The sequence below is a fragment of the Bubalus kerabau genome, chromosome 17 (assembly GCF_029407905.1).
Source record: "Bubalus kerabau isolate K-KA32 ecotype Philippines breed swamp buffalo chromosome 17, PCC_UOA_SB_1v2, whole genome shotgun sequence".
NCBI lineage: Eukaryota > Metazoa > Chordata > Mammalia > Artiodactyla > Bovidae > Bubalus > Bubalus kerabau.
Window position 1 is genome coordinate 22,684,883 of NC_073640.1, and position 70,804 is coordinate 22,755,686.

The following is a 70,804-nucleotide window of genomic DNA, read 5'->3' on the forward strand; positions in this document are numbered from 1 at the left end:
GTCAACTGCAAATCAGTCAGGATTTTCTGTATGACACTTTTTTCTAATTTAAAAAACAAAAGAAAACAAAAAACTGTCCCCCACCCCCTTACACATCAATTGAATAAACCCGGCCCAGGAGAATTGAGAGGCAAAGACTTAAAACTCAAAGTGACTCTTGAGCCAATCGGTTTCCCTAAATGATCTGGAGAAACCTGCCCCCTTCCTTACTCTATGCACCCCTCCCCCCTCCACAGCCACTGGCCTGAGGGGCCTTGGGTAGCTTGGGTCTTGTCACTGGTCTCCCTTTTTCCACCCTAGTTTTCTGTCAATCACCAAACTGCTCTTCCAAGCCTATTTTCCAGAAAGAGGGGAGACCCTGTGTGTGTATGCGGGGATGGGGATAGGAGTCGAGGTAGGGGTGCGGGTGGGGAGCAACGCAGATGGAGGGAGAAAAAACAAACAAACACACAGGAATACAGGGAAGGAAAGACGGGGAGATAAGGGGCCACAAGAAGGTGGAAGAATGACAGCGACACAGACAGAGACCCAGAGAAAAAGAAAAAGCATCCTTATTCCGAAAGGTGTGTGTGTGTGGGGGGGGCGACTCAAGTTGCTAACGTTTGTAAATTTTGAGTGATGAGTACAAGAAAGTTGGTTATTCGCTGCACTCTTTTGTTTTGTTTTTCTACAAGTCACATTTTTTTTTTTTAAAGGGAACTGAGGCAAATGTCACCAATATGAATATTTTTAGTTCAAAACTGTGAATTTGGCTGTTATCATTCCGGGCAGCAACAAGCCCAGGAAATTCGGTGTTCGGTGATTCCAAAACTATCTCGACGCACCTCCAATTAGAGAAGGGGGCAAAGAAAGGCGAAAAAGTGAGGCGAGGTTTGGCGGGAGGGGTGGAGCGGCGCGTTCACTTCGGCCTTAAAATAAACTTTGTAGCTTTATAAATATGAATCCATTTCTCTTCCGCCGGGCTGAGCCGAAAGGCTGAGTGTTTTTCTCACTCAGTGAGGAAGCAGGATGAGGGCGATTTCTTGTTTTGGAAACGAATGTAAGGGGGAATAGGCAGGTAATGATCAATAGATTAGAGAGAGAGTCGATCGATGGATGGATAGGCAGAGACCAAAGGGAAGAGGGAGGGGAGGAGACAGAGACACCGACTGAGACCCCGAGGCTCCGACTTTCTCCTAAGGGCTACGGTCGCCTCGGAAAGTCTGTACAAACGAAACGCTGCTTTTGCTCCCCTTAACTCATCAGAAAAAGCTAGAAGGGAGGAGGTCGGTGGTGAGAGGGAAAAGAAAAAAACCGCCTCTGCCCACCCCGCCAGCCTGGCGGAAATGGACGCGCAGCTGGGGAGGCGCAGGGCCGTGACCCCCGCGCCGGCCGCGGTGGGAGCCCAGCGGTGGGGACCGCGCCGCGGCCGCGGGACTGACGGGGTCGCGGGGAGCGGTCCCGCAGCTGAGCGTGTGCTCGGAAACCCGCGTTGGGGCTCTGCCGACAGGACCCCTTTGGAGAGGTGGGCGTGGGGCTCGAGGGCGCGGGAGGGAGGGGGAGCGCCGAGGGGCGTGTACGAGCAGGTCCCTCTCGGAGGCCGGCGGCCCTCGGATGCCCCCGCAGGTCTCAGGCTTGGTCCCCAGAGAAGCACCCGGATCCAAAGACCACGCAGGCCTGGGTACCCAGTCGTCGTCATGCCCAGCCCTGGGAAGAGGTTGAATGCCTCCTTTCGCAGCGAAAACGTCCCCCTCCGGCCCGCGTATAACAAGAACAGCCAGAATCCCACCTATTCGCCTGGTGCCCACTTTTGAGCAGAGGGGTCTCTCTCGGGGAGACGTGACTGGGACCCTAGAGGCGCAATCGAGGATGCTCGCTAGCGCGCTGAAACGTCTAGGTGATTCTCCGCAGCGCGCCGCAGCGCACAGCCCAGTGCCTGCCCTCTCAAGGTTTGGGGGCGCTGGTCCCCATATGGCGCCCACCTTTTGGCATGCCCCTCCTGGGCCCCAGACCATTTAGCCTGCGGAGGCTCGCTCCAAGTGGCCATGGAGTGGCCTGCGCCCCGATGGAAACTTCTTCTGGAAGGTGGCCCGGACGCTTCTCCCTTACCTGGGCGCAGAGCCACTGTCTGCCGGCGGTTTACCGCCGCCCTGGAAGAAAAAATTCGCCGACCCCTCTAGCCACCAACTTCCACCCAGTCCATTTGCTGACCCCAAAATAGTGCTCTGGAGGAAAACATGTTCTAGGGGAGACCCTATAACAAAAGGAGAGAGGAAGAAATCAGACTAAATTCTGGTGATGCAATATTCAAGTCGACTCTACATATCCTTTGTCATGGACTTTTTCTTTCAAATATGCGTGTGTATTTAAATGCCTAAAAGACTAATTAAATAAAGACCAAGTTGACCTCGCTGGGTTGAGGCCCAGTTTCAGATTATATAACCCCAGCTGCCCCGGGAATTCTCCAGCAATGCTGCTCACAGCCGCCTGGAAAATGACTGAATTAAGGGAAGTGAAACCACCGGAACAGGAGAAATAAAGCCAAAGTCTCCAAGGGCACGAATGTCCTGCTTAAGGAAACTTACCTGGGCCGACGGAACCTCCTATACCAACTTTTTATTTCACACCATTTTTTTCTTTTTTCTTGGGGTTAGAGAGGTTGTAAGAAGAGTAGCCAAACAAGTAATTGATATTGGGAGAATATCTAGATCCTCCAAATTTAAAAAAAAAAAAAAAAAAAGGGAAGAGAAAAAGAAAACACATGCTCATGCAAACCTGTTTCTGTTATGCCTTTTACAATTCCTTATTTAGAGAGAGAGAGAGATACATACACAATTTACTGGTGCCTGGGGAAATGCTAAAATACATTTTGGGGCCTGGCTAAATAGAAATGCACTCTAAAAACACAGACACAGTATTTTGTTTTATCTGTTGCAAAAAAAAATGTATTTGATTACTTGAGTAAAATTACAGTATCTCTGTTGTTAGTAAGTATTAAATGTTAAAGAAATTGGACCCCCCCCTTCCTTTCAACTTTCCAAGAAAGTGCATGTAACAGTCCATTTTTTTTTCCTTCCATACCTAATACAAAATAAACAAACACTATACCTGCTCTCTTGATCAAGAAGAAGCATTTGCTCTTGTAAGGAACATATGTACATTTTAATGAAAGTGATATTTCTTTTTGTATATACAAGAGCATCTACATTTTCTCCACTGAAGGTTGTTCAAGATGCTATTCTTAGCAGCATTGTGAAATTCCAGCACACATTTTCTATTGTGAATATACCTACAAGGCAAAATGTTACGTCTTAGTTTCAACTACCAAAACAACACTTGTATATTTCTCTAAAGAATTCTGCGTGCTTATCACTGTACAGAAACTTATTAACATTGAGGACGACTCAAGTAAAAAGCACAATACAAATAGCAGTTCAAAACGGAAAGGGTTAAATCTACAAAAAAAAAAAAAAAAGGCAGGTTGAATTTTAGAATTAAAAAACAAAAAAAACAAAAAAACCAAACCTTTCAAAGAACCACACAGTTCAGTCTGTACTTTCAGTCCTTTCCTTAAATTTGTTTCAAAAGATTAGACAATGTGTTTGCTGATAAAATTTTCCAGCAGGATCAAAGTATACATTTATATACAGATTTTATTAGAGATCTAATGCATCACTGAGGCATTGCATCAACACCAGATTCATATTAAACTGGATATAGAAAATAAGTTAATGCCAGATTAGGACCGCCTAGCAGGGCAACTTGCAATTGCCATAAATGTTACAGCAAGTTTACAGGACTCTAGTCAATTAGTATTTAGTCCAAAAATACAGAAGACCAAAGTTAACGCTTGCATTCTGTTTGCAAAGCCAGGTTATATCACTAATAAATAAGCTTTCTTAGAACTCTAGAAGTTGAACAAGGTACAAAAGAATGTCTTCAGAACGTTGTAGTTCAGAGATCTGTGGTGGGGGGGTAGCTGTGGGGGAACCAGAAGGTTGTGGGGGGGGCAAGGCAAGGAGGAGGAGGCAACCGTGGGTCTCATTCTGAATGGGGGATGCTCTCTCTCCAGCCAGAGGGCCTTTAACTTGTGACAATCTCTTTGCTGTCTTCCACAAAGCGGGTGAAACGGAAGTTGGTTCCGTTCTCGCTGCTTGCCATCTTCTCCAGGCCAGCCAGGGGCGCGCTGGGCTCTGAGTTCTGGAGCTTCTCCAGGTTTCCTGTCAGCCCACTAATAGGTGAGCTGCTTCCACTGCCCAGGCTTCCAGGAATTGGAGGGATGCCCCCATTCTGAATGACGGAGATCTCATTGGCCTTCATCGCCAGCCCGTTGGAAAGCGCGGCTGCATATTGATTCCAGAAACTAGAAGGATCCCCGCTTCCTGACCTGGCCGCCAAATCCTTCTGGAACATTTCTGGGAACTTGACGGGATTGCCTCCTAGAAATGTCATAGGGCCATCCACAGAGAGCCGGCGACCCCGGCGGGCGGGGGTGCTATTCCACATGTGAGTGCCCATGTGTACCTGGGATGCGGGAGAGAAGGGAGGAGGGAGAAGGAAAAAAAGGGGAGAGAGAGGGAGAAGCTTAATAGTTGAATCTGTCTCAGCTCACATCCCAACACTCAACAGGGCCAGTGGCCGCAGTGTCTATTCTTATTACATGCCGGACAGTGGGAAGGGTAACAAGAACCGTCCACTCCAGTCTGCTAGTAATAAGGTGTCCATTCTCTGCAACCCTGGTCCGCCTCTCCTCTGCCCGGGCAAGGATGCCTTACTTACTCCTTTTTTATTACCTGTATTTAGCTTATAATGGCCTTGAGCAAGCCAGTCAGTTGCAGATAGCTCCTTCCAGGGTGAGAATTGTTATGTCCACTCTCATTGCCATGGCAAGTATTGTATCTGACACCCTTTACCCTATATATGTCCTTTTCAGATGGAAAGAGAGTGCCCCTCACTGATTGCCCAATGGAGGGCCTGTGCGTGGAGCGAAAAAGCCAGAAAGTAATTATTCATCTCGCATTACTGGCAGCAATCTCTAGAGAAATACTCTGTCAACAGAAAAATGTACACAGTAAGAGCGCTCAACTGTTGCTCTAGAACTTAAGCATATTTGCTTTCTTTCCAACACGTATCAGTAGGAAATGTTGTATGATCAATTATCATAATACCCATTAGCCGAGTGGTGACGTTACTGTTTTTAGAAAGACAAACCACGCTGGACTGCAGAGTTTGAAAAAAAATAGATGCCCACACAGAGGAGAACTGTAATTATTAAGTGGTATGGGCAGCACACAGGCCACATGGAGGCCTTTAATCAATACCCCATGGCAACGCAGGGCTGTCTGACCTGGTAGGTAGAGCAATTCATTAGGCGCACTTAGCGAGACAACAGGGCCAGGCCGCTGTTTCGCTTAGGTACCAAATTATTCAAGGCGCTCTGACGTTCAGCAGGCTGCAGCCTGCCCTGGTCCCTGCCGTGATCCTGACCTGCATAGGCACCCACACTTCTCCAGACAAGCCACGCAGCAGCAGGTTCTCTTGCGAGAACTCGCCCCCTGACTGTCTGGACCAAAGACTCTGGGAGCGTGCCTTACGAACCCTCAATGGCCTCAAAAGAAAGAAGGCTGCTGGGGTGGGTGTGGGTGAGGTGCGGATGGAGTGAAGTACCTTAAGATTGCCTTTTGTTGTGAAAGCTCTTCCACAAATAGTGCAAGCAAAGGGTTTCTCTCCAGTGTGAGTTCTCTCGTGAATCTGCAGGGCACTCGATGAGGAGAAGGTCTTACCACACGTGTTGCAGTAGTGCTGTTTGGGAGTTCTCCTGGGCAGAGCTGGGAGGAGAACTGGGGATGTGGCGGAGGATGACAGAGGCCCAGAGGGAACGTGACTGGTGGGGGTGTCCTTACTGTCCTGAGGAGTCACATGCATGAAGCCGTTGACCTCTGTCTTGATGAGAGATGCCAACGAGTTGGCGGGAATCACCGCCGAGTTCTGATTGGGGCCAAGGCTGGAACTGGGCTCAAAGAGCTGTGATGGTAGATCCCGCATCTGATGTGTCAACATGTGTTGCTTCAAATTACCCTTGGTGGAAAAGCCACGATTGCAGACTGTGCAAATAAATGGTCTCTCTTTGGTATGACTTCTGTAGTGAATGTCCAAGGCACTCTGACAAGCAAAGGTTTTGCCACAAATGTCGCAAGCAGTGTTTTTAAATTTACCCCGGTCTCTGAAAGGGAAGAGGATTCCCAAAGAATCTTCTTTGATGATTTTCTCTGTGTGACTAGATGTCAAATCCAGAGCCCCACCATTCACTGGGGCGGGAGACAAACCATTGGCAAACTCGCTTGCCCCTGCTCTCTGCAGCTTCTCCTCGGTGTTGGGTGACTTGTGGAATTCCTGGGTGCTGTTGGATGGGGACAGAGCCTGCATGGAGGAGGTAGACTCTGAGATGGCCGGGCTGCCTGCACTTTGGCTCTCCATGTCGCCACCCACCGAGGATGAATCGTTGGTCAGGACGTCCCCCTCGACTGACCCGTTTTCCACCGACTTCAGGCTGGCCTGCAGCTGCTCTGCCAGGCCGGCATTGATCATCTTCATCTGATTTTCCAAAGCGGCGATGCTCGACATCTCTAGAGGCAAAGGCGAGGAAGACAGGCTGTCTTGGGATGCGTCTGCGGACTTGGGCGTGTCTGGGATGCTGCCCTCAGGACAGTCTTCCATGTTTTCATCGGAGAAGGTGTCTAGGTCATCAAAATTTTTCTCATCAAAGGAGCCTGTGTCGGACTCCATGGACTCGGGGTAGCTGTCAGGGACCGGGGTGTTGGGGATCTGGCCCCCCATGTGCATTCGGATGTGCTGCTGTAGGACCACGGCATTGGTGAACTTCTTCTGGCAGATGGGGCAGGAATGCTGGACTCTGAGCGGCGGCATAGCTCGATGGACGCTGTAGTGGGTCTTCAGGTTCCCTTTCGTGGTGAAAGCCCGGCCGCAGATCTTACACTTGAAGGGCCTCTCCCCGGTGTGGGTGCGGTAGTGCATCTTCAGGGCGCTCTGACAGCTGAGGACCCGGTGGCAGATGATGCACTCATTGGGATCAGTGGCCTTCTTGTCAATGTTTTCGACCAGTTGCTGAAGCTTGGATGTCTCTGAGGCCTGGGCTGAGTCCAAGAGTCCCCCAAAGGGAAACTTCGCCTTGAACTGCTCGGACATGAGTGGCAACAGAGGGTTGGTGAAAGTCGAGGCACTGCCAGGACTGCCGTCAGATGCCAGGGAGCTCAGCACGCAGGCGTTCGGGGCTGAGGCCGAGCTGGGGACCACACCGCTCTCTTCGCTTTTGCCGCCGGGAGGGGGCGCAGTGGGGCCTTCCGCTTCCTCCGGGAGCCCACCCGGGTTTCTCGCGGCTGGCTCGGGGGCCCCAGAGTCGCTTGAGACGGAGCCCGGGGGGCTGGCGGCAGAATGGCTGATGGGGATGGGGGCTGGCTCTTCGGTCTTGATGAAGGGGGTGAGGTTCGGGAGGGTGGGGGGCAACGGCAGGCCGACAGAAGTGGTCAGGGTGGGCAGGACGGGTTTGGTGTCTAGCCAACTGGTGACCGGCTTTTCAGGAGGGATGGACATGCCGTAGGGGATGCCGGTACTGGTGGGTATGTTGTCCAAATGCTCAGGCACGGGGTAGGGGTTCATCTGGATATGAGGGTACTTCTCTTTGTGGCGCTGAAAGTGGACTTTGAGGTTCCCCTTGGTGGAGAACCTGTTGCCGCAGATGTTGCACTTGAATGGCCTCTCTCCAGTGTGGGAACGAAGGTGGATCTGCAAGGCACTGTCGCTTCCGAAGACTTTTGCACAGAACCTGCACTTGTGTTTGAAGAACGCCTCATCAGAAGCGCTCTTGGCTTCGAAGGCGGTGACATTTGGTGGCTTGCTTTTTCTTTGCTGGGCCAAGGTGGACAAGGGGTTTAAATCCTCTGCTGTCGTTCCAATGTTGGGCAAAGGGCTGGGGAAAACCGAGTTAGTGGGGGCCGGCTGAGGTAGAAGTGGATTAGATGCAGGACTCAACAGACTGCTTATTGCAAAAGCTGGTGAGGATGAGGCAGAGGCCGCGGGGTTGCTGGTGTGGGAGGTGCCCGCGCTCGAAGCCACTTTTTCCGAGGATGGGGTGGGAACTGGTGCCGCCAATATGTGAACGTTGGGGGAAGAGCCGCTGTGTGGGGGGGCGATGGTGTTGCCGGAACTGCTCTGAGGTAGCTGGATGGGGGGGAGCTGTTTCACACCGCTGATGCTGGCAGATTGGCTCGCGAGGCTCTGTGCTAACCCAGCTGCCGCCGCCAGCTGCTGAGATAAATGGGAGCTGAGGGTGGACAAGGGGTTGGCAGATGTTCGTAAAGTACCTGGAGAAGGACTGGAAGAGGTTGGCAGGTCTGTATTCTGAGAAGCCAACAGCAATATTTGGTGACGAATCTGTTCGATCAGTTGCAGCTGGTGGATCTGTTGCTGCTGCAGAGCTAAGAGCTGCTCCATCAGGGCCGGGACGGCCAGCTTGCCCCCAGAGGCCCCATTGCACCTCGCTTCCTGGGAGAACTGGGCCACTGCCACCTTGGTGCTCTGGAGGTTCTCGATGATGACGTTGCTGTTGATGACAGAGAAGTTGCCCAGTGTCGTCAGGTCCCCGAGTTGAGGTAGAGAGGTTGTGATCGCTGAGGTACCTGCGCCGGAGCTGCTGCTGCTGCAGCGAGGGGGGACGCCGCTGTCGCCGCCACTACTCGGAGGCCCACTGGCGCCTTCGGGAGCTGCCGGGGCCTCCACCTCCATGGACTCTTCCCTGTCCGGTGCCTGGGCTTCGGCCAGGTTGCTGCACTCTCCTTGCTCTGTTTTGTTAGCCGTGTCATTCATTTGTTCCTGGGGATGATCGGGAGGGGGGCTGGGGCTTGAAAAGGTTTCAGGTGGGGAGGCTGGACTTTCATTTACGATTAGAACTAATTGGTTTTTAGTACAATTCTTCTTGTGGAGCAGAAGATCTGACAATTCGAAGAACTCGGCGCAGCACCGGCCACAGACGTGGGCATCCTTGCTCTTAGTGGTGCGGTTGGGTTGACCCTTCTCTGTGTCTCCTGCAAACATGAAAAGGAGCAGGATTAGCAACGAAGCCAGGACACCCAGAGTCATCCAAGACTTCAAAAAAGGAGAGAATGGGGGTGGTCAACTCTTTTCTCCCTGCGAAACTCAAAAAACTATGGCCCCAGAAAACCAATCAATATTCCTTAAGAACGTTCTTGATTAAATGTTTAGGCTGTTGGAGGACTCCCTATCAATCTGGTATCTCCAAGAGCCGCGGCCTTCAGGTAATCCATCAAAATATAAAATACTATGAACTGCAGACATTGGTGCATAATGAAATTCCATAGCAAAATATTGATTTCCAATATTTTATACACCTTATTGTCTACTCATCCATCCAGAGAGGGTCCAGCCACCATCCTGAGGACTTATTAGGCTCTTGAGTTTCTGTCAACCTTATTCATTTTCAACTGATTCAAAGATATCTGTGACAGTTTGTTCTGTCACTAAACTAATTTGTAGTCATTCAGGTTCCAATCAGTGGTTGACAAGGGGAAAAAAAAATGCCTATCACCAAGGTGAAGACTGACAACTTGAAAATCACCTCCAGCCCCTACCTGGAACCTGAGCTACGTCTGATCCGTGACAAACACACTTTAGCCACATCAGTAACAAATCCTCTGGACACTCAAGATTCAGCTGAATACAAGAGAAAGCAATGAGACACACACACACACACACACACACACACACACACACACAAGAAACACAATGATCAAAATCCATTACAAGGTCTGCCTGGCACCTATATATCAGGCTGCGGCGTGTTTATTTTTAAAATTAAAGAATGCAACTGGCTACCATCCCACTAATCAAGGAATATATGCCACTATGCTCCAAATGGCAACATTATGCCTGTAAATAGTTCATCAAAAGTGCTCTTCCTATCTATAAAAACTGGCACAAGATTTACATTTCTGATTAAATATCAACTTAAAGAAAGATGTGCAGTTAAGGGGAAGTGAAGAAATAATTCTTGTTTTCTAGTTTGGAAATGCTTTGCAATTCTCCTTGTCTGAAATGCCTTTAAAAACAGTTTGCTCTTAACTGTTATCAATTGTTTAACAGATTGTCCCGAACCTTTCATTATAAAATCCCTTTATTTCATGTTTGTTTCCACTGGTTGCTCAGATTTCTTCTCACTAAGATCCATTTGTAAATTAAACATAAAAATCTCCAACTCCAAGCTAACATCCTATTCAAAGACAGGATGGCGTCCCATTGTTTGCCCAGCATGGGGAACACCAACTTCTGTTGTACAAATGGTGTGTGGTCATCTCCGTAGGCTGTGAAAAAAAAAAAAAACTGTTTAATTCAAGGATTACCTCCCTGCATGCTTTTCTGCAGAACTGAATCAGATAATAGTTAGTTTCCATGACTTCCAAATTGAATCTCCCAGAAAACTTGCAGGGAAAGGAAAAAAAAAAACTAATAGCAAATATGAATAAATGCAAAATCAAAATTCTTTTTTTCAGTAAACTTAGAGTTGAGTCAAAAGAGTCAGCCATTTGCCTCTTTGCAGTAAACATAAAAAACAAAAAACAAAAAAGCTTGAGTAGTTTTACATTCCAGAAAATATAATTAATACACAAATACTAACTTCTGAAAATTCCTTAACTCTGTTTGCCTTGAGTGATGCCACAGATGATTAGAAACCCTGTTAAAGTATGCCAAATGTATGCACACTTTATTCACTGGGAGGGTTATTTGAGTAGCTAAGTTATACTTAACAAGCTAGCTTCCTTAATACCCATCTTTTAATCTCTGTAAGGGTATAGTGCGAAATGCATTAACAATACCAAACAAATCTTGGTTGGAGCAGAAAATACCAATAATGATTCAGTTTTAATTTAATGTTTAATCATCCTAATTGGCACAGGATTCCTCTGCACATTCAAGGTGCTGTTTTAAGCTCTGTCTCTCGCCTTACTTAAAAATAATGTAAACAAAATATTAAACGAAATTCGCTAAAGTTATGTTGCTTAACTGGGGACGAAAATAATGTGACAAAAATTCTGTTTAAAGCTTCTTATTTTGACAACCAATTTTAAATGATGCATCCATTTCAGATGCTTATTTTAAACTAGGAAATGCAATTCCTAATATATTCAACCGAAATGTTATTTCTTTCTCTTTGCACATTTCCATATGTAATGGTTATGTTTCCATCTACTTTTACAGCCAATTATGAAGGAACAAAAGCTATTCTGTTTGTTCACACATTTTCAACAAAATGCATTAAAACTATTATGTCAGCATGTTCTATTAAGCTCTGCATTCAGTGGAAAATACTTTTCAACCAGCTCACATTTATCAAAACATAAAGCCACTTTAAAACACAGTTTTGCTTGGTCAGCTGGGCTTAGACAAATAATGACAGATTCAGAACTAAATAACTAGCAAGGGAAATCAGAAAACTGACTTCATCAATTGTACACATTACAATGTAGTTGCTTCAAATATTTAGCACATCTGTGCTCACGATTAAAGGGCATTTTTAATTCTTTATAACTTGCAAACATCTGATATTCTCATAATATAGAGAAAATTTAAAAAAGGTTACTTTACTGGATTTAGCTGATTATTACTTTCCTGTGCTCCAATTCTGCATTTGTGCTGCTTCAAGACTCACTTGAGAATTTTCAAGTTTTTTGACCTGAACATTTTTATATTTAGGGTTGTGCTAACTGGAAGGAAAATATAGACACTTAAAAATAAGTGCCTGCTTGCTTCTAAGAAAGAGATTGTGTTAAAAAAGCTGCCCATATTTTAGCTTAGATTTTCGCAACATTTTAATAAGCTGACATTTGATCTCACTGTAGAGTCAACTAATTTAATTTCCTGATGTTTATGAACACCAAAAAAAAAAAAATTCTGATACCTATTTTGATTATTTCAAAAGCAGGTGTTGCTACATTTTAATAGTTCTTAACTTTAAATCCATCTGCCTTCTGAACAGAATTCCAATGAAACAGCTTTATATGAAAAAAAAGAAAAGGACAAAACATGAGGTCTAGTTTGAATCTTTAACTACCAAAGGGAATATTTTAAGTTGTAATAAGATGCACACACACACACATCACAAACTAACATATTCCAATTCATTTTTTTGACCGTCTGGCTATCTTGTATCTCTCTCAATAATCTGTTACACAAGATTGCAACTGGTGACCCCATTATAGTAAATACAGTTGCCTTGTTCCCTGTACTATAGTGAAAACAATATTCTAGTTCCTCTTATGGATTATGCATACAAATTAATTTTGTCATCGTGGTCATACAGGAAAATTTAAGAAGAGGTGGTTTTCTAAGTATGTACACACAAAAAGATTTTTGGAATTTTCTGGGTTTCTTTTACCCCCTCTGGGCCAGAGGAAGAGGTGATCTTCTGGTTTTATCCAATTTATATGAAAATCCCAGATGTTTTAGTTCTCATTGTACTATTTAGGTTCTTGATGCCCAATTCAAATATGTCAGCTTTTCATCATCTGAACTAAACACTGCAGAATAGGAGGCAGAAAATTGAAGTGTTCCAGTATATCTGTCTGCTGAGAAAACAAAAATAAAACTATGCCCCATGCTGAAAGGTTTAGCCAGCCAGGAAAACAAAACAAAACAACAGCCCTACTGCACCACGTTGAGTTTTCTTTTTTTGGAGCTTCTCAGAAAGACCCTTCGCTTGACTTCCCAGTACCTTCAGATCACATTAATGTTTTTAAGAAAACCCTGCAAGATTATAATTTTGGAGCCTATAGTTTTAATTGGCTGTTCCTTTTGGTAGACCAGTTTCGAAAGGCTATCACAAACATTTCTGATTGATTGATTTTTCTCTTTTTCTTGCACAGACCTGGGAAAAACCTGCATCTGAATATTCAGCTTGAGATTCCACCGCAATTTAAACACCGCCACATATGCTCTGCATGTTTTCTGTAATGTCTTAAGTTTCTTCTGTGAGATCTGTAGCCAGATGACACATTTTACTGGCCCCCTTCAAGTCCCCTCAGTGTTCTGACTGGGATTAGCGTGTTCTCGAGTGGAAGAATACAAGGGGAAATCTCTGACAAAATAACAACACGGACAAGACAGTCCTTTGAAAATCGTGATACCAGCCCACCTAATGTACACAATAAAGGAAAGGGGGAAAATATCTTCCCCTTGGATGAATCAAACTGAACACTAGATGGGGTTCCAGTTGCAAGGGTTTGTTCAAAAACTTCTTTGTGGCTCTCCTCTTCCAGTGACGCGTAAAAGAGACTGCTTAAGGCGAGATCTAAACTTTGACTACATAAACATTGGCAAAGGCACAAGAAACCAAATCCCTGTTGTTTGAGGGTAAAACTGAGCTATGGGAACTACCTGTCAATCTTCCCCTTTGGGGGTCTGGCATCTCAGGGTGACAGGGGAATAAGGTTAGGAAAAGAAGCCAAGCTGATAAGGTGAAACTAAAATAAACTCCGAACTTCCTGCTAAGTGACTAGCAAGACTCAATTTGGGGGTCACTGGGAAGATACTGAAGGACATATTATGATCTGGACCTTGTCACCTCTGCATGGGAGGAGGCTAGCAAAGGTTAAAACAGCTCGACACATCTACGTTTTCCAAAGCCTGGCACAGCGACTTTTTTCTTTTGGAGGGGGAGGGGTGCTGGTTCTTGGGATAATTTACCACCTCCTCCCTTCAAATGCTCCATGACTGCCCTTTTGGTAATCTAAGAATATTTGGGAAGACTGGGTGAGCGGTATCAGGAGGTACCTTAGAAAAACCGAATTAAGTCTGCAGAAGGAATTAGTTCTGGCTACTCCACTGAGCTTGGCTTTCCTCAATTTCAAAAAACTGAACTGCTGGTCTACCTAATTCCCACCCCGCACTTTTCCATGAAAGCTCTACCTCAAAAATTCAGATTTTTGCTTTCTAAAGGACTGTGGGTCAAGACAACTTGCTACCTGCCAAAGCAGAAAGAAATGAAATAAAGGCCTCAAAGAATAACCTATAAATTGACACTTGTGCTTATAAACCATAGGTGAACCTGGATGTAAAATAAACCACAAAACATTCGGTATCACAAATTCACTTTCATGCACACTCTCTCAGGTCCTTCCACCTTCCGCTTGTTTGTGTGTGTTTGTAACATTTTAGGAAGTATGTAAGGCCTCCAGCAAATCCCCCAAAACAGCTTGCATTTTCTCATCCAAAATCTTCCATGATGCCACAAACTTAAAATAGGCCTGATTAAACAGGAGGTCTTTGCAACTGCCTTATCATGCAGGTGTCGGTTTTTCAAAAAAAAGCAATTAATTATAGTTCTCTCTAACCTTTTGGGCCCAGAAATCAATGTGTTGCCATTAAGCTGCTCACAATGAGTAAATTACTTTGGTAAATAATAGAATTTCATTATTAATATGAATAAGAGGAAATTTTTGTGATACTTTATATGAGAGGCAGTGTGCTTTATCTGCAGTTTTATCTGCAGTGTTTTTATCTTTCTTCCAATATGATCTTTTCCTTCAAAAAGCTGGCCACAGAAGTACTTTCTTAATAAATGAATGGAGTATGAGTGGGCCAAACATGTCGTTCCAGGAATCTTAAAAAACTCTACCCAAGGAAGAAAAAGCCAACACACACACATACACACACACCTGAAATCCAAATCGCTAGTAAAGAATCCACATACAAAATCATCCCATTCTAATGTTCTCTTTCCTCAAAATTATTTACCTTGCTAAATAATTTTCCCAATGGCAGTCATCTTTCTACAAGTAATTCGAGACTTGTTGAATATCATTTAAGAGACAAGTAATAAGTGCCATACTCTTGGTTTCATAAGAAACAGTAAAAATCTCCCAGTTTATTTTAGGAGAGTATATAGCAGCACCAAAAATAGAATTAAAATATGAACATCATAAGACTGACCAAATAATCTTGTTTTCTTGAACTTGTTCTGATGAAGTTATTCTGGAGATTGCTGAACCTACCTCGGATTTTCTTTGTACGCACGCACACGCTCAAACACACACAAGCGTGACAAGCTGCACAGTAAGCCTGACTGCTCCCAGCCTTGAGAGTTACTCCTTCAGGGCAACTGTAACGGGGGGCCTACAAACTTTTCTAGGTCTCACTCTGGACCGAAGTCATGAAATCGGAGGTGCCAGCATCTGCTGAGGGCACCACCAACTAGGTTTAATTTGATAGGTTCAACATTTCCTTTGCCATGTTTTAAGCCCATCTCAAGAAAGAAAAAAAAAAGTAACCACAGTGTTTAAGGAAGGTTAATCTTCTAAAAATTTAACAACTTTCATGTAGATTAAACAAACAAACAAACTCGCAAACTGAAAAACAGAGCTCCAATGACTCCTTGAAGTGTGTGTTCTGTGCGGACAGGAGAATGGGTGGCTGGATACAGTGCATGAAAAGTGGTGACTTTTTAAAAGTAACTTGGAGACATGATTGCTCGGTTCTCTATCTCACAACTACTCCCAAATAAAAGGAATTGGAGTGTGTAAGGCCCTCCTGTAAAATCAGACATGGAGGAGGATTAGTTGTGTACTAATATTATTACAACATACTAAATCCTGTAACCCTATTACAAAATCTACCCTCTAGGCAGTTTCTCCCAAACTTATTGTTCAACCATGTAAAAACAGTCATAACCTAAAACCATTACAACTGGAGAAATGGAGGGGGGTGGGGAGAGGTGAGAAAGGAGGCCGAGAGGGGAGTGTTTCCTATGGTGCCCCTAACTGTTTACTGCTTCTTAGGACAATGAACCAGCTTTTGGGGATAAAAAAGAAAGAAAAAGGAAAGGAAGGAAGGAATAAAGTAAAAGAAAGAGAAAAAATAAAGAAAGGAAACTTGATGCAACTTAACTAACTTACCTCAAAGCCCAAATAAACCAAAAAAACAGTCCTAATAAATAATAATGGTCAGAGGTAGTGAACTCCTTTTATGCTATCGCTTTATGAGAAGCCTTAACTATTAAAAATTCCGGATTCAGAAGGCAAAAGAAAATCCTGTCCAGATTCAGACAGGAAAAAGGTAAAGATCTAGCAAGCATCAATTCTCTGCGAATCCCGTCTTTATTTTTTCCCCCTTTTTTGAAAATATATAAAATCAGTACACATTAATTAAAAAAAAAAGACTTAAAAATAAATCTTTCCTCTCCTCCGGTTAGGTTTGGTCCTTTAAAAACTGTTGACTTTAACAGTATTACAGTGAGGAAGATCTCACCAGAAACTTTAGCAAAGATGGTGTGGGGGCCAGATGCAGAAGAAACCAGCTGGGAAAACCCGGAAAAATACTGTGGCAGCAGCCTTGGATAATTTCACCTCACTGTACCTTGAGTACCCAGTTTCGCCTGGGGTGGAAAGCGGGGATCACGGGTTCTCAGGGGACTGAAAAATCAGAGGCTCTGGATAAGGCTTTAAGCTTGAGAAAGTACTGGGGTGGAGGGGGCCAAATATTGTACACAAATATCTTTATCTGTTGTCTGTTCTCCCCCCTTTCTTACAGGGTTCACCCCCTTCAACAGGAGTCCTCTTTCCCGACAGCCGGGGTGAAGTGGGTGGGAGTCCCTCGGCTTCTCCGCCTGGGTTCTGCGTGGGTCCCTGCGCCCCAGCTCTGCAGAGAAGCAGGCCTCTAAGGAAGGACCCGAGGACCGTGAGGGCCGGGCGCCCGCAGAGTTTGGAGGACGGAGGTGCCGATCAAAGGGCAGGCTTCCGAGCCCTATCGGGGTCCAGCTCCCTCCTCTACACCCCAAAATGACGCCGGGGACTGGAGCACCCCGAGAGACATCCCGAGTCGCGGATACCGCTCGGGGGTTACCCCTCGAACCTCCGCAGCCGAGAGGCGAGCACTGTGCCTGGGAACCGAGCCCGGGCGCCGCTTCATCGCCTCCGGCCTTGGGCCTGGGAGTTCGGAGGCCCCTAAATTGTAATATTTTTTAGCGATAAAAAGGGACTCAAGGTGTCTGCCCTCCTTACCCCCAATTCCCTACCCGGATCTCTGCCACTCTCGGCCTTAGCTCCGTCACACAAACTTTGTTCTGGACTTGTTCGCTCCCTTTGGGACCCGGCAGCTGTCGCCTCCATCGGAGGAAGCGAGTGCCTCTGTTTTAGGGGGACTCCCTCGTGGCTAGATAGCCCACCCCACCTCCAGCTCTGGAGAACGACCCTTAGGACTCCTGGAAGTGCGAGGTACCACGATCCTTAGCGGGAGCCGACCGAGCCTAAAGATTTCTTGGGGGCGCCGAGTGTGCATGTGTTGGGAGAAGAGATGCGGGGATCAAGTGGGATAGCCGGACCCCGACACTTGCCCCCATCCGCCTGCACTCTGTCTGGGGAGCACCCGACAGCAAAGAGCACTCTCCAACACGGCCTCTACCCCCGCGTGTCAAGCACGGTCGCCCCAATACAGGTTCCCATCTTCTTGGAACTCCGAACTCCCAAAGGCACCCCATTCCGCGGCGCGGGCCCAGGAGGAGTGGGAGCGCTGGGGAAGAGGATAAGTGCGGCGCAGGGAGCTCCCCTCCACGTTCCAAGTTCAGCCCGGAGGACAAAGTAAACTTCCTTTCCGCAGGCAGCAGGACCAGGGCGGCAGAGGCCAGGCCGGGCCTCGGGCGCGGGCCGGGGAGCGCGTGGATCACCGCGCAGGCAGGCGCCGACGGCCTCTGTCCGCACCCGCGCCCCGCAGGGCACCCGGGCCCCGGCCGCAGTTCGGAGGGTCCCGGGATCCGCTCCCGGAGACAGCCGGGACGCAGGAGCAAGGCCGGCGAGCCCTCTCTCCTCCCCGCAGGAGGACCCAACAACTCCGGAAAGATCCTGCCTGGAGAAGTGTTTGCTTTCCTCGGGGCAGGGGGGTTGGGGGTGGGGAAGCCCAGCAAAGGCAAATTGAAATTAAAAAAAAAAAAAAAAAAAATCGCGGAGTCGCAATGGTGATTCGGGTCGCGGCGGCTGGGCGGTGGGCGCGGGGGCCAGCCGCGTGTGCGTGGGTGCGAGTGTGCGTGAGTGTGAGTGCCCGTACGTGTGTGCGCGTGTGTGTCCGCGGCGCGGGCCGAAGCACTCACCATCTCGCCGGGGGAGCGAGGCCACTTCGGGGTCGGATTGGAAATGTTGAGGCTTCGCTTGCTTCCTCCGCGACATGCTGGCTCAAACATCAGCTGGGGCAGAATAAAAAATTACTAAAAAAAAATCTTCTCAAAATTACGGAAATCGAGCGGCGGCGGCGGCGGCGGCTCCCCCCGCCCGCCGGCCCGCCCGCCCCCTCCCCGGCTCCCCGGCCCCGGGCGCAGCGCGCATGTGTCCTGCTATAATTATGATTATCAATAATGCATTGCGATTAATCATAGAGGGGCTCTTTGAAAGGCGATTGGCACCGGGCCAGCGCTATTCAAACCCGCTCGCCTTAATCAATTAGTTCGTGATTTGCTGCAGACCCCTGTCTCTCCGCGCGCTGGCCCAATAAGCCGGCCGCGGGGCTGGCTCTGCGAGCCGCGCCGCCCGACACTGGGTTAACCCTCTTCGCGACCGCCCGGGACTCCGCGGCCGGGCCGCCGGGGGCCTGCCTCCTCGCCTCTGAGCACCCGGCGCCCCGGCCTGCGCCCCCCTCCCTCCTCGGCCCCCCCCATCCCGGGCTGGGCCGACCCAAATTAGCATGCCCTCCCCGGAATTAAGCCTCCCCGGGTTGGGGGTGGGGCCGGGCGGCAGGGACTGGGGACCCGGGCTGCGGGCGCGCGGCGAACTTCCCAACTCCGGCGCTGGGCGCGCCGGCCCGCGGGGGGAGGGAGTCCCGTGGCGGGATATGGGGGGAGGAAGTCCCGTTTTCGTGAGTGTTTCTTCGTTTCTCTAAGAGCTACCAGAAAGCAGCCCACCCCCACCCCCATAAAAAAAAATAAGCGAGTAGGGAAGAGCCAGCCCCACGCCGGTCCGCCTCCCGCCCGCGGCCCGGCCTCCCTCCCGCTCGCCGCCTGGCTCGGCGCTCCTTCGCCCCGAGTTCTCCATCCCCTGGATCCCGGGCTCGCGGGGGCGCGGAGAAGAGGACCAAGGAAAGGTTTGGGAACGTGATGGGTTTGGGGCTTTGGGGGGGAGGGGCAGCTCTCCCGCCACCCCGTTCCTTCTCAGAGGGCCCCGATCCTCCAGCTTCTCGCTTGCTCCCCCGCTCCCTTTCTCTACCTCGGACATTCCCAGGACAATTAAGGCTGAAGTTTTCGGGAGAAGCGGCCCCGAGCCCGTGGGATAAGGGGGCGGCCCGGCTCCGCCCAGGACCCCTCCCGGACCTCCCCCTCGGCTGCCCCGGTTGGCTGCAGGGCGCGTCACTCCGCGGGGAGGCGGCGGCGGCGGTGGCGCCGCCGAGCCCAGGGCGGGCGGCGAGCGGGGACCGGCTTGGGATCCGAGTTCAGCTCCAGCCGGGGGGAGGGGAGGGGCCGCCGCTTACCCAGCACGCTGCAACCCTCCCCTGGCCTCGCTAGGCGCGGGCCTGCCCCGCCGGGCTCCGGGTACGGCCAGTCCCTGGGACCCCGCGGCTCTTCGTCCTGGGGGAGCGGGCCGTGCCCCAGGCTCTTGGCGAGGAGGTGGCCGCGCTGAGCCTGGAGAGAGGGGGCTCGTTGTCCGCAGCTGTCTGGCCCCGCAGAAGCTCGCCTCCACTTCTCAGGCACTTGCTGAGCGCGGCGCCCAAACTTTTCGCTGCATCTCCCCAGGCTTTGAGGCAGCCTTCCCACCCGCGCCCCTGAGCCCGGAGTGGGGATCCCGGAGCCCGCACTTTGTCCGCTGGGCTTGGGCCCCCGCGAACCTGAGGCTCAGTCCTCGGCTCAGCCTAGCTCTTCCCCCTTGCGCCTCAGGGTCTCCTCGCTCCTGGTTCCCGAAGTCTTGCGCCCGAGGGACACTCTAAACTTCGGTTGAGTAATGGGGACGAGCGGGGGTGGTGGTGCAGATACACAATCCCTGCCCTATCTCGCGATCGGGAAAGGAGAGGGCTCATAAGGACGCCCCAATTCGGGAGCGCCCTGGAGCCTGGAGAGCAATAGAGTCAGTTCGCGCGAAGTGGGCACCAGTCTTCCGAGTAGAGTTTCGGGTGCTCCGGACCGCACTGCGCTCCCGCAAGAGTCTCTCTAGCCACTTTGGTCCTCCCCCGCTCTTTAAAATCTAAATCTTTTGTGTGCGGGTGAATGTTTCTGTTTTCCTCCTGACGACTTTATTTCTCTTGGTATAACTTCTCCTTTTTCCTTTTTCGCCCTTTCTTCACCTTTTCTCCGGCTTATTTTTCCTCTCTTGTGGCCTCGCTCGATCTCACACACACACACACACACACACACACACACACACACACACACACTCCTCTGCACCTCGCTCTTTCTCCCCAGGTCCTGTTGGTTACAGTAGATTTTGATAAAAAGACAAACGAAGCTATCAGTGGGGCTGATGTTGAAGAATGAAGATAATAATGTTTCCATAGGTGGTGCTTCAAATGCCATTATTTTTCACTGAATATTTAAAGAGATCCCTCGGCAAAGATGGATCTGCGTGCTCCTGGGGTGCCAGCCTCTCGCTTCCCCCAGACCCCCGGGAAAGTGTGCGGGAGCACGTGTAAAACCCACCCCCAGCTCTGCAAACTGTGATCCTCGCAGGCATCCCAACCCACACTCTTCCAGGTACACCAACGCCGCCGTATGCACTTGCACACGGGTTTCTCCGTTTCTGCCCGTGTTTGGATTCGCCCGCATCCGTCTCTAACAATCTTGGCTTCTTGAAAGTCCGGGCCTCCGGGGTACCGCGTGCTGCCAGGAACCGAACGGAGCTTGCGATCCCGCAAACCCTTCTTCCCGGATCCCGCCGTAAACTCCGCGGCAAGCTCCCGGGATTGGCGTCACACGTGTTCGTTACTTGCCCTATGTGTGATTTAGATTAAGGGGCGGGGGAGCTTTCCCTCCCCCCTCAACAAAACACCAAAACAACCAACCAAACGAAATGCACACGTAAAGAAGCAGCTTCGCGATGTTTAATTAAAAATGGGCGAGCAGAGACGAATTAATTGGGGGTATCCAAACTTTAATAACTTTTTTCGTTCTTCTGCGTCCTCGAAGACGTAGAGGCAGGCGTCTCGCTCGGTGCGCAGCGTCCCCCGCTCTTTTCTTGTTTGTTTTCTTTCCCTCCGTGGCCCGGAGAGAGGAGAGGGGAGGTGGAGGAGGGGGGATGGGAAGAGGGGGATGGTCGGAATGGCGGGGAGAGGAGAATTGGTCTTTATTGTTGACGGCAATACATCAATTACGGGCCATTGTCTTGGGCCCAAGTTCCGTGGTTCGCAGACGCGGGCGCCGTGCTGTCAGAGCACTCGGGTGCTGCTTCGTGTGCCGCGAGGCAGAGAAATAATTAAATTAATAAAAACGGAGACAGAGTGGGGTTAGACAGATGGGGGTTGATTTGTACTTTTGAGCGGGTCGGAAGAAGGCAGGGACTACAGTGAGGTGCCACAGTGCACCCCTCCCCACGCCCTGCTCACTCGAGAGACCTGCGCGCTCTACTGGGGGTAGCAGGTCCCTGCCTTGGGTGGGGCAGCTGCTGGGGGACTCCAGTTGAGGGGGCTGGCACTTAGGCCCCTGGCTTTTAGGGGCTGCTCCATGTTAAAGACTGGGGGTGGCCCAAAGTCTGGCAGCGGCTGCGCCAGGGTCGTGACCTCGTGGGTCTACAGGAATCGCACCCGAGCGAGGCGCTTGGCGAGTTGTTCAAACTCACATTTGGGGGGCTGGATGCCTGTGTTTCTACAAACAAATCTCTCTACCCGCCCCCCCCCCCCCCCCAGTCTTCCAACACCTACAGAGTCCTTGGAGGGTTTGACAGGGGCCGAAGGGCCCCAAGGCTTGCGGGCCACAGCTGAATTCCCAGCGAAGGGAATTCTCCTTTTCATTCCCTGATCTTGGGAAGGGGAGAGGATGTTGAGCCTCCTTTCCCCAAGGCCCGATTCTTCCACCCTCAAAACTATCTTATTTCGGCCCAATCTGACCCCCGCTTTCTGATGGAGCCTAGAATGAGGCCTGGCCTGGGCCCAGGACGCCCCTTCTAGGACCTTCTCTTTCCACCGGCGAGGGTTGGACACTCTACCCTCGAACTGAAGGTCGCCCCCGACTCGTCCTGCCCCAAGCCCCTGCTTCCTCGGTCCTCCGGCCTCAGGCCCCGCTGGGCCCCTAGCCGAGGCTAGAGGGGCGGGAGAGGAGGTTTCGTTTTCTCCTGCCAAGCAGAAAGCGGCGAAAAGGCGACCTCGGAGTCCTGGGGGCGGGGGTGGAGGCACACCCGATGGTATCAACATTATTGATGGGGAAATATTAGGGGCAGGAGCCCGGAGATCAGGTTCCCGGTCCCTCCCCTACCCGGAGGTGGGAGGGACGGACGGAGTGGGTGGTGGCGGCGGTGGTGTTGGGGTGTGCTGGGACGCGGGTGGCTCAATGCACCCGCATTAACCACTCTTGGGGTTTATTTATAATTTTCTTGTCTGTAAGTTGGGGTGGCGGGGAGAGAAGGATGAAGGATTGATTTGGCTAGTACCCTAGCCCTTAAGGTCTTTCCCAGGGTTGAGGCTGGAGTTGGGGAGTGGGGGATGGAGGAGGGACAGGAAAAGTGATCAAAAGCGAGGACCAAGTTTGGAAAACCCACCGTAGGCTCGGTTATTTTCCAAGCCCCAGTACTTCGCTTCCCCGAGAGTTTCAGAAACTCTTTCCTTAACTGCTGTCGCTCAAATCCTCATTTCTCCTCGGCCACTGGAGAGGCTTCAGACCCGAGGCTTCGGGCATCCTGCTCAGGTGGGTACCCTCGGCCCCGGCGGAATCTGTGCCGAGAGCGCTTTGCGCACTGGCTCTCAGGTAGTCAAGTCTCGGCAGCGGTGAAAAGGCGCACTTTCTAGGGGAACCCGCAGTCCGCAGCCAAGGGCTATCTGCAGCCCTGGCGCCGGGTGCAGCGTGGGGACCAGGCGCCAGCTCCGGCGGGAAATTCAGCATGGCGAGCGGAGGGCGGGCTTGGTAACCCATCGCGTGCATCCCACCCAAGGGTCCCACACTACCGGCAAACTTCCTCTTTCTTCTCTTGCAGGGCCATCTGCATGCCCGGCGTTTAAAAACTGACTTCTTCGCTGGCGACTGCAAGTGCCTGTGATTTTTACTTTCCGTCTACATTGAACGTCTTATACTGAAACTCATTGCGCCCTGCGTGCCACAGTGCCTCGCTAAGGGGTCTCTGGGTACAAAATGCCTCTCAAAGGAAATGTATCGAGGTAGAGAAAGTGAAAAAAACTAATCGAATTTATAAAAAGAAAACCTTTGCTTCCTTTTGGTTAAAATCCTTTTGCGGTCTTCTGAGCGTGGAAAAAAAAAAAATCATCACCATGCAATAGAGTGTAGCTAATTCCTGGAAACCCATTAGGAGGGTGTCCAGAAAGCCCAGCAGGGCTCACAGATTCATTCCAATCTTTGAGCTCAAGAAGTAGGACTTTTGGATCCAGTGAATAGAAATCAGTTCTTATATGTTATCTGTTGGGAATAGGTGTGGGACCTCTGAAGCCCTGGACTTTGTGTGCGTGTGGGGGTGTGACTGGGGGTCTGCCAGGAAGCTCATTTTCATTCATAAAGGAGATTCGCTTAAATGACCTCCCTATGGGACGCCTGGATGAGCTAATTTGGCAAATCTCTTGCAACAAACTTTATATGTTTTGCCTCTTTCTCCAGCAAAAGGTCCCTTTTTATAGAACAGATCAACAGTTCCCAAAGAGAGGTGCATCTTGGTTTTGTAAAAAGCTGCATACTGTGAGACCTTGATGGGGCAATCGCTTCTTGTTGGTCAGCGTTTGGAGAGGGAAGCACCATTTGGTTTCTGTTTGATCAATCAAATGGCCACATGGAACCATCCCGGGGGCCTGGCCCTTGTCTGCCTGGCAGCCTGTGAGCAAGGCTGGACTGTCACTCACATTATGGGTAATTTACAAATCTCCCACGTCTCAGCAAGCTATGACTTTCTTAGGGAATATTTCTCTCGACTGAGAAAGGGCTTTCTCTGAGAGACATATTTCTTTTTGGGGAATGCAGTGAGTCAGAGTTGTCACTGCAAACTTCACTTCATCATCCCGTGCAGTTCAAACCTGCATCCTTCGTAGCTCCATATGTGTGATGAGTGGGAAAAAAAGGGGGGAAGGGGATAACCCATTGCTTTCTTCTCCTCCTTTCATCTTTTCTAGCTCAAGGAAGTTCTCTATACTGTTGCACTGATATTTCTTTCTCCTAATGTTCACCTTCATTTCTCCAGCCACAGTTACAATTGTTTCCGTCTTAATACCCAGTTTAACATGGAGTTTTAAATTTAAGAGACTACAGTTTTCCAGTTCCAAGCCTGTTGCCCTATTTCCTTGTGCCTTCTCAAAACAGAGGCGATTACTTCTTAAGTTATACAGTTATCACCACCAACACATTTATGTCAGAAATCAGTTCCGCTTTTTTGGTGCCTCTTCCCATTTATAATGCTCATTGTGTCCCAGCCTCTAGTCTTTCATCCTGGGTTCCCCTCAACCCCAGACTCTTTGACATACTCCATAGCAAAACCCCATCCCTGGAAGCCTTGCTCAGAATCTCCATCAGGTTGTAATGCATGGAACTTCTACTTAGAACTTGGCCCAAGACTGGCTGTGGCCTTTCCCCAGGGCCCGAAAAACGGGAAGATGCCAGCAAATCTCTCCTTCTCTAACCCAAACAGAAAGATTTCAGAAGAATTCGGGTTGGAAAGATTTTCCAGGTTTGTTTTTACTTTCTCTTTCCCTCCTGGGCTCCCTAGTACCTCCAGTTTGGAAGGATAGTGCTAAGAGAACCAGCCTCTTAGCTCAGGTTCCCCCCCGAGCCTCCCTTGACGATCTCTCCTCTTCTGATCTCAGATATTTGCCGGGAACTAGCTTTATTCACATCGTGCTTGGGAGTTGGAGTTGGACTCTTGGGGTGCCTGTGCTGGTTCTGTCATTTGACAGTATCTTGGGAACACCATCGTGGGTGTGCACCCATGTGGTAGGTAGCTTTGGTCAAATTGATTTCACTAGCTGCTGTTTCCTGCTCTGTCAAGTGTAGCTAATGGAGAGGAAGCGCAGAGCTTAAGAGCATCCAGCAAGGACTCGGCTTTGCTTCCTCCTAGCAGTGTGACCTCCATATGCCTCCAACAGTTTCTCATCTGTTAAATAGGGATAATAATAGTCCTTATTTCATAGAGCTCTTGAGGGTTAAAAGAGTTAATATGTGTGAAGAGTTTAGAATGGTGGCTGGTATGTAATTAGCTCAACATAAGTGTTAACTATTATTGTTATTACCTCACAGGCTTGTTGTGGGAATCAAATGATACAATATGGCTAAAATATCATTCTCTATTCATCCACATGCATGTGTGTGCTCAGTCTCCACCAACTCGTGACCCCTAGACTGTAGCTTGCCAGGTGCCTCTGCCCATGGGATTTCCTAGGCAAGAATACTGGAGTGGGTTGCCATATTCTTCTCCAGGGGATGTTCTCAACCCGGGGATTGAATCCACATCTCTTGCATCTCCTGCATTGCCAGGCAGATTCTTTACCACTAGCACCGCTTGGGAAGCCCTGTTCATCCACCCATCCATTCATTATTTATTTATTCATTCATTCACTCTACATAGTAACACGCAAGGCATGGAGAATAACTCTGAAACAAACACTACCAATCCTTTCAGTTAATCCAACATTATTTCCTGGGATCCTGTTATCAGTGCCTGGTTAAGTGTTGGGCCTGAGGGGAATAGTATAGGAGCAAAAGTAAGAGTGGGAAGTCCCAACTCATAGAGAAAATTAAAATTAGAACAGGCTGTGTGTGCACCCAGTCCCGTTGCGGTGCATGTGGGTCCTTTGGGCCAGGGATAGATCATCTTCATGCTTCTAGAAGGTTCATAAACACCAGTGGACATGTAAGTGGCCTGTTACTTAGGTTCCAGGCTGTATGCACCTGGTTGTTTTATCTGGCTCACATATTTGTCCTTTTGATGGTATGGACTCCTCTGAGTTGTGCAGAAAATAAAACAATAAAACGAGTGCTGTTTTCCTTTGGGCCCCCTTGAAAGGTATAAATCACTTACAGTGTTCACTTAGATCCCTCATTTCTGGCTTTTTTTGCTTTCCATTTTTGTCTGATTATAAAAATGAACCATGGGCATTATAGTAGCGTATTCTGTAGGCAAATGTAGTGGTTGAGATGGAAAAATCTCCTGTCAGTCTGTCCTGCTCCCCCCAGGTATTGGTCTGTTCTGGATGCAAAGCCTCCGGTGGCTGCTGCATGGACCGACTTGGTATTAGAACCATGTTGTGACCAAATGTAATTTAACATTTACTGGTGGAATGCAAAGTGCTCTTGTGAACCCCCTCCCTTCCCCTGTGCTTTGAGATTAAAACACATTTTATGGTTAGAATCTGGAAAAAGAATGAAAGAGTCTGGGCAAGTATACCTGTTAGCAGTGGAGTTGTGTAAAACGGGAGAGACAATAGCACATGTGCCCCGGTCTCGATGTAATAATGGCTTCCTTGGGAAGCATCGGCCAGCAAATGCGGTTTAAGACCATCACAGATGTCAGTGAGCAGGGGCTGAGTTTGCTTTTTGCCCCAGCGTTGAGGGAGCAGACTCGATTTAATCTGTCACTTGATGTCCTTCTCCTCAAAAATAGTGCCCGGGGGCTCTCAGGGGCTTTATTTAGAGGCTCTTAGGAGCTTGGCAGTATGTAAATTATGCGTGAGTGTCCTTCATAGTTCCCAGTGGTCACCATCAGAGGGGTTTAAACATGATTTAGCCTTTCAGATGATTTGTGGGAGCGCTGGAGCCAGCCAGTGCCGTGGTTTCTCACCATTGCATTAAATAGGTTTCCATGTCTTGCTTGGCTGCTCTGTCCATTCACCTCCTGGCCTCCGAGTTGGTCTATGAGTCACCTCCCAGTGTTGGTGGGTGACCTCTCAAATATCCTTACTATATTAGGGAGTTCTGAGATTTTTTTCAAAACTGAAGTTTTATGACTTAAAAAAAATACCATTCAATCCGTAGTGACTGCAGAGCTTCCCATTCATTTATTCTTTCATGCATTCAACCCAAATTTATTAAGCACCTACTATATGCTCCTTATCGGTATTGGGTTGGCGAAAAAAACTCATCCCAGTTTTTCAGTAACAGTGTATAAAAACCCAAACGAACTTTCTGGCCAACTGAGGGTTTTAAGCACTAGGAGGAATCGGGCTTGAAAAAGGTTGCTCTGTTTCCTTCCTCCCTTTCCTCTCCTCCTTTTTGTTATTATGCTTTTATGAGGATTAGGGAAATTGTTCTTTAAAAAAAAATTTGACTTTTCCAGCTGAGTGTCTAAAACAAATTATGGAACATCCATGCAATGAAATATTAGCCACAAAAAAGGAACTGCTGATACTTGCGGGGATGTGGATGAATCTCAGAAGTATTATGCTGCATGAAAGAATCCAGAACCAAAAGACACCACAAAGTATCACTGCTTTTATATAACATTATAGAAAATGAAGGGCTTCCCAGGTGGCGCTAGTGGTAAAGAACCTGCCTGCCAATGCAGGAACCTAAGAAACACAGGTTCGATCCCTGAGTCAAGAAGATTCCCTGGAGGCGGAAATAGCAACCCATTCCAGTATTCTTGCTAGAGAATTCCATGGACAGAGGAGCCTTGAGGGCTACAGTCCATGGGGTTGCAAAGAGTCAGACAAGACTGAAGTGGCTTAGCACACATGTAGACAATGAAAACCAATCTATAGTAACAGAGAGCAAATCAGTAGTTTAACATTGGCCTGGGTTGGAGGGGAGGGAGGGAAAGAAGATTACTGAGGGGCACAGGGAAACTTTTGGGGATAATTGAAAAGTTTGCTATCTTGATTGTAGTGAAGGCTTCAGAATTACAGACATATTTCAAAACTGATCAAATTGTATACTTTATGTATGGGTGGTTCAGTATTCTTAAAACATAGCTCAGTAAAGTTGAAAAATAAGGTTTCTCATTTTCACCAGTATGGGAAATGGATGTGCGTTAAGGAATTTGAAGAGAACATGGAAATTGTCACTGTCATATTTGAACACTTGAGCCCTTAGAAGTTCTCTGGTGCTTGGTCACACTTGATGTGGGTACAGGTCTTGGCTTGAGTGGGGGTGGCACGGGCATTGGCTCCTGCATCGACCCTGGAACAAGTGTAAACCTCTCCTTGTGGTTTTGAGTACTGGTGACTCTCAAACAAAAATTGCTCTGATGCCAGATACTAATCCAGTCTGGGAATTCGAGGACCTGTGAGTGGTGAGAGGTCACAGCCCCCGCCGGCAGGTGTATCAGATGGAGTTCAGGGTCTGAGGCACTATAGCACTATCCAAATTGACTTAGGGATTATTGATTGGATGGTTATTTTGAAATTCCATAGTCCATAGCTGACCATGAGGGATAATCTTTGTTGATGGCTCAGTTTTTCTTTATCTCTCTAGGATGTCATGGACCAATACTTTCGTAGAATAAAATAAAAATATAGTATTAGAAAAACATGGAAAAGAAAACAGAGTCATACAAGATATAAGCCCCAAACTGTAGTACAGGCATACCTCAGAGATAATTGTGGGTCTGATTCCAGACCATGTCAATAAAACCGCTATCACAATAAAGCAAGTCACATGAATGTTTTGGTTTCCCAGTGCATATAAAAGCTATGTTTACACTATACTGTAGTCTATTAAGTGTGCACTTGCATTATGTCTAAAACAATGTACATACCTTAATTAAAAATACTTTATTGCCACAATATGTTAACCATCATCTGAGCCTTTAGCGAGTCATAGTAGTAACATCAAAGATCACTGATCACAGATCATCATAACAAATAGAACGAGAGTGAAAAAGTTTGAAATATTGCAAGAATTACCAACATGTGACACAGAGGCATGAAGTGAGCACATGCTGTGGGGACAATGGCGCCAATCAACCTGCTCAACACAGAGTTGCCATGAACCTTCAATTTCCAAAACAGTGCAATAAAGCAAGGCACACCTGTACAGTCTCAGCAACATCAAATTATTCTGGCAACCTGCCAAAGTAACTTCTAGCTGCTTACTTTCAGTTTCTCTGGCTGGGGTGTGGTACATTAACAACACACTGGACCAAGCGCTGATCCGTAGATCACAGTTTGAGCCACTCTGGGGTAGCTCAGAACCTCTCAGCCAGTGTGGTCACAAGGAGGGTAGTGGTGTGTAAGTGCTCAAGGAAGCTGGATGGGGGTTGGGGCAGCCTGAGCCCCCAAGAGCCAATTGCCTCTGGTCACAAGGAGCTTCTACTTTTGATCACACCTGAGCCACACGGGTGTTCCAGGGGTGTCTGTGGAAAAGGTTAGGAAGCATCTCAGACTGGTGGTTCTCGTATTGAGGGAGCAAAACAATTGTGGGTACAGGACTTGCTAAAAATGCGTGTTTCTCAACCACAGCTCCATAGATTCGAATTCAGTATCTGGGGAGTATGGGCCAGGAATCTGCATTTTTATCAGTACCCTAGTACATGCTAATGACCTCACATGCATGTGTTCCAAGACCTCATTTTGAGAAGCACTCAGGCAGACATAGGGGAGGTGGGTTAGTGACAGAGTTCTCCATCAGTGTGTACTTCCTTCTCTCTGCAAGCTACATTTAAGGTCAGAAATCAAACTGAGAGATGCTTCCATCAGTGTGCTTAGCTTCAGCAAAAGACACTGTTTTATTTCAACAGACAAATAACCTCTGAAGGGACTTGCGGGAGGGGCTCACAGATTCTGGGAGGGCAAGAGTCAGATTCAGGACTGTCTTAGATTTGATCTCCAGAAGAGCTCCCAGGAGACATCATTACATAAGTCCCCTGCATACAAATGGGTTCTGTTCTAAGAGAATATTTGTAAGTTCAATTTGTTTCTAAGTCCAACAAAGTTAACCTAGATATTTAGTTGTTATAGATAATGCCAAGACACGTGAACTAACTTACATGATTGGACATGCGAACACGTTCGCATCTTTGAAAAGTTTGCAATTTGAAGGTTTGAATGTAGGGGTCTTGCTGTAATGCCACTGGAAACAGCTCCACTGCTGAGCCCACAAAAGCTGCCACCAGCCCCATTCCTGGGACATCCTCAGCGAACTGGATTCTTTATGGGCCCTGGCTCAGGAGTCAGTTTTTAGCTGGGAATTTGGTGACGGCTTCATAGCTGCAAGGGAAGCTGGGGAAATGACCACTGGTGTCTTCAGCTTCTGTCCCAGGGGTGATCTAAAGCTCTAGCAGTGGGGTGTTTCTCTGAGCTGGGTGAGCCAGGGCAATGTCAGGTGTCCCTGCCAACTCACAGCCTCATTCCCCATCTGAGACCTTCAAGGCTGTCTTCTTCTTCCTTTGCGCATCACAAAAGACACAGAGAACACTGTCAGAGGCAACAGTGAGCTCACCTGCAGGCATGTAGAGCAGCAACAGCCCTTCTGCAGGGCTCCATCCTCTACATTTGAATGGGGCTCCTTTGTCCTCTTCACAGTTCAAACAGAAGCGTTGGAGGATCCCTTAGAAATCTCATCAGGCACCATCAGCCCTCAGCAGCCCCCTGGAATGTTCTCAGGAAAAATGGAGAGAGAAGGTAGTTGCTTGGTTGTGCACAGGCCAGGACTTGGGCTGGGGTGGAGTCAGTGCACACATTAGCCCCACAAATGGCCCCATTTTACAGATGAGAAAACTGAGACTCTTGAGTAATTTCCTTGGCAGCACGGAGCTGCTGGAGGCCTGAGACCAGGTCTCAAGACAACTCTATGAGAAAACAAAACTAAATGGAAATAAATGACAACAGAAAAAGTTTTCAGATTTTAGAAGGCCCAGGTGAGGAAGGGACTTGGGGTGGCATTTTGGTTTTCACACTATGGACATAATCTGAACTTCTTTCTTGATTTCAAAGGATAGGAAGATAGAGTTTGAGGGCACGTGTTCATTAAAATCTCAGGAGCTGTGATTGCTTTGTATTTTTCGTAATGGGTGCTTTGGAACTGATGAAACTGAATTGCTTTGAGCAAAGCTAACCCATCTTAGCAAATTAAAGCATCTCTGGTTCTAGGTGAGTTCATAACTGAAGCTGGTCGTCAGTCTCAGTGATCTCTCAGCCCCCAGTCCTGCCTTCGATATGACCTAGTAGTTAAAATAGGCAGAAACTTCTGTGTCTTCTTTTTACTCTGATGACTATAGTTGAAAAGTAGTATAGGTGCAGGAGAAAGAGCCAAGATTTGGGGAAAAGATGTATGAGTAAAAACCCTTGCTCTTGTTATCAGCAGCAGAATTTCCTGAGTCTCTTGAGCTGGTAGAGATTCATTCCCTCCGAGGTAAGCCGAGGGATTTCACCTGTACAGTCACCTGTCTGGGGTGGTGGTGGTGAGGGGCCACCAGACTGTCAGCTCCACGAGGGAAGGACACATGGCAGGCATTCAGTACATATTTGTGGAATGAATGAATCTAGTGAGAGAAAGCTATGGGTCTGTGCACACTCTAAAATGCTGCCAGATGCTAGCAGCCTTGTACTATTCAGTTCAGTTCAGTCGCTCAGTTGTGTCTGACTCTTTGTGATCCCATGGACTGCAGCTCACCAGGCTTCCCTGTCCATCACCAACTCCTGGCGCTTGCTCAAACTCATGTCTTGTACTATTAAGATAAAGCAATGTCTCAGCTTCAGAGCCTTCAGACATGATATGGGGATTGTGTTAGAATGCAGATTCTGAATGGGAAGGTCAGGGCTGGGGCCTGAGATTCTGAATTTCTAACCAGCTCCAGGCATCAGGATGTGGTTGTTGCAGATCATGGACCACTCATAGTGTAGTGAGGGTGGAACTGAGTGGCCAGTAAGTGCACAGGGCATGCCAGGTGGGGCTGGGGTGTGTAATGGGTCCCCTAGGCCAGTCACCTTCCAATAGGTGCATGGTTCAATTCTCCAGCTCATCCTGGTTCCAGGAATATCTCCAGTCCGACACCACGCCTATGAAGAGCCAGAAAGCAGGAGCTCTTCTCGTGTGGCAGTGAGTGCGGCCTGGCTGTGGTGTCCATATTTGGTGAAAATGATCCCTCTGGCTGCCCATTACTCTGAGTCATCCGTGCATGGCACAGGCATTAATAACCACTAGTACTTGTTAGGCATGGTGGTGTGTGCTGAGCGGTTGGCACAAGCTTGGCACGTGAGAGCCGCTTCATAAGAGGTTGCTGCAGCCGCTGCTGCTGAAGATTGTTTTATGAGATCCCGTCCATCTCTTTTACTTCTCTTGGCAGCTCGACGGTGTGGGTGTTAATTTTGTGGCTCTGGAACGTCTCTCTCTGGCTTCCCTTGTGGTTCAGATGGTAAAGAATCAGCCTGCAATGCAGGAGACCCGGGTTCGATACCTGGGTTGGGAAGATTCCCCTGGAGAAGGAAATGGCAACCTGCTTGAATATCCTTGCCTGGAGAATTCCATGGACAGAGGAGCCTGGAGGGCTATAGTCCATGGGATTCCAAAGAGCCAGGCTTGACCGTGTGACTTTCACTTTCTCTCTAGATTGTGGACATACCAGGCTCATTCTCACCTCTACGCCTTTGCAGCAGCGGTTTACCCTGGGGGCAGTTTCCACCCCGTGGACATTTGGCAGTGTCTGGAGACATTTTTGGTTGTCATGACTCAGGGAGGGGTTTGCTACCTGCACCTAGTCGGGGAGACCACAGATGCCTCGAAACATCCTGCAATGGATAGCATGACCCCCCCGCCCCACGACTAATAGTTACAGGGCGTAAAATGAATGTCATAGTGCTCAGGCTGAGAGACTGGGTGAGCCAGTTTTTCCTCCAGAGACTACTGTCCCCAGTTCCACCTGTGAATACCCTCTGGGTCTCTAAGCTGACTTTGGAGTAGAATAATCTCCTTAGGCTATTTTCCTAACTTTTAAGACCTTAGAGCATCTTTTTAAAAAATTAATTAATATTTTATTTTTGGCTCTGCTGGGTCTTCAGTGCTGTTCAGCTTTTCTCTAGTTGTGGAGGGCAGGGGGCTACTCTTCACTGAAGTGCATGGGCTTCTCATAGCGGTGGCTTCTCTTGTTGCAGAGTGTAGGTTCTAGAGTGTGCGGGCTTCAGTTGTGGTGGCTCGAGGGCTCAGTAGTTGTGGTACACAGGCTTAATTGTTTTGTGGCATGTGGGATCTTCCTAGACCAGGGATCGAGCCTGCATCTCCTGTGTTGGCAGGTGGATTCTTTATCACTGAGTCACTAGGGAAGCCCCTCAGAAAAATGGCATCTTAATGCTATAGGTTCAAATTCAGGTGAGTGAGAGCTCCCCTGCCATTCCCACCTGCCTTTTAGAGTAAGAATGCTGTGAGCGGAGCAACTGTTTTGCCCATTTTAACACGTGTAGGGAGTAAGGAAGGAGAGGGCCCCCATGGGGGTGTGTCTCTCTTGTCTATTTCAGAACGAGGCCTTACAGCTCTTGGCTACTTCCCATCCCAATCTGACCAAGCCCAGCAAGGGATGTCTGCCGGGAGTGAGGAGACAGAACGCTTGGCCCTGCCTTGGCTGCAGCATCCAGACTTTTTTTTTTCTAAGACAGAAGAAGAAGGGAAAAAGCCTGTTAGGCAATGAGTTTGGCAGCATCATGCCTTTTCCTCTCCGAAAAATGAGGCAGGACTGTTGAGGTGTGGCCTCCCTGGGGTAATTTAATCTGGAACGCCTCTCCTCAGCATGTGGGTCTCTGCCACACCTCCCAGGGAGCCGGGAGCTGCCACCAACCCTCCATCAGCATTCCTCGGGAGATCTGCTCTCTCAGCATGACCCACGGGAATAAAATAGGCGGAGGGGCCCTTGGAGACGGCCTGCTCAATACCGGCAAGCCAGGGTAAAGCGGTTAAACAACACAAGGAAATGTCCGCTGGGATGTAGGAGGCCAGGTGACAGGCTGGTGGCGTGATGCCTCCTGGAAATGGTTTCTTCGCTGTGAGCTTATGGGGGACGTTTATCAGACAGGCCTGCCAGGGGATGAGCCTCCCTCCTGACTCTGGCAGCCTTTCAGTGCTCGTGATGGTGCCATCCGTGTCGGGCCTGAGCGATGGCTGTTCTACAGGCACCTCTGTCAACACATCTCATTGATTAGCTCTGCTCCTGCGTCCCTGGATCAAAGGAGAAGGAGTAAAAAGTCGGGAGCTACAGTAGTCCCCAGCAGTGTAGTATTGGGCCTGATACTTCTTAAGACTGCTCCCCTCAGGATCCCCATTCTGTGCACCGCCCCCACACCCAGGGACGGCCTGAGCCTGCCTGCACAATCGCCTTTCAGAAAGATGCATGCTTCTTCTGATTTTTTTTTTCCTCATCGAAGTGATGTGGCTGTGATTCATTTTTCCATCATTGACACATTGGACTGCTGTTAAATAGGATTGAAAGTAATTAATCTGGGGTGTAACACCTGAGAATCCCATTCATAAATAATGCTTTCCTTGAGTACCCCAGCACTGGTATGCCAGGGGAGATTTTACAAATCCAAAATCTGAAGCCGAAACTCACAGGAAAGTGTGTACCCAACCCTCTGCCTTTGCGTGTGACATTCAATGGCCATCATCAGTATATTGTCATCAGTCCTGTGCACGCATAAACAGTCATGGCCAACTCTGTGAGCCCATGGACTGTAGCCCACCAGTCTTCCCTGTCCATGGGATTTTCCAGGCATGATTACTGGAGTGGGTTACAGTTCCTTCCCCGAGGAATCTTCCTGACCCAGGGATCAAATCCACATCTCCTGAGTCTCCTGCATTGGCAGGTGGATTCTTTACCACTGAGCCACCTGGGAAGCCCCATGAAGGGCCATGTTTATGGCACGTACATAAGAGTTTACAGTGTAGATCCACCACCAGCCCCAACCAGGGCTAAAACTCATCTTCCAAATAAAAACCACAAAGGTACTTTAGCAAAAGTTCTGTTCTGTGGCTGCTCAGGCTGCCGAGAAAGGTCTGCTGAGAATAAGGCAGGCTGAAATGAGAGTCAGAACACGTGAGTGTGAGGCGTGGAAAGACAGTATCCTGGAACCATCATTGGCTGGGGCAGAGCTGAGTGGTTAAGGGCATGGCCGATCCTGGTGGTGAATTGTGGCTCCATCACTTGTTAGCTATGTGACCTTGGACAAGTCACCCAGGTTCTCCAAGCACCAGTTTATTCATGACAGTAATAGTACCTGGCCTCATAAAGCAATTCTAAGCATTAAAGAAGTAACGTGCAGAAAATGTGCAGCATGTCCCTGGGGGTTAATAGTGGCTTCATAAATGTTAGGAAGAAGAAAAAGATGCTGTTGATGATGACATTGTTGATGGTGACGGTCGGTACCTTGGTGTGTGGAATGTACTAAGGGATAATGTACGGCCACATGCCTGATTCAGACCCGTCAGGTAAAAAGCAGGTTTGACCACTTAAAGCGTGCTTGGTGGTAAAGAGGCCAGGAGGAGCAGTTACAGGCACGTCCCTGGGATAACTGTTTGATCTCCAGAGCTGGTCTTGGACCTCTGCCCTTGAGCCCTTCACCTTCATCTGTTTTCCTCCTGGGGCCCATTGTCTGTGCATCCCCAGACTGTGAAGTGATTTTCACATTAGGGCTGCTGAGCCACGGTTAAGAAGGAACATTTGTTGTCCAAATCATCACTCAACATTCTTGTTGGTTTGGTGTGGCTGTTGGATGGGTCTATGCCTTTCTTCCATTGTGTTCACCCGGTGTTGCCAATTCTTGGTGGAGATGGCGAACAGGACATCCGAAGTAGCCAGAATCTGAGTGCGGAGGGCAGAGTGGCCAGTTCAGCAACCAGGATTCTGTGCATCCTTTCTGCTGACTCCAAACCTTGTGTTTAACTCAGTTCATCCCTTCATGGGGGCCGTCTGAGTCTGTAATCGTCTCAAGAGCTGCCGCGTCCTGAGCTAGGCATTCAGTGTACAACTCTCCGAGTGCAATTGCAGTGAAGCTTCACAGCAGCCTGACAAGGAGGCGCTTTTATCTGGCAAGCCTTCTTGGCTGCAAGCAACCCAAGCTGACTCGCTGTTCCAGAAGGAGGGAATTTATTGGAAGGAAACTGGGGGCTACAATGTAAGTGATGACTCTTGCTCTTCAGAAACTGGCCTTATGTTAATTGTCAGAAGACTGGAACTCAAGGCTGTGGAAAGGGGCAGGGACCCAGTGAGCCCCTGAGAGCCGGGTGGCAGGGGAGAGCTGGTCCTGGTGACCCCTGTGCTGCTTCAATCACCATGACTTCCAGTCTTCTCCAGGTCCTAGTCCCTCAATCTGGATTTGCTGAGTTTTGCATCTGGAGCTGCCATGTGGCTGGGCCAGGGGAGGGGGAAAAAAAATGCTCTTGTCTGTTAAGCATCAGTAATGCCAGGCAGACTCCATCTTTCACCAACATTATACCGCATTTGCGATCTCCCCCAAAAGAGTTGGTTGTTTGGGAGGCTGGATTCAAGATAGCCCACATTGGCAAACAACCCCCACAGTACATTAATGGCCTCACTGTACAGATTAATAAGCTGATGCTCATAAGGGTTGGGTAGATGACCCAGCTTCACACAGACATGAAGTGGCAGAGCTGGGATATGCACTCAAAGTTCAGACAATGGCTTCCCTGGTGGCTCATTCGGTAAGGAATATGAATGCAATGGAGGAGATCATCTGCAATGTGGGAGACGTGGGTTCGATCTCTGAATCAGGAAGATCACTTGGAGAAGGAAATGGCAAGTCACTCCAGTATTCTTGCCTGGAAAATCCCATGGACAGAGGAGTCTGGGGGGCTACAGTCCATGGGGTTGCAAGAGTCAGTCATGACTTAGTGACCAAACCACCACCATCAGACACTAAGCACTTAACCACTAAGGTAGGCTCTTCCTTTCAGTTGATACTGCATCTGTTAGGATGAGCTCCGCTGCTGGTAACATGATATTCTTCTCAGACTGATCTAACAATAAGGAAATTTATTAGCCTCCAGCCCCAGCATTGGTGAATCTAGGACCTCTGCCATGGCAGCAGGGACCTGTGCCAGCCTCGTCGTCTGGCTGCAGGATAGTAATCACCAGCATCTGGACTCCTGGCTTCCTTGTTCATGTCTCATTGGGGAAAGTGGGAGTAGACTTTCCGATTCTCTCTCCTTAAAGTGCATGAAAGAACTTCCTTGGAAGCCTCTAGCAAATCTCCCCCTCAGTCTCAATGACCAGAATTGGGTCATGTGACCATGACAAAAACACAGGCCGGATATGATTAACCTCAAATCTGTCACTAGAGCTGGTGTCAAACCCTCAACTGTGCGGCCTTTCCAAGATGAGAGTGGGGATTCAGACATTGGGGAGTTGACCGTGGTCCACTATGGACACGATAATGCATTTAAATACCTATAAGTGTGTAAGTTTCACATACCTGGTACTTATAACAGGGACCCAGGCTGGTCAATATATTCACCATACTGATTGGAGTCCTAACTCTATAATAAGTCACTAAAATCCCCCTGCAAAGCAGGAGACATGGGTTTGATACCTGGTTTGGGAAGATGGACAAGGAAATGTCAGTTTCTTTTCTAGAGAAAGGGCCTCAGTCTTTAATTCAGGAGCTTTCAAGCTTTTGTGAACGTGATCCACTCTTAAAACATATATTTTACGTCCCAATTCTAGTACACATGTGGAACTTCTCTTCATCTCTGGTCCTTTTTCTTCTCAACCATAAAGGTGTACCTACTCTCCTTTCTCTTATTTTTGGGGCATCTCGTCTTCTGTCATGACTTGAACTATCCTCTTGGGTTAAATCCTACATTTCTGTTTGACTCTAATCTTAAATTCTGTGCTATATAGTCAGGGTATCTACTACCAATTTTCTCCAAATTCCAGCAACACTCTTTGTCCAAAATAGAACTGATAATCTTGTATATTCTCTATAACGACCCTTTAACAACACAGTTTTGAACTCCTGGGGTCCTCTTATATGCCTATTTTTAAAACAAATAGTACAGTACTACATGATCTGTGGTTGTTTGAATCTGTGGTTGTGGAATCGTGGATGCTGACTGTAAACTTATCCATCCCCCCCTCACTTCTCAACTCTGGAGGAGCGGAGCCCCTAACTCCCATCCCCACCCCCGTTGTTTAAGAGTCAACTGTACTGGCCTCCTTCTCTGACTTCCTTATTCCTTTAAAAGGCACTTCATCTGCTCAGCCACTTGAGCTAGAAACCACAGCTTTATCTCTGGTTCTGCCCTCTCCCTTTCCCTGCATATCTAGTCAGTAAGTTCAGAATAGTCTGTCTTAAAATCTCCTGAAATGTTTTCTTCATTCCCATTCATGCTTCTGTATTATTGCTGCATTCTCCCACCTGGCCTTCTTTTTTCGAACCATTTTTGTGGCTCCTTAATTTTATTTTTCCAAAGAATTAGTTTTATGTCTTACTACTACTTGTTTCTGGAGAAGGAAATGGTAACCCACTCCAGTATTCTTGCCTGGAGAATTCCATGGACAGAAGAGCCTGGTGAGCTACAGTCCACGGGGTCACAAAGAGTTGGACACGATGGAGTGAGTAACACTTTCTAGTGCACATAAACAGGTATATTCCTGAAATAAAGAGTTTCAAAAACCAAAGCTTGTCCTTAATGAATGCGATACAGACTTAAAAGAATGGTTCCCGAAGTGTGGTTCTGAATCAGCAGCAGCAGCAGTGTTACCTGGGAACCTGTTAGAGACACAAATTCTCAGGCCCCACACCTAGACAGGTGGTTTCAGAAGGTCTGGTTGCTTTACCAAGCCTTCCAAGTGACTCTGACACATGCTACAGTTTGAGAATGACTGCATAAAAATATTATACTATTCTAACCTGTTTCTTTCTTTTTTTTTTTTAAAGTGTTGTTTGTAAGCCACACATTTACAGGTAACTTAAAATTACTTTTAGAAAACCTCTGAGCCCCCTGGGGCTCCTTCTGCCCTCCCTTTCCAAACTCATCTTTACCATGTGCTCTTCAAAAACCTTGCTCTGGTTTTTGGGATGGTTTTCCTTCAGCCAAACTTCTTCTTTTTAAAAATAATTTTCTTTCTTTATTTATTTTTGGCTGTGCTGGGTCTTTGTTGCTGGATGGGTTTTTCTCTAGTTGTGGCCAGCGGGGTCTACTCTCTGGTTGCTGTTCACAGGCTTCTTCTCCCTGGTAGCTCAGCTGGTAAAGAATCCAACTGGGATGTAGAGACCCTGGTTGGGAAGATCTCCTGGAGATGGGATAGGTTACCCAGGATTTTTGGGCTTCCCTGGTGGCTCAGATGGTAAAGAATCCGCCTACAATGCAGGAGACCTGGGTTCAATCCCTGGGTTGGGAAGATGCTCTGGAGGAGGAAATGGCAACCCAATCCAGTATTCTTGCCTGGAAAATTCCATGGACAGAGGAGCCTGTGGGCTGCAGTCCATAGGGTCCCAAATGAGTGAGTGACTGGACGACTGAGCATGCGCAAGTTAGGGCCCTTGCATTCAAGGCAGAGTTCACACACAGCCTGGCTGGCTGTTTGACCTCAGGCAAGCCTATTCACGCCTTAGGCTCAGTACCATGGGGCCGATATTAAGAAAACCCCCTTAAGCTCCTTTATAGAGTTGTCAAAGGTCAACTAAGATAGAACTTATGAACATGTCACCTAAGAGGATTTGCACCCTTAACACCTAAGGTATTGACCCATAAGCCACATTTGTAACATGAAGCACAGCCCTCCCAAGGAAGCTGCAAGAGTGTGGACTAGAAGTCCATGAGGGAGCGAGCAAACAAGAAAACAGCTACTTGGCTTCTCAAAGGAATCCTGAGCCCCAGGGGCTAAAGCAGGGCTTTGGTGATTTGCATAATTATTTGCATATCCTTTGCCAGTCATTCCAGGCAGGTGGCTGATCCCTCCTCCAACCATCCTCAGCCTCTACACTTTCAGGTCCCGCCCCCTCCCCTGGCTGGAGCCCAGCGTGGACCAGTGGTGGGTTGGGCTCCCCCTGGGGGGTTCCCCCTGCCTTCCCCACCCCCCACCTCCCAGAAGCCAAGTGGGGATGGGGGCGAAGGCAGGTCTGTGGAGAGTTCAGAGCCACGCTGCCTGATGGATGGCAGCCCTTAAGCGTGACTGAGCTTCCACGGTTGAAACCATTAAAGGTTATTCTCCTTTTAATTCTTTGTGGTCGTTCTCACTCCTTCCTTAGAGAAACCTCTGATTTTCACTTGCGAGACGCTTGGCTGCGCTTGTCACACCCTAAAAGGTGATTTCAGTTCTCCGATGCCAAAGAACCTTTTCTGCTAATCAAAACACAGCTGCAGAAACCCGTGTGATCCGCTAATGGGCCCCCCAGCTCTGGGGTATGTCTGTCTGTACCTGGGAAAATAGATATAATTAGGATAACAGATATCATATGTATATGCTAATACAGCAGGTAAAAGTGACTAGCGATGAGACAGGGCTGGAGTTTGCCAAGTCCCGTCAGACCAGCTGTGCCCCTCACCCAGAAGCCCAGCCCAGAACCAGCCCTGGTGCCCTCTTTCCATCTGCTCGTCCCCCCTCCACTGGACCCTCTCATACAAATTATTATTCTTTTCCATACAAAAATAGATCCCTATGCTGTTGTTCGGTTATTAAGTTGTGTCCCACTCTTTGCGACTCCATGGACTATAGCATGCCAGGCTTCCCTGTCTTCCACTATCTCCTGGAGTTTGTTCAAATTCATATTCGTTGAATCAGTGATGCTCTCTAACCATCTCATCCTCTGCTGCTCCCTTCCCCTTTCGCCTTCAGTCTTTCCCAGCATCAGGGTCTTTTTCAACGAGTTGGCTCATCGCCTAGATCCCCACGTGCTGTGCTGTGCTTAGTTGCTTCTGTCATGTCCGACTTTTTGCAACCTCATGGTTGTAGGCCGCTAGGCTCCTCTGTCCATGGGGATTCTCCAGGCAAGAATACTGGAGTGGGTTGCCATTCTCTCTAGGGGAGGGGGATATTCCCAACAGGTATTGAACCCAGGTCTCCTGCATTGCAGACAGATTCTTTACCAGCTGAGCTACCAGAGAAGCCCATAGATTCCCCACCCTTTTCTGCAAAGACTCAGTAACCCCAGATCTGATGAGGCTGCAGGAAGCTTAGCATCTGAGAGGCAAGATTACTGTTTGGGCTTTGTTCTGTTCCCACATGACCAGACCTGGCAAATTGTTACCGAGACTAAATTCCCTTTTTCAAAAGGAACCACATTAGGAAGTTTGGTGTCAGGAGTCAGAAGTCTCAGGTTTGAGCTGTGTGTCTGCTTCTTTCTGGTGGTGTGAGCCTGGGTGAGCGATTTACCTCTCTGTTTCCCAGGTTCCTCCCCTTAAAATGGGCATAATAACACTACCAACCTGAAAGGGCCTGGCAGGCTGCAAGCTGGTACCTGATGTTATTCTTTGTAATGGGTTCGTAGGAGGGGAAGAGAGTCAAGGATCAGGCTCAGGTCCTGAGAGCACTATATCCCTCTGTCTTGGAGAAACGACTTCACCTTTCTGAATCTGTTTCCTCATCTGTAAAATGGGCTATCATTGCCTACTTTCCTGGGCTATTAGGAGGGTCAAATAGACAGTGGATAAAAGTCATGGTATATAAGAGTAGAGCACAGAAGCTAGTTTATATATGGAATAATGGTGTCTGCATCTCTTGAGGGCTCCAAGCATGATGTCATGGGTTGAAGATGGGTTGAAGAGGACCTTGCTCCCATCCAAACTTTGAGTAAAAATTACTCAAAGTTGTGCAGGCAGACCACATGGGCACTTTTACCAAGCAGTGCAGGCATTCAACTTGCGCATCCAGTTTCTGCCAAACCATAAAGCTCTGCATGTGGACATCTGACTTTTGTGTTGGAATTGGGACCTTTTTCATTTCTGTATGCTCTGGGCCTAACATAGTATCTAGTAGCATTGGTGATGTTCAAGAAATATTTATTGGTTGCCTGAATCAATGGGTGAATAGATGCTGAATCACATCATAAATTTATTTCTCTGCCCCCCTGGGCAGAGCAGGATGCTGCAGAATCCTCGTCCCTCTACAAATGGCGAGGACAATTGTTGTATAGTACAGACGGGCTTAGGAGTTAGAACCACATTCAAACCTTGGTTTTGCCATGTCCTAGAAATTTGAACTTCAGCTTAAGAAAATTTGCTGAACCTCAGTTTGCCTCATCTGTAAAATGGGGATAAAAATACTGCCTCCTTTATAAGGTTATTATGCAGATTGCTGAAACTTGTACCTTCCAGTGCCTGCAGATTCCCACAAGGAAAGTAGAGAAATTAAAGTGGAACTTCTTCCTTCCCCTCCACCCTTCTTCCTTAATCATTACACAGATTTCAGGGATATTTCAGATCTGGTCCATTCCCAAGCCCCAGGAAGTGATTCTGATTCTTTATCTCACTGTGGCATTGATGCTTTTTATTCTGTTGAAGGCATCAATATTCGTTCAATAGTATAAGTCTTAAATAAGCATCTAAATGACATATTCCAGATGATGAAAGTCATTTCCTCACAGAAGATTATCTCACATGATCATGTTTCTATCGTTATCTGGGGCCTCTGTAGTTGGCAAATCTCCGGAGCTACTTAAATGATAACATTAGTTCTAATACCATGTAAAATGACTAGTTCCTCAGGGTAGGTTTATTTTTAATAGAGTATGTCAGCAGCAAATAGCTCAGAAGACCCCAGAGGAAAAAATGCAGCTCTTGAAGGCAGTGAAGTGATGATATAGATATATTTAATATCTATATTAAAAACCTTTTAGGTGCCATGGTGATATTGAATGGGATAGTAAGACATATGCAGGCAAAATCCTAGGCTGTTTATAGGGCCTGATGCAGCCTGCATTACAGGTACCTTTGAGGTTGTTCAAAGTCAAATTTGGGCTTCAAAAATCTTTGACAGACGTAACCCTCAGTAGTAAAATACTCGGAAACACAAGCTGAGAGAGAGAGGGAAAAAAAAAAGACTTCCTTTTTTCCCACTCCTTGAGTCCATTGATAAGTTTGCTGCACTATTAAAATGTTTAATCACTCGCCTCCAGCAAGAGCAACCTTCCATCTGAAGTTGCAATTTATTAGAGTGCCCAGAACACACTTGCTATTCACCCAAAAGATGGCTGGGGGGATCCTTAGAGGGAAAAGAAACCACAAGTTCAAATGAAGCATAGAGTCACAGATGAACAGATTGAAAAGCAACATTATTTTGGGGTCAGTGTCAGGGGAGATAATGTCAAACTTGCACCCGACTTCCTAACCTGAAAGCACACGGTTGAGTCACGGGGCGGCAGCAGCTTAGGTCCAGCCTGAGCTGCAGCCCTGGGACCATTGCTGGGACCAGACGTGTAACAGGGAGGGGCGAGGGGGCAGCAGGGGATGAGGCTGCATGCTGGGGGCCTCTACCTTCCCAGAAAAGGCACTCCTTTCTGCTCAGGGTGCAGTTTCAGCTACACACACCATCCCTTCCCTCTGAGCTTTGTGGGAGCGAATCTCACTCTAGCCTTTCAGACTTAACCAAAGGCAAGCTGAATTCTGGGGTAAGGCGATGCGTCTGAGGTAGTGATTGCCATCAGACTATGAACACTGAGGCTGTCTTAGGACCAGTGAGGCATAACACTGTGGACCTCGCCCTTTGAGGCAGGGGGGTGGAGGCCCTTTGGATGATCACAAATAATTAACCCCTTCTGGTAAGCGGTCATTCCAGACTATGACTTGAAGGACTCCTAAGAGGTAATGAGTCAACTGAGAATCATGAGGTCACAAGTCTCTAAAAACTGATAAATAAGGATATAGGGAATTCCTGGGTCCATGGCTACCCAAATAGCTAAAATTCATTTTAAAAATCATATAGTCATATCCCAATCTGGTTTATGAGGAATAACAGGTATTCTGGCAGGAAAGGGTACCATAACCCGACATATCTGGGAAATATATATCATGAAGAGTCACATGGTCTATCAATCGCTTGGATACGTCCTGAAGTGAAAAGCTAGCCAACAAAATGGGTTTCACTCTGCTCAATTAGTGTTTCCCAAAATTATTTGGCTATGCAGTCCTTTTTTCACAGAATGACTAGCATCATCTTACTCTTATGAAACCTAGTTTCAGAATCACTGTGTGATGGACAGAATTCTAAAAATGCTCCCCCTTTGCCAAGACTTTCTTCTTCTGGTTATTCAATCAAACCCTAATGCAGATAGTGCTGTGAAGGGATTTCGCAGGTGTAATTAAAGTCCTACCTACACTGACCTCATGGCAGGGAGATGACCTGGGTGGGCCTGACCTAATCAGTTGAGCCCTGAAAGATTGAGAAGGCTTGAAGTTCCATCACTCTCTGGCTTTGAAGTTGAAGGGGACCACATGGGGAGGAATGTGAATGACCTGGAGAAGCTGAGAGTGATCCCCAGCTGACAGCCAGCTGACACATAGGGACATCACACCTGTAGCTACAAGGAATGGGACTGTGCCAACGATCTGAGTGGCACTAAAAGCAGATTCTTCCAGCCAGAGCTCCCAGACAAGAGTCCAGCTTAGCTGACACTTTGATTTTGGCATTGAGAATGCCAGGTGAGCCCACCCCAGTTTCTGCTCCACAGAACTGTATGATAATAAATGATTCTTGTTTTAAGTCACTGTTTGTGGAAATTCACTCATGATTTAGTGATAAAAAAACACACATGCTGATTCAGAAAAATCAAAGCAGAATTAATTGTGGTCTACTCTTCCCTATCCCATTACATTTATAAGGTGTCTTGCATGCATGCTAAGTCACTTCAGTCGTGTCTGACTCTTTGCAACCCCATGAACTGTAGCCCTCCAGGCTCCTCTGTCCATGGAATTCTCCAGGCAAGAATACTGGAATGAATTGCCATGCCCTCCTCCAGGGGATCTTCCCAACCCAAGGATCGAACCTGTGTCTCTTACATCTCCTGCATTGGCAGGCATGCTCAGGTTCTTTACCACTATTGCCACCTGGGAAGCCCATAGAGTGTCTTACACATAGCAAAACATTTCCATCTAATCCAATCCTACCAGTGATGAGTAGGGCAGGTGTCTCCATTTTTTACAGGCAATTGAAGAATTTGCCCAAGTCACTCAGCCTATAAATACACACAAGATGACTTGAAGGGGGCTATTTGTGACTTAGGGTTGGGGTTTTCCTTTACTTCCTCCTCCTTTCAAATCGGAAAAATGTGAGCAATGGGAGACATTGCAGTTGGGAACTTGCAAAGGAGGATGAAAAGAAAAAAATTCAGAGAACACGTGGGACCAAGGGTTTGACTACTTTATCAGGGAGGTCTTTGCTTTCGTCCCTTGTCTCTGACCAGAAAAGCATGTTAGAAAATGGACTCACAGCTGCGAGCCAGTGACAGTGTGTTTGGGCAGGGTGCATGGAGGCTTCTGGAAGTGGACTTCGGGGATGCTTTATTTGGATGACTAAGGGCAAGACACACAGGCCTATAATATTGGAGGAACAGTGTCTGCAGGCTGACCTCCCAGGTGGGTGGTTTGCCAAGGTGGGGCTGTCAGCATAAACCATCTGCTTTCTCTGCCACGAGTAGCATTTCTACCTGTGCTGCCCACAGACCTTCAAAGGGCCCCTAACTTAGCATTATGGAGCCGAGCAGTCACCCAGCACCACCTTCATGGACGCAAGGGAGCCTAGGGTCCAGGAAAGTAGCACGATTCCTTCCAGGTCACAGGTGCCCTGACTTGCCATTCAGGGATTCCCTTCTCACACACACCCCAATACTTAGCCATCTTATCACAGCAATTCTCCATGTTGGTTAATGATCACCTCCTGATGAACCAGAGTTCCTTACTAAGCAAATGTATTGTGCGTGTTTTGTGTCCAGCATGAGTCAGGAGTGCGTTAAGTGTTTACTTTCATGGTAATAATAATAGAGTCCAGTGCTGATAGAGTGCAGACCCACTGCTGGATACTGTCTTGAAAGGGCCTCTAGTTCACTCACTTCATCCAAACAGCAAGCCCATGAGGTCTTGGGGAAGTCCTCAGGGTTCTTAACGAATGTTTCTGGCCAGAGGTGGGCACAGGTTTTGTAGAACCTGAAGCATCTATGATTTGGTGGTGGGCTTCCCCGATAGCTCAGCAGGTAAAGAATCCAACTGCAATGCAGGAGATACAGGAGATGCAGGTTTGATCCCTGGGTCAGGAAGATCCCCTGGAAAAGGAAATGGCAACCTACCCTCGTATTCTTGCCTAGAAAACCTAATGGACAGAGGAACCTGGTGGGCTATAGTCCAAAGGGTTACAAACAGTCCGACATGACCAAGCGTGCAAGCATCTTCAAGAAAGGGAATCCAAAGTTACCAGAATAAAATTAGGTACAGGGTCCTGGAAGGTACCCCAAAAAGAGAAGGGCTCTGAAGTATCATGGTAAGTCTGCCTCGAGTTCCCTCTTCCTCCCCAGCAAATATTAGAGCTGTCTCTTCCCACCCCCATGAAGTTGGCCAGGCCACGTAGGTGACCTGCATTGGTCAATATAATGTGAATAAATTTCACATGTGTCTCTTCTAAGAGGAAGTTTTGAGAGTCAGTGTGTGATTCCCCTGGAGAAGGCGATGGCACCCCACTCCAGTACTCTTGCCTGGAAAATCCCATGGATGGAGGAGCCTGGTGGGCTGCAGTCCATGGGGTCGCGAAGAGTCAGACACGACTGAGCGACTTCACTTTCACTTTTTACTTCATGCATTGGAGAAGGAAATGGCAACCCACTCCAGTGTTCTTGCCTGGAGAATCCCAGGGACAGGGGAGCTTGGTGGGCTGCCATCTATGGGGTTGCACAGAGTCGGACACAACTGAAGTGACTTAGCAGCAGCAGCAGCTGCAGCATGTGATTCCCCACTTTGCTCCCTGACCCTGACATTCACAATCCCTGGACAGATGATGGGGGTGTGTGCTAAGATGGACCCTTCTTTGCCCTGGGATTCCAAGTCATTACGATGGTTACAGCCTCCTCTCTTGGCCCCCTGCCCTTGTCAACCCGCGGTAAACACAGAGCATAAGTGAGAAATAAGCTTTCGCTATATTCATTCCCGCAGATGTTGGAAAAAAAATTTTTTCTTTTAATTACAGTATACCTAGCTTAACCTAACTTATACAGGTAGAGGACTCTTGTTCCCATTTTCTGGAGGAGGAATCGAAGCACAGGAAGGTTTAGTTACTCACCCAAGGTCACCCAGCTAGTCAGCGGTGGAGGTGGTCAATGACTCTGTTCCCCAGTGACACCAGGGAAGGGTGGGTCCTTTTGTGCACTGATGGTATTTGTCCCATCTAGAGGCTGCTACTCAGCTCCAGCTGATGGTTGTAAAAGAGGAATGTGAGTCAATTGTTGCCAGATCTTCCGATTTTTTGTTTTTAAAGAGAGGTTGTAAATCCAGAGTTTTAATGTGAAATCCTGATTACTATACGTAGGCAGCTGATTGAAGTAGTTTTCCTTTTTTGAACATGGCGAGATCAAGACATCAGAGGGCTTGATTTTTTGTTCACCAGTTTGGGACCGTCCAACCCTTACCTCCAACTTCTCACTAAAAACAAAAACAAACAAACAAAACAGAAAGCAACTGAAAATTCAAGCCAGTAACAGGTATGTGCTAAGTGACAAAGTCAGGATTATAAGTTGGGCAGGGAAAGCCAGAGCGAAAGGGGGTGGGAACAGATGCAGTGGTCTAAGAAGCCTCCGAAGAGCTGATACGACCAGGCAGGGAGGGTTGCAAGCAGATGTTTGTGTCCAGAGAAAAGAGGTCTCATGCAGTAAGATGACTGAGCTTGGGTTTTTGTTCCTGGAAGTAAAGAAAGTTCACATATATTTTTCAAGGACTTAAAAACATAAAAAATGTTTTGTTAGGGTTATTCAAATTTTTCTAGGAAGCCACCATCCTTGGACACAAATTTACCTCCAAGGAAACATGCATCCTTCTACATGGTGAGTACCTCGGAGCTTGACTGTCAACATGAGGCTATGAGATGGAGCAGGATGTGGCCAGGGGTCACTGAGCCAAAGACAGAAGGGACTTCCTGGAAACAGAAGATCCGCTCGGACCCAGTGGTCCTTCATAAGTCCCTGATGAGCTCAAGGTATTTCCATCTGCCTTGTTTTTTCTTCCGCCGTTTGTCTGTGAGGCTCAGCACGTTCGTGGTGAATGAAAACAATGAGCAGTTAAGAAGGTCATGTCCACGAGACTCTTAACACGAAGGCTCTGACAAGGAAAGTCAAGGTCAGCAGAGAATAGTGTGCGTTCAGAACATCTGACCTCATGCATTAACCTGCAGGTTCCCAAAGCACAAAGGGGAACGTGAAAGGCGTTAAGAATAAACGGACCCCTGGTGGAAACAGAATCTCAGAGGCCAAGATTTGGAAAACCGAGTCCCACAGTGAAACAAGCCCCTTTGCATGACTTCTCAGAACTTTAATAAGCCCAACCACCATGTGCCTCCGACAGCACAGCATGGCACCCTGCTTGGCTGGGGGACCCCTTTTCTTCACCCCAAATCTCTTGGGAAAGAACGTGACAAGAAGGCTCTTGGAGACATGCTGGCTAGTTTTTCCTTGGTGGCTTTTTCTCCTCACCTCTCAATATCCTAGCCTCTTTCTTTCCAAGTTTCTTTTAGAATGACCATTTTCTCTTTTCCTGGTGGTGGCTCAGACAGTAAAGAATCCGCCTGCGATGCAGGAGACCTAGGTTTGATCCCTGGGTGGGGAAGATCCCCTGGAGAAGGGAATGGCAACCCTTTCCAGTATTCTTGCCTGGAGAATCCCATGGACAGAGTAGCCGGGGGGAAGTGGGGGGGGACTACAGTCCATGGGGTCACAAAGAGTCAGATACCACTGAGTGACTAGCACTTTTTCTCTTTTCAGGAAATGGATCATTTCTACTTATCCTACTTACCCCTTAGTTTCAACAAGTAGGTGATGCGGTGGAGACTGGGGCGGGGCTGGGGGGTGGGCAGCAGGTCCTTGCATATCAGTCACTGTCACTTTATGTTCTGGGGACTACCCCTGTTCTCCAAGGACTGACTTTCACAGTTGGAATTTCCAGCCCTCGGGAGACAGAGAAGGCAAAGGGACAAAGCACTTGGGAGGTAGCAGCCTTCTAAAAGAAACACTGCCTCTGCTTGGGGACACGTACTGAGGAAGGAGGAAAAGGGAGAGGAGGAGAGAGAAACCCCTGAGTGCTGACCCACAGGGGCCCCTTTTATGGCCTTCCTGTTTATGGCTGAGAAGTAAACAGCCTGGGAGCCAGGTCGTCTCCGAAGGCAGCTGGGGCACTGCTTGAGCTGGCTGGGGACCCTCTCTTTCTGGGTGGCAATGGGCGGGGAATCTGCCAGTCACGAAAGTCTCAGAGGACTTATTTTTTTTTTAAACCAGCATCTTGGGGCATTTTCCCTTCAGCTCACACCATCTGCTTTACCCTCCTCATTGGTCCTGCAGCTTTCGGTGGTGGGAGGAGGTGGTGCAGGGGGGCACAGCTGGGAATCTGTGTGCAGGCAAGGGGTGAGGATCCCAGCTGCGACACTTAGCAGCTGCGTGACCTCAGGCGAGCCCCGCACCTCTCTGAGCCTCTTCTGTAGCTGGGTAGGAGGATGTGGAGACTGCCTGTGAACAGCCCTGACAACTTGCCTGGCGTGTGGTAAGTGTCAATACACGTTTACTGCTCCCCTGATGATTTCAACTGCCCTCCTGACTAAGCCCCCAGGGTCTTAGCTGACGGGAGGGGGAGGGGGGCTGAGGTGGGAGGAGGGGTCAGGCCCGCCTCTGAGAGGTTCCCTGGCCTCGGTCCAGACAGTCGCTCTCTCTCTGGATCGGAACCTGCGGTACTCTGCCTCCTGAGAAATGCGGGCTGTGATGGACGACTAGATGGTGCCCCAACTAAGATGAAGAACACGGCGCCGGGGGCAGCAGACACCAGGAGAATCAATAAACTATAATTATCAAGATCGGTGTCTGTGAGAGGTGTGGAGTCCTGTGGACAGAGAGAGACAGAGGAGGGGGCGAGAGCGAGACACACACGCACATCCTGAGAGATGCAGAAGACGCATGCGCCCAAGGAAGCGAAAGCCAGAAGGGAGAAGCAGAATGGGTGTGATGTACACAGGCCCTCCACCCCTGCGCCGCAGCCCCCCGGCCCCATCCTTGCTGATGGGCCTGGCAGAAGGTGCAAGAGCAGGTCTCTCACCTATTTATATAGCCCTCAGCTTTTTAAATTCTCCAAGTCCTCAGCCATATCAGTTTTTTGCATTACAAAAAGAATATCAGCGCCTCAATATAAGAATGGATTCCACTGATAACATCGATCCATTCATTTGATTAGGCTGAGATGCGAAGTCAATATAGATTGCAATATATTGCTTTAGAAACATGACTTTCACATCACCAGGGTCTTCATCATCCCTGAGTTTACCACTGTCCTCTGGGCCCACCACCACTCCAAGCGGTTTTTGACCCAGCACTTCTGGAACTGATGTAGGAGACAGTCACCAGGAGTTCTTGAGGAGCCTCGTGTACCCGCTGCTGTCAGTGAGCTCTGCCATGTTGCCACTTAACCTGATATAGTGTGAAGCCCTCTTGAAATGCTACCTTTTCTGATCCCCAACACTTGAGGTCTCACCACTCCCCCGAGAAAGGATTATTGAATCTGTGTTCATTTTCTTGGCCCCATTTGATCTGGGAACCTAGTGACCTTTATCAGCACACAACTGGCCTGAATTGAAGTCATTTGGGGTTGGTGTGTCTTTTGAATTTATTAGAGAGGTTCTCATAGGAGGCATGCTTTTGTGACACTCAGATTGTCAGAGTCCCTCCCCATGTCCTTTTTTAAGGTTAGTATTTTTTTTTTTTTTAACAAACACATGCAAACTAGTTTTACTTTGGGCTTTATTGTGTGCCTGGCACCAGTCTAAGCATTTTACAAGCATTATCTCAGTCAGTGTTTAATCTCAACGGCACCAATTCTTCTCTCATTTGTGGGAGCTATTTCTTCCCTCCCTGTCACAGAGCTCACAGGTGGCCGAGCTTAGTGGATGCCCAGGCCAGCCTGGAAGCCCGGGGCCATCGCCACCTTTCCCAGAGAGGAAACTGAGCCTGAACAGATTAACACCCAGGGCCTCACAGCTCACCAGAGTTAAAGTGACCAGACTGGGTTGGATCAGGCCCCCCACCTCCCAGAGAAGTTGAAGTGAAAATGAAGGTACACAGTAAAACCCAGCCTGCACTGGGGGTCTCCAGGATGGTCCCACACTTCCCCCCGTCTCCTTCCTACCACCTTGAACGATGCACACAGCCTTTCCAGCTCTAGGGGACACATGGCCGCCCAGGATCCCAGGCGGCAGGGACACAGGGCTCCTCTGAATTCTCTTTTCATTCTGGATTGGGGACATCCAGAAAGCTCCCTCTGGCTTGGAAGCAGAAGGAAGAAACCTGTGTGTGTCCACTTGGCTGAGGGACCCTTGGTGAGAAGACTGTTCCTGGGTTTGGGGTGGCCGTCAGGCACAGGCACCCACACCTCTCACCTGGTGCAGGAGAGTGACGGACACCTGCACAGCCGCCCTTTGGGTTTCTCTCTCTCATCACCCAGCTCTCTAATCAGCCAGTGCAGCCTCCACCTTTGGGAAAGGAGAATGTGATTTCTACTTTGTTTCTTTCTCTCTCTTTTTTTTTTTTTTTTTGTTATTTCGAATTAACCTGGGGCAAAGTGCTGCAGGGAGTTTCCCTTTGTTCCTATCTTTTCTTTTTTGTTTTGTGTCAGTTTCAACTGTATACAACTGTTGGAGAGTTTAATTTGGATACAATGAAGGCAGATACCAGAAACATAAATTACTTTCAAGACTCTGAGCTTTGAGAATTGGTTAGGATTCTTTCCCCTTTCAAAACTCAGTGCAACTTTTCTACTCAGTAACTTATTCTCTTACTAGATAAGATATCATAGAGAAAGGATGGCTTAAAAAAAAAAAAAAGAAATGCTGTGTGTGTGTGTCCCTGTGTGTTTTCTACTTTAATGAAAAGAAAAGCAGAAACACAGAATGATACTCTGTTAAGAAACGGCTACCTAATTTATGCCTCCCCCCAAACCCCTTTCCATTTTGGTAACCATAAGTTTGTTTTCTATGACTGTGAGTCTCTTTCTGTTTTCTAAATAAGTTCATTTGTATTATTATTATTTTTTTTGTTCCACATATAAGTGATATCATATATTTGTCTTTGTCTGGCTTACTTTATTTAGTCTGATTATCTTGAATTAGAAAGTTGGACTAACATATGCACACTACAACATATAAAATAGATAAGCAACAAGGGAACTATACTCAATATTTTGTAATAACTTATAAGGGAAAAAAATCTGAAAAGGAATACACACACACATATATATATAACTAAATCACTGCTATGCATATCTGAAACTAACACAATATTGTAAATCAACTAGACTTCAATTTAAAAAATATTAACTTCACCAGAGGAAAAAGAAAGAAAGAAACAGGTTTTCTGCTCAGCAAACATTACCCTATGGGTTGCTTACAGTAGGGTTCCTTACAACCAGGGCTGGCTTTCTCCAGTTTTATCGACTTCAAATCCAAATTATGCTGACTCTTAAAAGACATTCAGAACTACAAATGTGAGACTTTACAAAAGGCTTAAAACATGGAAAGGCTGTGGAGCAGATTCTCTTTGAACTCAAGTTGCATGAGGTAGAGGAAACTTTTCCGCAAATTTAGCCCATGGGTTTCTGTTTTACTGGGGGAGAAAGGGCCATCTGTGTCACCCTGAGCCAAGGAATCATTTTAATTAGATGTTTTTGCACTTGCTTTAGATGCGTGGAGAGGTTTGGAAGCTCTAGGAGAAGAAAGAAGTTGGGAACAAATAATGTAAGTAATCACTCTCTGTCTTTTTTCCGACCTAGATTTTGTCTTTCCTTCCTCTGTAGCTCCCCGCACTCCCCAAGCTCCCCTTCCTCCCCCTGCTCTCCACCCCATTCCTGCTGCCCCCTCGGACCAAGGCCAGATGCTTGCTGGCTTGGACTCCCACAAATGGTTTGATGCGGGGAGCTCGGGGAGGCATGGAAGACTGGGGGAGCAGAGCAGTTTGCATTAGCAGAATTGGGGGCTGAACTGCAGCCAGAGGCCACCAGGCCAAGGGGATGATTTTGCTTGGAGGTACCAGCTACTTCTTTCTTTTTCTGATACTGAATTCAACATCCCAACCCCAGCAGACCCTCCCACTCAGGACACCTTATGAGACAATTATGTAAACTAGGCTGGCTGCAGCTGTGAGTTTTTAAGTATTTAGAGATCTTGCTTTCCTTCAAAAAAAAAAGAAATGAATTTGATATCAGCCTTTTGTGGAGGCAGGCAGGAAAGACCCATTAAGAAGGATATTGTAACTCTTGCCAAAAGTTGTCTCCCACCGTGTGGTTTTCTTATTGGATTGCTTATTTTCTCTTTCTTACTACACTTGACTCTCTTTCCCATGCTTGAATGTGTATCTTAGAAGGACTTTGCTTTCTACTTTGCTCTTCTTTCTTCCACCTCAAGATTTTGAATCTCTGCTCAAGGGCTCAGAAATCTATACCACACGAGGATGTGTGCATATATTCTCCCTGGGGGATCCTGGTCTCCTCTGTGGTTTCCTCTAAAGCCCCTCTCTGTACTCTGTCCCTCCACGCCATCCCCTTGAAGTTTACATCCGGGTGGCTCTGACACAAGATAAAGATTCCAAGGTCTTGGCAACTTCCTCAAATGTCTCCATCCCCTCACACCCCAGGGTTTCTTACTGTTGTCTCTATTAGCATGGACCAAATGTCCTGCTTTGCGGGCTGATTTATGGTTGCATTAGGGAAAACTCCACAGAGGGTGTAAAATACACTGTCCCATGCCCGGGCCAGAGCTTCCGTGTTATCGGTGATTGCAAGTGCGTTTTATAACCCCAGTGCCAAATCGAAATCAAGGTGATTTGCGCATCAATCTCCTGGATAAAATCAGGGCATGCTCTATTGTGGTTTGACCTTCCTGGTGCCTTTGGCTGGTCCGCCTTGTCTAAGTCCCTTGGACAATTATCCAGGGACGGTTGGAAAATGCAGAAATAATGGCCAGGGCTGGGATTACCAGCTGTATCAAAAGGCTTAACTGCTCACCCCAGAGACTCCTGAGTGCCAGAGGAAAAAACCCTAAGAGGAGGTTTGCATCGTCTTTAAGGGATTGCAAGCTGCAGGTGGGGAGGGGAAGAGCCCTGGGACTGTCTTCCTGTGCATTTAGTCAGCACCCCTGAACCCCACAGCAATGGAGAAAGCAAAACTTTGAAATTTATGAAAAGCCAGCAGATAACTGGGCCTCAGAAAGCCAGTGCAGTCCCTTATTTATAATCCCAAGATCTCCTCCAAATGTAGGCCAGAGAAGTAATTGTTTCAAAAGTAAATGGAAGATCCGAGATAGGACTGAAATCAGTAGTATCCATCTTGCTCACCACCCAAGGTGGGTTCTTTTTGATGATTTTTCATAGAAAAATCATGCTCATTTGTCATAGAAAACAAACAAAAGCTTCCTGAAAAATCTGACCATCTATTTTCAGTAAAGTTCAAACTTAATCCAAAATGTTGAAGGATGAGCTCACAAGAGTAGGGTTGAAGATTTTTTGAACAAAGATGTGGGAAATTGTAGATTTTTAGAACCTGAAGGGCCTGTAGTGTTGGTCAGAGGGTATATTTAGGATAAATATTTTTAAGTCAGGGTTTTATGCCTATAATCTAAGTTTCTCAACTTATATTTAGTCCAAACTTCTTTTTTAAAGTAATTCCATCTCTTCTGATTCTGCAACCTTTCATAGACCCAGGAGGAATTTAGTTGACTCTTCAAATGGTAAAGCCTATTTTGCAAATCCCTTTAAGATATGCTAATGTATATGGGCTGATTATTAAGATAAATACCTTCTGCTGGAAACTGAAGTTAATTATAATATATGTAATTAGTCACTGGTCAGCCTAGAAGTTATAATTTATTGTCCCCTAATTTGCATTTATTATCAAAGATATTTAATTTAAAGGAATTAAAAAAATAGCCTGATTTGAGTGGTTATGGAGATGGTGGGCATTTAGTAAACTTCAAAACTCTTTTTTTTCTCTCCCCAAACATTTCTAAACCTATTATATACAATTTCAGGAAATAACACACCAACATTAGGAGACGGCTTGTGCTGCTTGATTAAAAAAAAATCAGAAAGCCATTTTTTTAAGAAAGGATGCAGTATTCTCTTCCTGATCCTCATTTTTGGAACACTAGTAAGCTTGTGTGATAAGAGGGTCCAAGTTCAAGTAGAATTAGGGAGCTTGTGTGATGAGGATGACTTTCGTGTCCGTGTTGATTGGGAGGGGGAGATAAAGGAAAATATTAGATGCTTTTCCTTTCAGATTATAGCTTCTTCTAGATAATGTAAAAGAGACCAGCAGTTGACCACAGCTACAGCTTTTGTATAAAAGGAGAATCTCATGCCATTTCATAAAATATGTTTCCATAAAGCTCCACTGACCTTTCCAACATATTATTTCTGCGATCTTTTATCTGATTCCTGCTCTATCGAGACTCTGAGCTCCCTCTGCCACACAGGAGTGACTTTCTGGAGTTCCTTTCCCTCTAAATTAAAGTTTATGTTGAAGCAGGGCTCCTTGGTACAGGGAGAAAAGGCAGCCCTCATCTCTGTCTCCTCCTAAGAGCCCTCTCTTTTTAATCAAGGAGGCTGCTGATTGACTTGGCAGTGAGTTGGTCTGAGATGTGTCCATGGCGGAAGCAACACCACTGAGATATCAGATTTTTCCCTCTTGAGAGGAAGGGACTGTCCACCTAGGGTGATGTCCCTGAGAATATACCTTTTGAGTTTGTGCGTCTTCCGATCCAGAACATCCTTGAGCCGTGTTGACATTGTTTTTGAACTCTCTGAATGCTGACATTTCTTAGAGGTCAGAAATGGGGCTATTTGATTTCATGACTTTTTATAAATCAAAGGATAGTCGATTTACAATGTTGTGTTACTGTCTGCTGTTCAGCAAGTGATTCAATTATACATATATAGGGCTTCCCAAGTGGCTCAGTGGTAAAGAATCCACCTGCCACTGCAAGAGAAACGGGAGAAGCAGATTCGATCCCTTGGTCAGGAAGATTTTCTGGAGTAGGAAATGGCAACCCACACATAAGTGATATCATACTTGATATCACTTATTTGAATTTCTTTTTGACTTACTTCACTTAGTATGATAGTTTCTGGGTCTATCCATGTTGCTGCAAGTGGCATTATTTCATTCTTTTTAGTGGCTGAGTAATATTCCACACATACCACATCTTCTTTATCCATTCATCTGCTAATGGACATTTAGGTTGCTTCTGTGTCTTGGCTATTGTGCATAGTGCTGTTATGAACACTGGGATGCATGTTTTTGAATTAGAGTTTTAGATCTCAAAACTTTTTAAAGAGTGAAACATGGTCAGATTGGGTGTGACACAGTCCCTTCCTGTGGATAGAAATTCTGTTCTCTTATTGAAGGGAGAGGTTGGAGGTAAAGATGGTAGACATTTTCTTCTAGGTCAAGACCTCAAATTACCCTTTTGTGTTCCGAGGGGAGCAGCTTTTCGGGTGGTGAAATAAACAGTCCTGAACATCATGAAGCACAATGGGACACCTCCCAGTCATTTCTGCAAAGGGCCCCTTGGCTTCCCCTGCTCAGGAAGCCCTGGTGTGCAGCTATCAAGAATGGGATGGGTGCACCCAGGGGGTGCATTAGCTGCAGAAAATTTATAAACAGACACCAATTAAAAGTGCTCTCCTTGTATTATCACCATGTGTGCTAAGTTGCTTCAGGCATATCTGACTCTTTGTGACCCCGTGGACTATAGCCTGCCAGGCTCCTCTGTCCATGGGATTTTCCAGGCAAGAATACTGGAGTGGGTTGCCATTCCCTTCTCCAGGGGATCTTTCCAACCCAGGGATCGAACCTGCGTCTCCTGCATTGGCAGGTGGGTTCTTAATCACCACCACAGAGAGTACTTCAGTAATACACACCTCAGCTCTGCATGGGGGATGGGGGTTGATACTGAGTGCTGGTCAGATCCCTATCGCCAGACCAGGGCACCCTGCCCCCCTAGCTACCGAGAGCATTGGCTGCCAATGGCTTAGGGCTGCCACCTTCCCTGGAGACTTACACCTATTCTTCCTGAGCAGCTCATGGCCAGTAGATAGCCAGTTCCCTCGGGGGCAGATAGCCCTAAGGGACAGTTCACCATTCAGAGTCCCCACATCCATAGACTATGCTTAGACCCAGCTCCAGACCACAGACTTGCTCAATACCTTTCCTTTCTCCTTCCTGCTCCTTTTCCCACCTCCCAGTATTCCCTCCACAGAGCCCATGCAGATCCCTTTCTCAGGTGGGGCTTCCAGGGAACCCTCCCTAAGTCATTTGACTTCCAGGCAGGAATGCTCTGCATGAGCAGCAAACTTGGCCTCTGATTTCCCCAGGTCCACCTGCAATCCCAGACGGTCCATATTTCTCATTTCTTCCTCTTTACCTGTAGATGACAGATGTACTTCCAATATAACTGTGAGCTTTTCAAGTGCCTTCAGTGACATCCATGTGTCTGGAGAGTCAGAGAACCCCATGTTCCCTTGAAGACGCTAGATTTCTTTTCTCAAGGGCTCTGTCTGAAGGTTTTGTGGCCCAACAGACCAGACTGCCACTTACTTTATGTACAATAGCAGGCAAGAGGCTCAGGCCAATGTCATTCTCACCCAGCTGGTGAGGAGAGCCAGCATGAAACCCAGGAGCTCCATTCCAGGGTCCCTACTTTTAGCAACTATTGTGATTAAAGAGTGCAGTGGATATTTGAAGTGCTTAGCACAGTGCCTGGCTGCTCACGAAATGATAGTAATGAAGATGATTATTCCGTTAATGAGATGATAAAGATGATGATGGCAACAAGGTTGAGAGAATAAGATTTGCATCTTTAGATAACAGAAGGTAAGAGAACAGTGGACATCCCATAAATTCTTCCCTGGTTCCCCCTGATGAGAGAAAAAAGAAACCAAAACCTTGGGGCCCTGGAATGAGTACTGGTCTTAGAGTCAAAAGACCCTGGTGTCAGATACAGACTTTGGATTGGTTGCCAACTTTGGGAGAATTCTATAAAATGGGGAGAAATGTCAGGATTAAGTGGAAAGAGATCCTGGGTACAAGGACTTAGCATGTAGGTATTGAGCAGATGTGTCTGGTGGCTAGAAACAGACTATGTCTTGGGAGAGGACATAAGGGTGATTCTGGAGAGAAGCAGTGCAAGGCAGCTCTGTCTCTGACTGAGCACCTCCAGGGAGTAGGTCAGGGTACCTAAAGAATTACTGGGTCTCCAGTGAATATGGCTCTGTTGGCTCTTATGACAAGGATCTGTTGATTTCCTTGACTTTGTAGTGGCCCTTCCTCTGCACTTCAGGGCTCTCTGCTATTCCCAGCTCCTATTTTCACCCATTTGACCTCATCCTGAAGGTAAGCACCTCATACAAATGCCCAGGAGGGCCAGGATTTCAATCAATATTATTCATTGGTACACTCCCCATCACCTGAAATATACTCAACATTCAAGAAATATTGTTGAGAAAATAGACCTTATTAAGAACCAGGACTGAAGGTGGCAGGAACAAGCATTTCACTAGGAGCCAGGAGGCCTTCAAGTGTGTCCTTTCTTGGCTCAGTGGCTTTGGAAGGCCCACCTAACCCCTGTGGATTTCGTTCATCTGCTATGTCAGTGACATCAGGTCTACTGAACAGGGTTGGAATAATGCCTATGGAATCTTACTGAGTCTTTGAATTTTAAGAGCTATGAAACTGACTTGAAAAGGACAATTTAAGGAAATGTAGTTAGTCTTAGAATTTACTGAGATAATATTTCTATAAAATGTGCTGCAAATATTTTTTCTCTTAGAAATTTAAAAACACCTTTCCAAATAAACTCTTGGATTACAAAGTCAAAACTGAAATAATAAACTATTCAGAAATTAAAGGTACCATGTACCAGATGTGACCTTGGGATGTGGCTAAAGTAGTGCCCAGAGAACAATTTATAGCCTTAAATGGACTTATCAAAGAATAAGATTAAAAATACATGAACATTCAACTCAAGAAACTGGAAAATAAACATATGAAAGTCGCTCAGTGGTGTCCAACTCTGCAACCCCATGGACTATACAGCCCATGGAATTCTCCAGGCCAGATTAATGGACTGGGTAGCCTTTCCCTTCTCAGGGAAAATAAACACCACTACCAATAACAACAAAGACACAGTAAACACACATACACACACACAAAGGAAGAAAAACATTTTCAATAGAACGTTTTCATAAGAAGTCTTACAATAGTTGAATGTGTTTATGCCAGGAGAATTTCTGAAAGTGGTCATGAATTGACACATTTTCCACTAATCAATAGTTTGCAATTATATATTGCCTTTTTGCAGAGTATGAAGCTTTGTACAGGACATAGCCATTCTTTAATGAGCAGTCATGCTTTATTTTATCTAGATCATCCTTAGAAAAGTGCCAATTGAAGAAGATGGAAGGGATTGTGGTGGATCTGACAGGTCCTAGAGAAAGCAGAAGGCTCCTTTGGTCTCTTGCCCAAGTGAAGAAGCATGTTACTGAGTGATACATTTTATACAATATGGTAGCAGCTTCAGTGAGGCCCTGGAGGCATGAATATAAAGTGCAGGGTCCTGTGGTGAGGGGGGATCCTGAGACACTGGCTGGGATTTCCAGAGAGGTAGATTTCCAGGTATATAGAGGGTCAACAGACTTCCCAGGTGGCTCAGTGGTACAGAATCTGCCTGCCAATGTAGGAGATGCAGGAGACGCAGATTTGATCCCTGGGTCAGTGAAGATCCCCTGGAAGAATTCTTCAGTATTCTTGCCTGGAGAATCCCAAGGACAGAAGAGCCTGGTGGGCTAAAATCCATGGGATTGCAGAGTCAGACATGACTGAGTTACTGAGAACATATGCATGCAGAGGGGAACAAAGTCCATTTGATAATTAGTCTGATAACTCATAGGAGACTAGACTCTGACCTACCTAGGGACATCATATCAACAGGATGTTGGTGTCTGGAAGGCACTGGAAAATCCTCTATGGGTTTTTCGTCTGGAGCAAAGAAGGCCTCAAATTCTCATTTCTTTAAAGCAACACCCGACTCTGGGCTCCTTGCCTTTTTTTTTTTTTTTTAATGTGGATCATTTTTAAAGTCTTTCTTGAATTTGTTACAATACTGCTTCTGTTTTATGTTTTGGTTTTTTGGCCCCGAGGTATGTAGGATCTTATCTTCCTGACCAGGGATTGAACCCACACCCCCTGCATTGGAAGGCAAAATCTTAACCGCTGGACCATCAGAGAAGTCCCTGGCTCTCGTTCTTAAAGCAACTTAAAGAATGGAGTTGAACACCTTACATTGATATTTCCTCTGTACTTTGGACAGTGCCTGCACCTTCTCTCCTGCCCAGAGGAAAGAGCCAGGAAATAGGAAGATTCCCAAGCCAAAGTCTGCAACTCATCCATGGGGCCACAGGATGATGCACATCGCTGACTGGACTCAGGACCCCTGGAGTCTGCCATGGCCCACAAATGCCTTGAACTAAACATACTTCAGGGATGCTGACATCTATAAACTTATGAGTCTGATGAGGTCTCCACTGCTAATTAACCTCTTGAAGCCTTCTTTTGCTCTTTGTGTTTTTTATTGTAAAGTGGGCAAAATGGTAGTGTCTACCTGTCTTAGTCCTAGTCCATTCAGGCTGCTCTAACAAAATATCACAAACAGTGAGGTGGCTTTTAAATGAGACATTTATTTCTCATAGCTCTGGAGGCTGGAAGTCCAAGACTGGGGGGTCCAGTATGGTTGGATGAGGGCCCTCTTCTGGGTTGTAGATATCTCAATATACACTTATGAGGGTAGAAAGGGACAGCAGAAGTGATTTATCAGGAGGCTCCTTATATAAGGCACTAATACCATTCATGAGGGCTGCACCCTTGTGACATAAGCACCTCTCCAAGGCTTCACCTCCTGACCTTGTGTGTAGGTTCAGTCACTCAGTCATGTCCAGCTCTCTATGGCTTCATGGACTGTAGACTGCCAGCCTCCTCTGTCCATGGAATTTTCTAGTTAAGAGTACTGGAGTGGGTTAACATGCCTTCTCCAGGGATTCTTCCTGACCCAGGGATTGAACTTGTGTCTCTTTCATCTCCTGCGCTGGCAAGTGGATTCTTTACCACTCCACCACCATCACCTTGGGGGCTAAGACTTCCACATATGAACTTTGAGGGGACACGAGCATTCAGGTCATAGTACTACCTCAAAGACTGCATTAGGTTTTCCATGAGGAAATTATAAAGCATTTCAATGACTGTTTGGTTTATGCCAAAACTCAAACTAAATGGTGACTGTCTGTGACTTGCCATTTTTGTGCCCATTTTCTCATTTGGAAAACAGGATAAACAATAAATAACCCTCATACTCTACTTCAGAATGGAGTTTAAATATGTAATGTTGGGAATTCCCTGGTGGTCCAAGGGTTAGGATTCTATGCTTTTACAGCTGTGGGCCTGGGCTCGATCCATTGTTGGGGAACTACGATCCTGCAAAGTTTGCCAAGATAAAAAAAAAAAATACTTAATGTTGAGCCATATGAAATTGTCAATATTTGATCATTTTTGACCTCTACAAATTGCAATTTCTTGTGTGACAATCTGATGACATGTGGTATGTCAATTCATATCTATAGAGCCTTATAACCAGTTATACATATGAGTGGTTGCTTTGCTTTCTAGTTTCATTGTGAAACACATCTCAGAAAAATGACAAGACTGCACCTATGGGATTTTTTTCTCTCTTTGTTTCATTTTATAGTCTTCTTCACCTCTCCCCAGAACTTGCCCATCATCATATTTCACAGAACTCTGGAAGGGCAAGCTCTGTTCATCAGAAATATCCCACTGGAGAGAGTAGATTTGTTATTTTCTGTGTTAAGTTGTTAATTGATTTGATAATTGCCTGGGAGACACACACAGACATACACACACACAAAACAAATGTCAGGCCACACACTTTTCTCTAGACAGTAAGATGAAGATGTTTTAGTTATTGGAACTCAGATGTCACCTAGAAGAATAAGAGGAGGTACCGGGAAAAAAAGAGGGGAGTGCAGCCGACAGGGCGGGGGGAGGCAGGCCATCCCTCTTGGTTATCAAGCGAAATGACTCCCCAAATATGACAATAAATCACTGCAGGAATCAATCAGACGGGAGGCCACTGCTCCACGCTGATAATGCATCAATCAATATTTAATGTTTACACTTTAATTAATCCACACATGGGAAGCATTCTTTCAGTGACAAAAATAAAGGGATGAGAAATAAAACACCTTTTATATCAAGGAGTGGTGAGGGCACTGCCTATCTGGGTGGCTTTGATTGGAGCTCTCATTGATCACCTTGAATCTCGCCCGTCTCTGAGTCACATTTGGATAGAAAGCTAATATGGGGGAGGGGTCCAGAGGTGTCAGAATCCGACCAGGCAGACTGTGACTTCGTCGAAACTGTCGCAGACCATGGATTCCTGAGAAGGCAGAACAAAGCCAGGGCAAATACTGGATTCTGCACGCTGGTGACATCTTCTCCCCAGAAAAGATTTCTGTCTGCAGATAGTGATATATAACTCCGAGGGAGGCAGGGTGATCAGGAAAGATATTTTTCCCTCTGTTTTGAAGAGTCCAAGTGTTGTCCTAGACACACAGATTCCAGTCTCAACCCCAGGACTGTTTTTATAACATTCATAGCCCATTAGCATGCTTTTCACAGTCTGCCCTACCTCTTACAAACATTTAAAAATACTCACACCTCACATTCATTCTAATTCATATACAGCTGCATGTGAATCACTTTGACCTGGGGTTGACTAGTTGACCTCATACTATATTTGGGAAACATTTAATCAAATGTATATTACATTTGGTTTTGTAGATTTCTTTTTATATTTTGGGGCCAATGCATTGGGCCCTCATGTCTTGGGTCTCAAGCATTTTGCAGGCCCTTGAAAAGTACATAGGCTGTTGATGTAACTTTAGTTCTATTTGAGAAAATGGCTTGGTAGACAATGTTGGATTTAGAAAGAATTTTTTTATTTATTTGGCTGGGTAAGGTGGTGGTTGCAGTATGTGCAGACTCAGTTGCTGTGGTGCACAGGGCTTAGTTGCCCTGTGGCGTGTGGATCCCAGTTCCCCAACCAGGGATCAAGCTTGCATCCCTGGTATTGGGAGGCAGTTTTTTAATTTCTGGACCACCAGAGAAGTCCTGAAAATGCTGGATTTTGACCCTCAAAAACCATCATATGCTAAGTTGCTTCAGTCATGTCTGACTCTGCAATTCTGTGGACTGTAGCCCGCCAGGCTCCTCTGTCCATGAGATTCTCCAGGCAAGAATACAGGAGTAGGTTGCCATTTCCTCCTCCAGGGGGTCCTCCCAACGCAGAGGTTGAACCCGCGTCTCTTGTGTCTTCTGCATCGGCAGGCGAGTTCTTTACCACTAGCGGCACTAGTGGTCTTTGCAGTATATTTCTTTGTCTTCTTCTTTTTCCCCTAAATTGCTTCATTTGAAGCCTTCTTTTCCCAGGCTTTAGGGTCCCATTTCTTCTTCCTTTCTGTTTCTGTCCTCAGTGGGTAGGGTTGGTGCAGTGGTTTGTACTGGTTTCATGTTGGGGATGAATTGTGACTGCATTCTAGTGTGAGGAGGTGACTTTATTTTTTTCTTTCGTGGGCAAAGCTATGTGTTGCTGTTGTTGTTCAGTCGCTCAGTCGTGTCCGACTCTTTGTGACCCCATGGACTATAGCACGTTAGGCTTTCCTGTCCTTCACCACCATAGGGTTTCAGAGTCAGACACGACTGAAGCAACTTGGCATATAGTGGTTTTTGAGGGTCAAAATCCAGTCTTGAAGTCTCAAAAATGACTAAGCTTTCCTTTTTGGAGCATAGCAGTGAAGGGAGGATGTGCTTGAGTTTGTGTTTAATCACTCAGTTGTGTCTGACTCTTTGCAACCCCATGAACTATAGCCCACCAGGCTCTTTGGTCTGTGGGAATTCTTCAGGCAAGAATACTGGACTGGGTTGCGATTCCTTCCTCCAGGAGATCTTCCCAACCCAGGGATTGAATCCAGGTCTCCAGCATTGCAGGTGGATTCTTTACTGCCTGAGCCACCAGTGAAGCCCAAGAATACTGGAGTGGGTAGCCTTTCCCTTCACCAGAGGATCTTTCTGATCCAGGAACCAAACTGGGGTCTCCTGCATTGCAGGTAGACTATTTACCAACTGAGCTACCAGGGAAGCCACAAGTGAGAATACTAGATGTTAATAAAAGCAGGAGTCTTAGTTTGAGTTCCCCCCAGAAGTAGATTCTGAGATAAGATTTTGAGAACAAGTAGTTTATAAGTGAGAAAGGGAAGGAAAAGCAGCAAAAAAAAAAAAAAAAAAGAAAGAAAGAAAGAAAAGAAAAGAAAAAAGAGGGTTATCAGTGTGGATAAGAGAGACTTGGTCCCACTGAGAACTTGGAAAGTCAGAGCAGAAGAGTCATTTCAGTTAAACCTTCTGGTAGGAGAGAAAGCTCTATTTATCTTCCAACTCCTTGTCTGCTCTTAAGTGAGGGCTGCTTTTGGAGGGACTCACAGCCCACCACTCCCCACTCCCAAGGCCAGATAAAGAGACCCTGGGCAGAGAATCAGGTCTTCTTATTGAGAAGCCTTCAGCTTACAAAGTGGAACAATGGCAGGATACAGCACACACCAACTGTGGCCATTCCACCAGGACACATAAGTAATACCTGACAAGGATTCTGACTGTAAAATGTAAAAACAAAAATTACACATGTTTCAAACCAAAACGTTTCAGTAACTCTGTCAACTTCTCAGTATGTCCAACTCTGTTAAAACTTCTTACAGTTCAGAAGGCAGCTTACTCTGCTAGCTGAGCATGGAATGAAGTCATTTAGGGGATGCATGTGAAAAATATAGAGTCACACTCACACTAACAGAGGCACGATGCGCATATTAGGTGAGGCATGAAGAAACTGTGGATGACAGTTTTCTCTTTCTCTGTCTCTGCTAAGCTTGATGAGCTGGCTTTCAGCAAAGTCAATTCTTCTATGATGCAATTCCGTATCTACTTACATACTCCACTCCCTATTGTAAGAACCACACTACCCCTCCTATGTCCAACTCAAGCAGGATATATGATAGTGGTTCTTTGTGTAGAATGCATATTAAAGTTGTCTAATGCTGACTATATTGATTTAGTTTTTCCTCTTTTACATTTAAATTATCTGCTCCTGCACCCCATTCTCCCCTGCGATTTATTCAGTTTCTCTCCTCTGTATCTGTCATAGATTTCAACATGCTTCTTATTTGTTGAATAGAACTTAATTTCAAAAGTCTCCCATTACAGGTCCAGTCTGTTTCTCTGAGTTTGAAAAAATTCTGTTATGAGGTTCTTTAATTTCAGATAATAGAGACAAGCTTCCATGAACTTAGGCAAAAAGAAAAGGAATAGGGAAGGGCAGCTGGCTAGACCCAGAGCATCGCTGGTGACCTCAGCCGTGACCTAGCTTTCTCAAGGGCAACCACACTATGGGCAAACTCCAAATACCTGTCCCTGTGCACCTCTACTTGAGAATCAGACTCCTAAGACAGATGCTTTGATTGGCCTTGGTTAGCCTCCGTTCTCTCTCGGTGACCAAGACTGAGTAAGGTGTCCTGCTGTCACTTTTCCCAAAGAAAAGATGGATACTATACCCAGAAGGAGAGGTAAAGTGACACTGAGCGGACAAAAGCAAAAGAAGCCATGATGTCTGCCATTGGTTTTGTACCATTTTATATAAAATAAAATTTTAACTGAAAATGCATGCTTTTTTTCATTCCCTCTACTTTTTGTTTTCAATTTTGAGATTAGCATACACACATTCACAAGGATCTTTAAAAGCTCATAGAAGATTAGACGTACAAGAGAGCAAGAGCTGGGAAAGGAAATTGAAACGTTATTTAGCACTGAATACACACCAGGCCCTTTTATATTTATATCTAGAAAGTTCTGTTGTATAAGCTCTTCTTTTCCTAGTACATTTCTGGATTCTTGAATCTTTTAGAACAAAGATGTACAGTATTTCCCTGTTGAGAATTCTTCTATACTCTCTTTAAATTGTTCAAGAACCTCATAAGATTACTTTAGGCCAGTGGTTCTCAACCTAGGCCAACTTTGCCCTTTCATTCCCCAAGGATATTTGGCAATGTCTGCAGACCAGTTTGGTCATTACTGGGTGGGGAGAGGGGATAAACTGCTATTGGCATCTAATTAGTAGAGACTACAGATGTATCTACACATTTTACAATGCACATGATTGCTTCCTACTAATGTCCTTAATGCCAAAATTGAGAAGCCACACTTTAACCCAAGGAAGTTAGTTCCAGTACCAACATCAAGCAAAGACAGACTTGATGAGTTAGTCAATAAATTACTGCTAGTACTTATCATTTGTCGGCAAAAGTCCATATAGTCAAAGCTATGGCTTTTCCACTAGTCCTGTACAGATGTAAGAGTTGGACCATAAAGAGTAACTGAAGAATCAATGCTGTCAAATTGCAGTGCTGGAAAAGACTCTTGAGAGTCGCTTGGACAGCAAGGAGATCAAACCAGTCAATCCTAAAGGAAATCAATCCTGAATATTCATTGGAATGACTGATGCTGAAGCTCCAATTCTTCAGCCACCTGATGCTAAGACCCTGTTGCTGGGAAAGATTGAAGGGAGGAGGAGAAGGGGACAACAGAGAATGAAATGGTTGGATGGCATCACTGACTCAATGGACCTGAATTTGAGCAAACTCTGGGAGATAGTGAAGGATAGGCAAGCCTGGTGTGCTGCAGTCCATGGGGTTGCAAAAGAGTCAGACATGACTGAGTGACTGAAGTGAACTGAACTGAATACTTATACTTGCTTCTTTGAGTCACTGTTGAAGATGGTCCGGTGCAGTCTGGTAACTGTTCATTCTGGTAAGAATCTGTGCTGATACTCAGTGATACCCCTCATTGGCTCTTTTAGTTTGCACGTTCATATGTTATTTTCTAAAGTCCAACAACTGATCCAGGGAGACTGGTCCTGAGTTGCTTCTATTTTAGTCACAGATAGATTCTCTATAGAAGGAAAGGGCTGTGAACTTCAGGGTTTAGCTGTGTTCCTTACCTGAACTTTGCTTCCTAAAGTAGAATTAATCCTACAGATTCCTACCACAATTTCATTGCTGATCAGATTTCAGACTCTCCTCGGCCTTTTCCTTTGGCTTCCCTGACTCAATTTTGAGGCTTCATTTTGCTCAATAGGAGCCAGACACCACATTTCCTTGGTCGCTCATGTTTTGGAGTTGGCTGCATGTACAGAAAGAGCCCAGATAAATTCTACTACCAGCAAGCAAGTGACCTTGAACTTGGCTTTGGTCCACTATTGGCAGGATGATGGGTTGGGTTGGTGAGGGTTTTTTAGAATCAGATCATGTGTGTATACCATTTTCCTAAGTTTTAATCATGTCTATGAACATACACTCTTATTTACTTAATATTTTCCTTTTAATTGACTCACTAAATTTATTCAATAAAATTTTTTTTGAAAAGAAATCTTTATTCACCTTCACAGATGGAGAACCAATTGGCATAAAGGAAGGGGATAGAAGAAAAAATATAAGGAAAACAAGACAAAAAAACTGTTATCAAATTCTAGCTAAATTCTAGAGATTCTGGAGAGGATGTGGAGAAAAGAGAACCCTCTTACACAGTTGGTGGGGATGTAAATTGATACAGCCACTATAGAGAACAGTATGGAAATTTCTTTAAAAATTAGAAATAAAATTACCACATGACCCATCAATCCCACTAGGGTGTGCAAATACCCTAAGAAAACCATAATTCAAAAAGACATGAGTACCCCAGTGTTCATTGTAGCACTATTGACAATAGCTAGGACATGGAAGCAACCTAAGGCTGTCAACAGATGAATGGATACAGCAGTTGTGGTACATGTACACAGTGGAGGTCTTCCCTGGTAGCTCAGCTGGTAAAGAATCCACCTGCAATCCAGGAGACCCCGACTCAATTCCTGAGTTGGGAATACCCTCAGGAGAAGAGATAGGCTGCCTACTCTAATGTTCTTGGTCTTCCCTGGTGTCTCAGACAGTAAAGAATCTGCCTGCAATGCCAGAGACCTGGGTTTGATCCTTGGGTTGGGAAGATCCCCTAAAGAAGGGAAAGGCTACCCACTCCAGTATTCTGGCCTGGAGAATTCCATGGACAGAAGAGACTGGCAGGCTGCAGTCCATAAAGTCAGACACACAGAGTGACTTTCACTTTCACTTTATATACAATAGAATCTTCAGTTCAGTTCAGTTCAGTCACTCAGTCGTGTCCGACTCTTTGTGACCCCATGAATTGCAGCACACCAGGCCTCCCTGTCCATCATCAACTCCCGGAATTCACTCAAACTCATATCCATTGAGTTGGTGATGCCATCCAGCCATCTCATCCTCTGTCGTCCCCTTCTCCTCCTGCCCCCATCCCTCCCAGCGTCAGAGTCTTTTCCAATGAGTCAACTCTTCGCATGAGGTGGCCAAAGTATTGGAGTTTCAGCTTCAGCTTCAGTCCTCCAATGAACACCCAGGACTGATCTTCTTCAGGATGGACTGATTGGATCTCCTTGCAGTCCAAGGGACTCTCAAGAGTCGTCTCCAACACCACAGTTCAAAAGCATCAATTCTTCGGCGCACAGCCTTCTTCACAGTCCAACTCTCACATCCATACATGACCACTGGAAGAACCATAGCCTTGACTAGACGGACCTTTGTTGGCAAGGTAATATCTCTGCTTTTCAATAGGCTATCTAGGTTGGTCATAACTTTCCTTCCAATGAGTAAGCGTCTTTTAATTTCATGGCTGCAGTCACCATCTGTAGTGATTTTGGAGCCCAAAAAAATAAAGTCTGACATATGTAAAATTTCCACTGTTTCCCATCTATTTCCCATTAAGTGATGGGACCAGATGCCATGATCTTAGTTTCTGAATGTTGAGCTTTAAGCCAACTTTTTCACTCTCCTCTTTCACTTTCATCAAGAGGCTTTTTAGTTCCTCTTCACTTTCTGCCATAAGGGTGGTATCATCGCATATCTGAGGTTATTGATATTTCTCCTGGCAATCTTGATTCCAGCTTGTGCTTCGTCCAGCCCAGCATTTCTCATGATGTACTCTGCATATAAGTTAAATAAGCAGGGTGACAATATACAGCCTTGACGTACTCCTTTTCCTATTTGGAACCAGTCTGTTGTTCCATGTCCAGTTCTAACTGTTGCTTCCTGACCTTACTTAGCTATAAAAATGAATGAATTTGAGTCAGTTCTAGAGAGGTAGATGAATCTAGATGAACCTGTTATACAAGTGAAGTGAGTCAGAAAGATAAAAATAAATATCATATATTAACACATGCATACCGAATCTAGAAAAATGGTATTGATGAACCTATTTGCAGACATAGAGAACAAACTTGTGGACACAGTAGGAGAGGGAGAGGGTGGGATGAATTGAGAGAGTAGCAATGAAACATATACATTACCATATGTAAAGCAGATAGCTAGCAGGAAATTTCTGTATAACACTGGGAGCTCAACCCTATGCTCTGTGACAACCTAGAGGGGTGGGAGGTAGGTACAAGAGGGAGGGACATATGTATACTTATGCTGATTCACGTTGCTGTAGGGTAGAAACCAACACAACATTGTAAAGCAATGATCCTTCAATTAAAAAAAATTCTAGCTACATTCTGTTGCTTGCTAAGAATTCTGGGCTATAGGTTCACTTGTGGTTTCTAAAAAAAGGGGCCTGGACCAGTGTTAGAGACACCCTAAGACCCATAGAGAACTGTTTTCCTCTACAGCTATTCAGAAGGAATGGATGGGAGCTGAAAATGAGGGCCTGCTGTGCCCTACAGCAGCTCAAGTCAGCTCGTGTATTAAGTACACCCTGTGCTTTGAGAATTTTGAACTCCATCATCTTTAAGGGCTCTTCTGGCCCTAACCACTGGTTCATCTTCCTTGTCCACATCACAGACCTGCTGAGACACTCTGATGAGAGCATGGGGTGAGAGGACTTCCTGAACCGTGACGTGCTCCCCGCTGCCCCCACCCTGCTGGAACAGGCGTGTCCTCACTTCCTGTGAGTGGGAGAGGTCTGACATGTGGGACAGTGCTCCTGCCTCCATAAAAGCACCTTCCTGTCTGATCCCTAGGTGTCTTTGCTTCTTCCATCAGAGATAAGATCCTTGGCTTAAGATTTCTAGAGCTCGGCAAATGTGCAAGTTTCCTGGTGGCAGTGGGTACCTTAGACCCACTCTAGTCCATGTATCATTTTACAGCACCTGGGACTGAGCTGATCAGTCCTTTCCTTGGAGGAATGGCAAGTCTCAAGGATGGTTAGTGTCTTAATGTCAGGCCAAGGTGAGCGAACAAGGAAGCAGAGAAGAGCTCAACCCTCCAGTGTCATGGCTTTGCCAAGGTCCATCCTTGGCTTCTGAGCTCTGTCTTCAGT

At 46.7% G+C, this 70,804-nt stretch overlaps 1 protein-coding gene and 3 long non-coding RNA genes across 5 annotated transcripts; 2 read left to right on the forward strand and 2 right to left on the reverse strand.

The window, feature by feature from the left end:
- Positions 1–2,896: 2,896 nt before the first annotated feature.
- Positions 2,897–19,328, reverse strand: SALL1 (spalt like transcription factor 1). 2 transcript variants are annotated; one of them, XM_055551608.1, is made up of 4 exons: positions 19,251–19,328; positions 18,146–18,238; positions 5,647–9,080; positions 2,897–4,503 (listed from the first exon to the last, which is right to left on the reverse strand). In XM_055551608.1, exons 2-4 carry the CDS (start codon positions 18,219–18,221, stop codon positions 4,063–4,065), a joined length of 3,951 nt encoding a protein of 1,316 aa, XP_055407583.1. In that variant the 5' UTR covers positions 18,222–18,238; positions 19,251–19,328; the 3' UTR covers positions 2,897–4,062. The 2 variants fall into 2 exon arrangements, 1 of the variants encoding a protein (XP_055407583.1); XR_008703835.1 differs by lacking the exons at positions 2,897–4,503; positions 5,647–9,080 and adding an exon at positions 10,129–10,373 and having other exon boundaries at positions 19,251–19,287.
- A 1,791-nt stretch (positions 19,329–21,119) lies between these two features.
- LOC129631154 (uncharacterized) lies at positions 21,120–47,430 on the reverse strand. Its single transcript, XR_008703910.1, has 3 exons — positions 47,310–47,430; positions 30,545–30,693; positions 21,120–21,412 (listed from the first exon to the last, which is right to left on the reverse strand). It is a non-coding gene; the product is annotated as an uncharacterized LOC129631154 (long non-coding RNA).
- Positions 47,431–47,620: 190 nt separating this feature from the next.
- On the forward strand, positions 47,621–50,097 carry LOC129631153 (uncharacterized). The gene is made up of 5 exons (XR_008703909.1): positions 47,621–47,727; positions 48,009–48,374; positions 49,000–49,046; positions 49,679–49,771; positions 49,924–50,097. It is a non-coding gene; the product is annotated as an uncharacterized LOC129631153 (long non-coding RNA).
- A 333-nt stretch (positions 50,098–50,430) lies between these two features.
- Positions 50,431–53,124, forward strand: LOC129631155 (uncharacterized). The gene is made up of 3 exons (XR_008703911.1): positions 50,431–50,960; positions 51,136–51,328; positions 52,949–53,124. It is a non-coding gene; the product is annotated as an uncharacterized LOC129631155 (long non-coding RNA).
- The last annotated feature ends 17,680 nt before the right edge of the window (positions 53,125–70,804 follow it).

Excerpts from the sequence above, each read along its gene's own strand:
- SALL1 (XM_055551608.1), bottom strand. The coding sequence starts at position 18,221 with ATGTCGCGGAGGAAGCAAGCGAAGCCTCAACATTTCCAATCCGACCCC. Across the intron at positions 9,081-18,145 it reads CTCGCTCCCCCGGCGAGATG|GAGACACAGAGAAGGGTCAA; the intron begins GTGAGTGCTTCG and ends TCATGTTTGCAG. Across the intron at positions 4,504-5,646 it reads CAACAAAAGGCAATCTTAAG|GTACACATGGGCACTCACAT; the intron begins GTACTTCACTCC and ends CCCGCATCCCAG.